Raw genomic sequence first — 70,344 nt, forward strand, 5'->3', positions numbered from 1 at the left:
GGAATGCTATCCTTTTAAGCTGAGACTCTGACAAATGAGTCTCTCCTTTGCCTTGCTGTTCTTTTAAAATTCTGCCACCAGCATGTTTGCTTTTACAGGCAAGGAATGCAGTACAGACATGCTCCAGGCACGTGTTTAAAGAGGAAAAGTTGAGAAGAGTCAAACTAAAAAAAAAAAAAGTAAAAAAACGTAATGAAATAACGGTGTTTAAGAGTATAATCACAGAGTACAGAAAGTGCAGTGACACTGTCAGGCAGTTCACTTAAGATGCCCTTTCTTCTCCATATCATAAAGCAAGGCAGAAACAAAGCTCTCAAGATGAAATCCCTCCTGTTCTTGCCACCTGTTCACCAGTACCATCCCGTCCAAGGGAGAGGAAGCACACGCGGGATCCCTCACCTCCCTACAGACAGCTGCCATCTGCCCTTCCTCCATACAAAACTGGGTAACATCTTCGGTTAAAGCGCCTCCGGCCATGTATTCCGTCACCGCCCGGAGCTCATCACCGACCAGGTGGCTGAAAGAAGAAAACAAGGGCACTGAGATGAACAGGCACAGCTAAATTACCTCATGGAAAAGACAGCTGGTGATAGGGGGCCACATAGAAAATATATTGTATAACCAAAGATACATCGAAAATATTAATAGGGAGCTACATAGAAAAACAAAGCTAAAACTATTAAAACTTGCATCCCAGAACTAACACGCATGCAAGTAGGCAATTAGTCACTAACCCCTGCAAACTGCTCAAGAAAGAAGCTGATAAGGGAAACAGAAAAGACAGAAACAAGGACCTAATTCATGGCTCAAAGGCGTCAAAGGCAGGAGGAGATAAGAGCTAAGGAGGGCTCGCTAACATCCATCTCTAACCAAGAACAAAAAGGAGATAGCCAGGTGTGCACACAAGGACAGACCAGGCTGAAACCAGTCTGGTACTGCAAGCTCAGCCAAATTAGAGATTCCAGGGGAGAGGGGAGGAGTACAGAGGGAGGAAGACCTACAGCCTTCATCCCTGAAGACCCCTGCCCAGGACCACCAGGAGGAACTGCGCAAGCGCCCCGAGGAGGAGCCCGAGGCGGAGATTATGGAAATGGAGTGACAGGAAGGAATGGCCTTTTTGGGGACAGGTCATGAATATGTCTAGGCGTTTCGAAATAGGTGATGTTTTAACTGGGTAAATACTGGAGAAGCGGCCACAGTGGGGATGCACGTTTGTGGTGGAGCGATCCCCCGTGCATCTGCGCGCAATAAACACACCTACTGTGTAACCTTTCGGGTTGTAAAGTCTTTTCCCTACGTCAGTTTTGGCGAGCCAGCCAGAAGGCTCTCTGCTCGGCTGTGGGATCTCCTGGGGAACGGACGCCCCTGGGCGCACCCCAAGCACTTTCCTCGGAGGAGCCTCCGCTGCCAGCCGCTCACCGCGGGAGCAGACAACAACCTCCTGAAGCCGCGGATCAAACGGTATGTTTTGTGAGAGGGGCCTGTAAGTCGTACGCGTGGCCGGGGCAGCTGGTAAATCGAGCAGAGACATCTGGCGTGCAGCATAGTCCCCGTATGGGAGGAGGGTACCCTGCATGGTAACAGGGGGATTTGCTGACTGATAGGGCGGCCGCTAGCGATCTTGGCAGTAGATCGAGCAAATCCGAGGTTGCCGCTGCATCCCAACATCGGGAGCCAGGACGGACCTGCTAATGACTGGTACATAAGAAGCAGGAGAAGGGTAAGCGGGCCTCTCACGATCATGTCATCTTTCCAATATTTGCAGCTGCTTAGAAGGGTGTTCACTGGGAAGGCTAAATAACTAAACTTAAACCCCACAATCTTGCCAGGGGATGTTGGTTATGACTCTTGTCCAGGGAAGTCGGTTTGCCCGTGCCCTGGATGAGTAGGTGGACTCCATCACCTGGCAACAAAAGGGGAGGTAATTGTATGATTTGCCTGGGGATCAACATGAGTCGTTTGTGAATGGCTTTATATGTTAGTTGAAGCTTCCTGCAATTACAATTCCTGTCGTTACTATCAAAACTGTCCGGACATTCTGAGTGTATGCGTGAGTGAGACGTACGAAGTGAGTGAGGAGCTCTATCCGCGGTTCCGAGCTGGGGCGACTGAGGCGGCCGGAGAAGAGCGAAGCAAGTGTAATAACTTGAAGTATGAATAAGGAGTGCCGTGCCCATCCTTGATACATCTGTGTAACACGTGGATATTGATAAGTAGTAATGTTGGTCCGTTGAAAGTAGAGTTGTGCGGAGAAGGAAGGAAAAGATAAGCGAAGGGTTCGGGTTTGAAAAACAAAAGATGGGGGGAGGAAAGAGTAAACCTCATGAAAAATCCCCTTTAGGATGTGTTCTGACACATTGGAAAGACAGAGCAGGACAAGGGGGCACAGAAAAGAAGAAAGAGTTAATTAAGTATTGCAATCAATGGTGGCCGCTTTATAAGCTGGAAGATGGGGCAAAATGGCCTAAGGAAGGCGGCACGTTAGACTATAACACGCTCTTACAGTTAATGTTGTTTCTGAGGAGAGAAGGGAAATGGGATGAAGTAACATACGCTGATATGTTCTTTGTTCTCCGGGACAATCCTGAGTGGCAAAGGGACTGCGGATTAGTACCCCCACGAGAACCCATTGTCCTTGCATTAGAAAAAGAAAACAAAAACAACAACAAAAATAAATTAAAAGGTGCTGTTCGGCTTGTAGCATTGGCCAAAGGTGTACAGAGAGAAGTCAAACTAACCGTGGATCAGAACAAGATCTAAGTGATCTATTTAGGCCCCCTCAGCAGCCACAAGGGCGAGATGAGGACTTAGAAAGGGTCCGTACCCCTCCACATCCTCCCTCCTCCCCACCAGATGGCCCGATATCTTCCCGAACCCGGGGAAGGCAGATAACAGAAACAGTTCTCCAAGCTCCTCTCCAGGACGCAGGTGGACCGGATGGAGAAACAGGAAAAGTCAAAATACCATTCTCTGGTAACGAGCTGAAGGAATGGAAAGATGCTGCCCAAAAATATCGCAGTGACCCAGTAGGCGTTACTCAAAATCTCCAGTTTCTAATAAAACAGTACAGCCCCGATTGCAATGACATGTAACTGTTATTGGACTGCTTAACCGAAACAGAAACACAGTTGGTTATAAAAACTGCCGGGGATTTGGCAAAAGAATATTATGAGATAAAAAGGGGTGATGTTAAAGAATACTTCCCCTTGCAGGACCCAAACTGGGACCCTAATCGATCAGCTGATGTGGATACATTACGAGCAGACCAAGGATGGGTAGTGAAAGGAATAGAGAAGGCAATTCCAAAACCTATAAATCGAGCAGTGCTATATGCAGTGAAACAAGGTCCCTCCGAGTCGCCTTCCAAATTTCTGGATAGACTAAGGGACACGATGTGTTGTCATACACCACTGGACCCCGGGTCAGCAGTGGGAATACAACATCTGGTATCCCTATTTCTAGGACAATCTCAGAATGATATCAGACGTAAATGACAAAAATTACATCCACCAAATAGTCGAAACTTGGAAGTGTTATTGGAAGAGGCTTGGAGGGTGTTTAGCAACAGAGAGGACAATTATAAGCAGAGTCTAGGCAAATTGGTGGCAGTAGTTAGAGAAGAGAGAGAATGGAAACCTAAATCCAGGATGAGACGTGGACCGGCGCCCCTGAGCAGGGATCAATGTGCTATATGTAAAAAAACGGGTCTCTGGAAAAGGGAATGTCTGGAGCGACAGCGTCAGGGGAACAATAGGTGGCGGGATAACCCAAGAAAAACGATCGCACATGTAATGGACTGATTAGAAGATCCATTGATTACAACGAAATGAGGAGAAAAACAAAACAAAAAAAAAAAATGGAGTTTCTAGTTGATACGGGGGCAACATACTCAGTTTTGAATCAAGCTTTAATGCCTTTAGGAAATGACTATGTCATGGTAAAGGGAGCAACTGGCCAGAGTGAAAAAGCTTGTTTTTTGGAACCATTAAAATATAAACTGGTCAAGCAGGTAGGCATCCATAAATTTTTGTCTATGCCAAATTCACCGAATTCCCTGTTGGGAAAAGACCTATTGGAACAGCTGGAGGCCACGATAAAATTCAAAAAGGGTGAGATTACTCTGGAGGTAAATGATGATCAATATGTACAAATAATGAGCTTGTCTTTGGTGAATATTCCCATAGAAGGACAAATCGACGAGGAGATCATTAATCAGGTCTGCCCCGGGGTTTGGGTGACTGATGCCCCAGAACGTGCCAAGAATGCCCAACCAATAATAAGAAATTTGAAGGATGGACAGAGAGCGGTAAGAATCAAACAATACCCACTAAAGAAAGAAGACAGGGAAAGGATTCAACCAAAAATAGAGCGATTCCTAGAATTGGGCTTATTGAGGGAATGTGAATTGGAGTTCAATACCCCCATTCTCCCGGTCCGAAAACCAGATGGGTCCTATCGAATAGTCCAAGATCTGAGGGCCATTAACAAAATAACAGAGGTTCTATACCCCGGGGTTGCCAATCCATATACCTTGCTAATCACCTTAACTCCTGATTTAATTTGGTGTACAGTTTTAGAAGTAAAAGATGCCTTCTTTTGCCTCCCTCTCCATGAAGCCAGTCAGAAAAGTTTTGCATTCAAGTGGGAAAACCCTAAGAGCGGTCGGAAGACCCAGCTCACAAGGACGGTGTTGCCACAAGGTTTCAAGAACAGCCCTACCATCTTTGGGAACCAACTAGCAAAAGATTTGGGATTATGGGAACCACCATCGGAAGAAGGAAGAATACTACAATACGTGGATGACATCCTCATTGCAACTAAAACCAGAGAAGCCTGTGTCACCTGGACTGTAAGTTTATTAACTTTTCTTGGGCTTCAGGGGTACTGAGTGTCCCAAAACAAGGCACAAGTGACTTTGCAGCAGGTTACATACTTAGGGTATAAGATCAGTGCAGGGCAACGGTCCTTGGGGCAAGCCCGGAAAGAAGCCCTATGCCAGACCCCTCGGCCACAGACTGTAAAAGAACTGCGGACCTTCCTGGGAATGACAGCGTGGTGCCGGCTCTGGATACATGACTATGGCCTGCTGGCCAAACCACTGTATTCCCTGATAAAATCCAGTCAAAGTCACCTCCAATGGGATGCTGAGTCAGATCGGGCATTCCATCAGCTGAAGAAGGCCCTGATGTCAGCACCTGCACTGGGACTCCCTGATGTGAGTAGACCATTTCTCCTGTTTTCCCATGAAAAGCAGGGAATAGCGTTAGGAGTACTGGCACAAGACCTGGGACCATACAGACGAGCTGTGGCGTACTTCTCCAAACAATTGGACGCTGCTGCCAAAGGGTGGCCTGGCTGCCTAAGGGCGGTAGCAGCAGTCATCCTGAATGTCCAGGAACCTCAGAAGTCTACCCCGGGTCAGAAAATGACTGGTTTCCTATCTCACACAGTGTCTACAGTCCTTGAAGTGAAAGGGGGACATTGGCTCTCCCCACAGAGATTCCTGAAATATCAAGCTATCATGGTCGAGCAGGATGATGTTGAGATTGTGACCACTAACATTGTCAACCCAGCTTCATTTCTTAGTGGGAAGACTGGAGAACCAGTGGACCACGACTGCCTCGAGACGATTGAGGCCACGTACTCTAGCCGCATGGACCTAAAGGATACCCCCATGGATGGGGCAGAGCACTGGTTCACAGATGGGAGCAGCTATATCCTGGGCGGAAAACGACATTCTGGGTACGCCATCACCACTGCTGAAAAGGTAATAGAATCTGGACCACTACCGGCTGACACTTCAGCACAAAAGACTGAGATCATAGCCCTCACTCGGGCCCTGGAGAGGGCCGAAGGAAAGGCTGTGAATATTTGGACTGATTCTAAATACGCCTTTGGAGTGGTACATGCCCACGGAGCAATTTGGAAGGAGTGAGGACTGTTGAACTCCCAAGGAAAGACTATCAAGCATGCAAAGGAAATTTTAAGACTTTTGAATGCAATCCAGCTTCCTGAAAAAGTGGCAATTATGAACATCAGGGCACACCAGAAATTGAGCACTGAATTGGAAAGAGGAAACGAACTGGCGGACAGAGCGGCAGAACAGGCAGCTAAAGAAACAGTAAAGGTAGAGGGAGCACTAGTCCCAGACGGACAGATAACCCTAGAAGGTAAGCCAGAATACAGTAAGGAGGATCAAAAGTTAATCACAGATTTGGAAGGAACAGACAATGAGGATGGGTGGGCTGTAACATCACATGGGAAACTCATAGTCCCCTCTTATACGGTTTGGCCATTGGTCTGGGAGGAACACAAGAAGGGACACTGGGGGGCGGAGGCATTACACAAATACCTTATCAGACACGGGACAGCTCGATATTTATACATCACTCTCAGACAAGTGACTCAGCAATGTGACCTTTGCCTCCAGACTAATCCAAAAATTGTCCCAAAACCAGAAATGGGCCAAATTGGGAAAGGGAATTGTCCGGGACAACATTGGCAAATTGATTTCTCAGAACTTCCTAGAAAAGGGGGGTATAAATACTTGCTTGTACCAACTGATACCTTTTCAGGCTGGCCAGAAGCCTTCCCATGCAGAACAGCTAAAGCTCGAGAGGTGACCAAGGTGTTGCTACAAGAAATCATACCCAGGTTTGGAGTCCCAGCGGTGATGTCCTCAGATAGAGGGCCGCACTTCATCTCCAAAGTTGTGCCAAAAATAAGCCACCATCTAGGGACAGATTGGCAACTACACACTCCATACTGGCCACAATCCAGTGGCCAGGTGGAGAAAATGAATCACCAGATTAAACAACAGATTGTTACATTAGGACAAGAAACCAATTGGGCCTGGCCACAATCTCTACCCCTAGCAATGCTATGGATACGAACTAGACCCCGAGCTAAGGAAGGGCTAAGCCCATTTGAAATCCTATATGGGCGACCCTATGGGGTACAAAAGGGAACCTCTTCACAAATTGGTGAAGAATTGATGACTTCCTATATGGTGCCATTAGGGAAACAGCTTTGTAAATCTGGGAAACCGCTGTTTGGAACCCGATGCAGGGGTTTGGATGGGCCAGTGCATAACATACAACCTGGAGACTAGGTGTGTGTTAAGTCTCTTACAGAGAAAACTGTGGAGCCACAGTGGGAAGGACCATACCAAGTGCTTCTTACCTCTTCCACGGCAATCAAGATCAGGGAACAAAGCGCCTGGATTCACCACTCCTGAGTGAAGAAAGCTCCTAAAACTCCTTGGAAAGTAACACAGGGTGAGGATGAACTGAAACTAAAGCTTTCCCGAGCGAAATGAGTATATTGCACCCAGAAGTGTTTAGTAACTCGGCCTGCCAAGATTTAGTCAGGAAAATTGTTGTATTTGTAGTTATCGTAACCCAAGGGTTGAACAGTAACACCCCAGAATGGCCATGGACCCAAGCTCATATTGAATATACTGGGGATATGGGACCGCTCTCTGATAGAAAAAGCTTAAGCCTTGCCGCCGTGGTTGTGCATAAAAATGAAGTGTACCCCAAAAATTATTGGAGCACAGATGTTCAGAGAATGATGCCTCAACTGCAGGGAATGCTGGGTCAAAACATAAGCGTAGGATGCCGAGGAATTAACGGAACTTCCTACAAAAGGGCAAACCAGATAGCTGTATCCAATATAATAACAAACAGAACAAATAGAAAGCCTTGCAGTATCTTGGATTGTTGGCATAATTTTACTCTAACACAACCTGTCTTTGTAACCTGGGTCTGGGCACGTGGTGAAATAGGATTACCATTGAAATTGAAGATAGATGCTGTACCGTCTACGACAGCGGGGCCCCGCACAACCTATACAGCTGATACTAGCACTCAAACAGTCCGAACCCAAACTAAACTTGAATCTAAGATTTATGAGATTGGTCCGTATGTCATCAGAAATACAGGTCAGCTACAAGTATTATTTAACCCAGAGTGGTCTCTAAAAAGGGTGGAACTGATGATGCAAATTAAGGTTTCAGAAATACAACCATTGTGTTCCCCTTTCTTACGGACTTCCTATGAAGGGTGGACCACTTGGCTATGCAGGAAAATGGGTATTTTTCAAAAGCAAATACCAAGGGATGTAACTGGGGTGTTAGGGACAGGACTTGGGGTTCTAAATACCACAGATTCAGAAGTGATAATGAACAAATTAGCTGCCTCTACCGCTGATCTGTCCAAATTACAACAGCCATCACAATCCTCCCTATTAGCTCCAGGAGCTCACCAATGGTTGGTGTCAGAAGTTCTACCCGACTGGGAACGGACAAACATAAGGGATCATAATATCATTATAGCTGCAATTGGAGGGCTCCAAAGGAATATCTCATTGGCCCTGAGCCGTATCCAGGCCCAGCTGTAGAAGCAATCAATAACTGCACCTATTGTAAGGGAAGGAGAGGAAGGGGTCTTCCCCACAGAGATACGGAAGATAGTTTGGGATAGTGCCACCGATACGGAAAGAGGGCTCCAGTCCTGCTGGGAAGTGGTAAACTTTACCTATAACCCCACCACACACACAGTCACTGCCCTTGTGTTAACTATCCACAATGCATCAGTGACTGTAATATATCCCATAATAGCCTTGGGAATAAATCACGGTCAAAATTTGCTTTATCCTTTGGAACATAGGACATGGGCACGAAAGAGAGAGAACAAATGGCAAACAGTTGATTTAGAATCCTGTATTGTACGGGAGCAACAGGGATTTCTCTGCGAAAGCAATACCATGAGTGCACAAGACATTTGCTGGATACCGACCAAAAGGTCTGTCACCTTGAAATTCGCCCGAATGCCAGTCCAAAACCGGTTGTCGTCTATGCAGGAAAAGGTTGTGCTTGTTTAAGAACAACATGTCGTTTTGTGTCTGTAGGAGGAGTAGAAATAGACACCAGGAATCACTCGGATTTCTGTATTTGTAATTTTACCACCATCACAGGATGTGACTTTAGATACTTTGCTCCTGTGGTTTCTCATCAAATCCTGAGATCAAACTATACGTTGATTTCTGAACTAGAACCCACACCTACAGGGATGGATTTAGCAGTGACAAAAAGGTTGTTGAAACACCCAGACTTAATACGGATATTAGAGGAAGCCAAGAATAATGGACAGGAAACTCTAATAACTGTTCATCATGAGGCAAATGAGGTAAGTAGGGTCTTGAAAAGGGTCAAAAAGGACGGAGAACACAAATGGTGGGATACACTTTTGGGGTGGTCACCTTCAGACACCGGACTTTTTCAACGTCCTAATGCATCCAATAGTAGGGTTGTTGATAGCTACCGCTATTTTATTATTTCTAGTAGGGACCCTATATATGTGGGTTTGGCGTATAGTTAGAAGAATAACTTCAATGTACGAAGCATTGTACCGATCAGATAGAACAGCCAAGTAAAAGAACTCACTTAACTCAATAGAAAAGGAGGAATTGATAGAGGGACATATGGAAAATATATTTTATAAGCGAAGATATATAGAAAATATTAATAGGGAGCTACATAGAAAAACGCTAAACCTATTAAAACTTGCTTCCCAGACCTAACATGCATGCAAGTAGGCAATTAGTCACTAACCCCCGCAAATTGCTTGAGAAAGAAGCTGATAAGGGAAACAGAAAAGACAGAAACAAGGACCTAATTCATGACTCAAAGGCGTCAAAGGCAGGAGGAGATAAGAGCTAAGGAGGGCTCGCTAACATCCATCTCTAAACAAGAACAAAGAGGAGATAGCCAGGTGTGCACACAGGGACAGACCAGGCTGAAACTGGTCTGGGACTGCAAGCTCAGCCAAATTAGAGATTCCAGGGGAGAGGGGAGGAGTACAGAGCGAGGAAGACCTACGGCCTTCATCCCTGAAGACCCCTGCCCAGGACCACCAGGAGGAACTGCGCAAGCGCCCCGAGGAGGAGCCCGAGGCGGAGATTATAGAAATGGAGTGACAGGAAGGAATGGCCTTTTTGGGGACAGGTCATGAATATGTCTAGGCATTTTGAAATAGGTGATGTTTTAACTGGGTAAATACTGGAGAAGCGGCCACGGTGGGGATGCACGTTTGTGGTGGAGCGATCCCCCGGCATCTGCGCGCAATAAACACACCTACTGTGTAACCTTTCGGGTTCTAAAGTCTTTTCCGCACGTCAGGGTGTCACAGGCCTGGGGGACACAGGATCACCCCGGGGGCGGGGGGGTGGTGGTGGTGTGTGTGACAAGGCCTGGGGACACAGGATCACCCGGGGGGGGGGGGGGGGGGGGGCGCGCAGCAGGTGGCAGGGTGAGCATGAGGGGCACAACAACGGAGCTGGGGGTGCCCCCCCACCACACACCACTGTCCCAGTTGTGGGACCCCACGGTCACCCCACCATCCCCACCCCTCCTCCTGCCCCACACACAGCCCTGAGGGGGTTGGTCTAGCTGTGACCCCAGCCCCACAGGGCAGCCATCACCCCTTTAAAAAGCTCTCCCGTTCCTTCAAGCGCCCCAACCCCACCCTCAAAACAGGGGGGGACCCCTGAGCCCCCTCAGATTCGCAGCGCAGTCACAGACCAGAGCCAAGGCTTTCCCTCCTCACAAAGTTATTAAACAGAAATGTTAAAAAAAAACAATAAAAACAAACAAGACATGGGGGCACAGGGGCCATTCCCCCCTCCCCAGCATGTGGTGCTCTGGCAGCAGCCACTCTGGGGTGGGGGTGAAGCCCCTCCCGCCCCCCCAAAGTTAACCAACAGGGTGGCAAAACACCACAACAACAAGGAACTCCCCAAATAGTCAGTGACCAGTACAAGGGGCACCCCCCAGCCCCACCCCCTGCAGCACCCCCTGGCTGCAAAGGAGGTTTAAGCGCTTTTCTATAAGAGTTCTGCCAATAAAGCTTGGCTGACGGGGGGTCGCAGCCCTTATGGACGGGGTGGTGGTGGTGGTGTGTGTGACAGGGCCTGGGGACACAGGATCACCCTGGGGGGGGGGGGGGGGGGTGTGTGTGATGTGCTGCAGCCCCGTGGCTTGCCCAAAGCTGGCAAAGCCACCCCCCACCCAGCCCAGGGTGCAAGGGGAAGGGGGGCACTGGCTTGGGGGGCTGCCCCACAGCCCCCGAGCCCCATCCCTGATGCTGGGGAGGGGAGGTAGCCTGACCCCCACACCCAGAGGAAGTTTGAACCTGGCAGGGATTGAGCCCCCCTAGGCATTCCCCACCCACATGCTACAGCCCCCAGCCACCATTTGGGGTAAAACCTAAACCCTGTTTAGGTTAAAAAAGGGGTAAAAACTCACAACCATACCCCCCGGTTCTCACGCTGCTGAGGGGGGCGATGCTGGGCAGGGCACCCAGCACAGAGCTGGGAAGGCTGGGGGGGGTGGGGGGAGGGGGGCAACCAGGTTTTGGGCTGGGCAACCGTGAGCACCGGCAGCCCCGGGTAGGGGGTGGGCAGGGGGCTGCGGGGGTCCCTCAGAAGTTCTTGAGGCGGCTGTAGAGCTCCCGCTTGCTGCGCTCGCCCGCCCCGCTGCGGCTCTTCTGGCGGAACTTGCGCAGGTCCTCCTTGAAGTCCTCGTGGTCCATCGGCCGGTAGTCCTGGGGCTCGCAGTGCATCTGGGCACCCACAGCTCTGTCAGCACCTGCAGGCCCCCCTCCCCACCCCCTGGGGCAAACCCAGCACCCCCCAGGACCCCCAGCACAACCCCCTTCCCCTGGAGGTACCACCCTCATGGAGGATGCTCAGAGCCAGACCCTTTCCCCTCACAGGGCAGGGTTTTGGGGAGCGGAGAGGGTGATTTCCCCCCACCCAGCACTCTCACCCTCCTGCCAGGGACCTCCCCCCCTCCCACACAGGGGGTGAAAGTTAGGGGGGCTTACCTGGTACTGGGGGAAGAACTCCCGGTACCCCCCCTTCAGGACATAGAGCTCGGGGTAGTGGAGGTGGGGGTACTCGTTACAGGCTCGGTCCTTCTCCCTGATGAACCGGCACCTGCGGAACAGGGGACAGGATTGGCACCCAGATAGGATCCTGCCATGCCCAGGGGGTCCGGCAGAACCCAGCGTCCACCCCACCTCCCCCAACCCCCCCAAACTCACATCCTGGGCCCCCTCTCGGAGGAGAACTCGCAGTGGAAGATGACGATCACCCTCTTGCTGGCGTCGAAGGGCACGATGGGCTTCTTCAGCAGGAACTCCTCCACGTCCTGCTCCAGCGGCAGGTTGACGGCGCCCTGGCGAGGGAGAGGGGCCCCTTTCAGCCCCCCCCTCCTCCCATTTCATCTCGGGGGGGGGGGGGTGCCCCTCCATACCCTGCCCCCCTTCTGCCCCATCTGTTGGGAATGCCTTCACCCCCCTCCTCCTTCCAGCTGGGGCTCAGCACCTCCGGGGGTGCTCAGCACCTTTGGGGAGGCTCTCAACCCCTCCAGGGGGTTCAGCACCTTTGGGGGGGGGCATCAGCCCCTCTGAGGTTTGACAGGTTTGTGTCTCCCCCACCCATGACCACCCTGTCCCCAGCCCCGAGGGGCGCAGCGGCGGTTCTGACCTTGATGTGGCCTCCCTCGTACTCGTAGGGGTACCTGCAGTCCACGATCACGCAGCTCTCGATGAGGCTGCTGAACTGCCCCGTCAGCACTGCCACCATCTGTGAGGGGAGCCCGTCACCGGGGGGGTGGGTGGAGCAGGGAGGCAGCCCTGTGGGGGTGTTTTTTTTGGGGAAGAGGTCACTGCTCCCTTACCATTTTGGGAGAAATGTACTTCAGGTCCGGGTGCTTCCCCTCTACCGTCTGCAGAAGGTAAGGCTGGAGGAGAGGCGGGTGCTGGGTCAGAATCTGTCCCCGGGGAGACGTCCTGGCTGCCACCCGCTCCCCCCAGCCCAGAAGACCCCCCGCCTGCGACGTTTGCTCCCTCCCAAGAGGGACGGCGCTGCGGCACTGGAAGAGCAGCGGGTCAGGCTCTTCAGGCTGGAAAGTCTCAGCCCCAAGTCCCCTTGGTCCCAAACAAGGGCCACCAGCTGTATTGGGGCTCTGGCACCAGCGCAGGGCTCCACTGAAGGTCCCCTTTTGTTTCAGGAGAGGGGTGCAGGCGGCACCCCCAAGCCTGCAGCACCCCCAGCAGCCCTACCTTGGAGAAGTCCCCGATGAGCTCCTGATGGTCGTTGGCCAGCAGGTTCTCCATCTCCTCGTGGCAGAAGGACCTGGAGCACAGCAGCCGCGCTTTCTGCGGGGACATGAACCAGAGACACCCCCCTCGGCGTTAGCGAGGGCGCCGGCAGAGCTGTGGCACCGGGCAGTCCCACCAGGGACGGGCAAGGATGCCTCACCCCGAGGATTCCCCATCACCCACCAGCTCCGCCGCTGCCGCCTCCTCGCCAGGGCTACCGGCCACGCTCCTCCGTCGCTTGGTCTTGACGGGGGTGTCCCGGTCCTGGGGTCGGTCTATCCGCTTCCGGATGGGCCTGGTGACGCTGCTGGGCATCGAGGGCGAGCGGAAGAGCTGCCGGCACTTGCCGCGCTTCACCGGACACTGTGTGGGGAGAGAGCCCGTGTCGCTGCCCAAGGGTCCGGCATTCCCCCCACATACCCCCCCCCCCCCCCAGCACCACGAGAACAAAGGCAAAAGGGTCCCTCTCTAGTGGCTGCACACCACCCAGGACAAGCCCAAAGCCCTGGGGGGTGTGTGCTGCTGGCCAACCAGTGACCCTCACCCCCAGACCCCACCTTGGAGACCCCAGGAAGGGGGAGCCTGGGGCCCCATCCACCCCCCGAGACACCCAACGTACCGGCTCAGCCTCCTCCTTCCCCACCAGGGGTGCAGTCAGTAGGTTCTCCATCCCCTGTGGCCCGTCGGTATCGCTCTTCTGGGGAGGCACCTGGGGGGGCCACAGGGGAGAGACAGAGGAGAGCATGAAGGGAACGAGTCCCACTGCTGCTTCGCACCCCCCTGGGCAGGGACGGAGCCCCTGCCCAGGGTCCATCCAGCTGCGCAGATGGAGGAGCCCTCCCTACTTTCATCTCCTCCTCATCCAGGATCTCCACAAAGCCATCATCTTCCTCTTCAGACATGGAGGAGGTCAAGGAGCACCGGCGCAGGATGACGGGGCTCTCGCCCTGGGCGACGTTTTCCTTCTCGGGGGTGTCGAACTGGGGAGGGGACACGACACAGCCCATGGCTCAGGAGTGGGGCCAGCCCCACACCAGCCCTGTTTGCAGACACAGTGACCCCAATCCCCCCAGCTCCCACACCCACAGGTCTCCAGTGCAAACAGGGTGGCTGGAGCAGCAGGTCCCGGCTCAGCAGCCCCTGCAGCAGGACCACCCACCCCCGGTGCCCCCCTCTCAGCGCCCCCAGCCCCTCTCACCAGCAGGCCGGGTGCAGAGCCGAGTCTCTGGCTGAGGGGGTCCCTCCCCGCAGCCCCATCGCTGGCGGGCAGCCGGCTGCGCTGACTTGGCCTCTGCAGCTTCTTGAAGACAAACCCCTCCTGCAGCAGTGGGGGAGGGGGGGTGGGCACGGCATCCCCCTGCCCCTTCCCCGGTCCTGCCTCCCTCTCCCCAGCCTTGCTGTCCCCCCTCACCTTGTCCTCGGGCTTCCTTGGGCCCCTCTGCTCCCTGGCCCCGTGGCTGTTGAACTCCCGGCAGTGGGAGATGTTCTTCAGGACCGGGCTGGCCCCCAGGAGCTGTGGCTGCGGGGCGGGTTGGGAGGGGTGAGAGGTGCTGCACAGCCCCTGCGCTCCCCAGCTCCATCCTCCTCCTTCTCCTCCTCCTCCTCCCAGCTCAGCCAGGGGCACAGCAGGATCCAGCCGCCCTCAGCTCAGCCCTGTAGAGCCCCCGGGACTTACTGGCAGTGAGTGGATCCTCCGGATAAGGAGCTTATTGCTGCAAAAAGAAAAGGATTGAATGAGTGAGAAGATGCCCTGGACCAGCAGCGTCCCACCCCACCCTGCCCTGAAGCTGGCATGGACCCCCTTGTCCCCTGGGTCCCCACAGTGGGGTGAGACCTCCCTGGAAGGACCCCAGGGCAGCAATTCCTCCAGCCACTGAGCAACACCAACAGCTTGATCCAAACCCCAGGGAAGGGCAGACAGACAGCCTGGCTTTCGGGTTTGGGCACAGGGACAGAGCCCCTTCACTTACTCTTTGAGAGCTCTCCTGGATTCTAGGATCGCTGTCTCAAAGCTGCGGGAAGAGAGGAGCCAGGGTTAGGGGGGATGGCACCCCGTGCCCCAGCCTGAGCAGCCCAGGAGCCCCGGGGATGGGCAGCCGCAGCCCTTACAGGGACCCCACCCCACGCAGGGGTCATCAGCCCCCCCAAGGGGAGAGCAGCTGAGCGGCTTTCAGCCCCACAAAGGGTTAAAACCCCATCTGGAAATCACTGGTTTCAGACGGGGGGACCCCAATCTGGGCTGGGGGGTTAAGCAGCACCCTGAGGTGGTTCAGGGCACCCCCCTGACCCCGCTCGGGGCCCAGATGTAGCTGGTGGCAGTGGCGCCCGCTCTCCACCTGTATGTAAATCCGGCAGCGGGGATGCTGGGGATGCTGGCCGTCGGCCATATGGCCATGCAGCTGCACACTGCGACAGGACGAAGGGGACACTGGCGTGTCCCCTGCAGCCCAGCCCACCCAGCCCCACGGCTGCCCCAGCATCACCATCTGCCCCTAGTTACTCAGTCACCCGACATCTGCCAGAGAGGGGCTCTGCCAACGGCCCCGGGAGTGGGCGAAGCCACCGGCGTGGCACCCAGAGCCCCTCAGCCCCGCAGAGCTCGGCTCTCAGCTGATCCCTGCACCCCAAATCTGCGAGGCCTGGGCAGCAGCACCCCAAGGAGGCTGAGGCGGGGGTGCTGGGAGCCCAGGGAGGTGCTCAGCACCCTCACCCCGCTGCGTGGTGAGGCAGCGAGCCGTCTGCCGGCTGTCCCTGCCAGAGGAGGACTTGGCACGGCAGCACCGCAGAGGCTTCCTGCCTGCACCCGCTGCCAGACCCCTGCCTGCAGCAGGGCTGGGCCGCGCACCAGCACTGACACCCCCACTAGAGGTGGTTTCTCACACCACCCCCCACCAAAAATCAATTTTGGGGTGGAGGGCACAGCTGGAAGCACAGCCCCCCAGCAAGGCTGGGACAGGCCGAGCGTGGGCACTGCAGGCAGCCCGGGGAGGGTGAGCGGGGGGACACAGTGGGCAAGGGTGGAGACCTCCCGGAGTGGGGGGACGCGGGGCGAGGGACACTCACACTTCCTCCAGTGCCGCGGGGTCCTCCTGCGTGGGGGAGTCCAGCCCCACTCCTGCGGGAACAAGGGGCAGGGATAGCACCGGGGGAGGCGGGTGGGAGGCACGCCGTGCCCCCGGGACCCTGCTCCAGCACAGGTCCCCCCCTGCTCCTGTGGGGTGCTGGCAGGGTGCAGGGGAGCCCCCCCCACCCCAGCTGTGTTCCCTTCTAGCGCTGGGGAGGGGGCCACAGGGTGGGATCTGCTGTGTGCTCAGGCGGGACCCTCACCCAAAGCTTCTCCCGTCCCCCAGCATGGCAAAGGGACGACCCTGGGACCACCCATCCTGGCCAACATGTCCCACATCACCCTGCCCAGGGACCCCCACTGGGGTGGTCCACAGCCGAGCCCCTCCCCGGGGTGCAGGCCTGGGCGGGTGGGGGGGCTCCCACCCATCATCCAGCACAGGGAAGGAAGCGCTGGGGAGGAAATCCCAGTTTAAAATCCCAGTTTGACTCAGAGCATGGCCAGGAGCTGAGACAGAGCGGGGGCCCCGGCACCCACGTGCACCCCCAGAAAGACCCTTCCCCACCCTCAAACCCCTCCCCTGCCTTCCCAGATACCCCCCCCGCATGCAGTGACCCCCTACCCAGCGCCCCCCCCCCGACACCCTGCACACCCCCAGCCCCGGGGAGGAGGGGGGTCGGGGCAGGGGCGGGTGTGGCAACAGCACCCATCGCTCACCCGCGTCCGAGGACTCGGAGGAGACGGAGCTGCGGGGGGAGCCCAAGGCTGCCGACCCCCGGCACGGGCTGGCCCGGCGCCTCTGCAAGGACAGCCCCGCCACCCGCCGCTTCGGGGTGTCCCAGTGGCTGCGGGCAGGGCGGGGGCGGCGATCAGCCCGTGGGGACCCACCGGTACCCCTCGGGGTGCCCCCCTCGGGTGGGGCGGTGGGTGGTGTCCCCCCCCTCCGCGCTCAGCACTGCCCTGAGCCGGCAGCATTCACGCGTGGGGGGGAGGCGGGTGCGGTGCGGGGCAGCCCCCCCGTCTCCACTCACCTTCCCAGTCCCACCAGCTTGTCCGTATCCAGTGTCAGCGGGGTGACCGGCGACATGCCCGCTCGCCTCCTGGCCACTCCGGCTAGCCCACGGCCACCGGGGCCGCCCTGCGCCGCCATGGCGAGTGCAGGAAAGGAAGGGAGGCGTTAATTACACCCGTTGGAGCGACCGTTCCCGGCCCCGGCGGAGCGGAGCGGGGCCGCGCCGATGCTCCGCCGTCCGGTGCGCGAGGGGGGGGGGGCGCGCGCCCGCGGCCGCCCCTATTTATATTCGAAAACTAACAGGGGAGCGGCGCGGCGGGAGCCAATGGGGAGGGGCGGGGGGCGGGGCCACGGCCGGGTCGGGGGCGCGCGGGCAGGGGAGCGGAGCCCGGGGGTGCGGGCAAAGCACGGGGGGAGGGGCCAGCAGGGGTGCAGGGGCATGGCTGGAGGGGCTCAGGGGGCATCGCCCAAAATGGGGGGGGGGCATGGCTGGGTGGGGGGACATGGCTGGGGAGCACAGGAGAGCTCGGCCCAAAGTGGGTGAGGGGCATGGGGGGGGCACGGCTGAGGGGGGAAATGGAAATGGAGGGGTGCGTAGTTGGGGTCTTGGGGGGCATACGGCTGGGGGGGCACGGAATGGTGCGTGGGTGGGGAGACATCGCTGGGGGGCTGCACGTCGGGCGTGCGGCTGGGCAGGATGAGGGGTGGGTGTCCGTCAGTGATTGTGCAGCCCAGGGGGGAGCCCAGTGTTCGGACACTGCCCCCACCCCCGGCCACAAGCCCCCAGCCATGTGGAAGTCTTTGCAGTAAAGATCTCCTGGCGATCCGAAAGCCCATCCGCTGTTCGCACCATGGGGGAAAGCGCTGAACCCCTGCCAAATCTGCTGGGGCTGCTGACACCCACCTCTTGTCCTGTGGTGATGTCGAGTGCTGTATAGACAGTTCCAGACGCCCTAGAAACAAAAGAGCAGCAGAGACATGAGAAGTGGTTTAGACCCTGGAAGTGAAAGCCCTGACAGGAGCTCTCTGCTGCCTGTAGTGTTTCTAAAACACCTTGGTTCCTCCACTCCTTCAGCCAGCAGCGCACAGCGCAGCAGCCCACCAGCCCCCTGCCATGCAGGCTATCCAAGTGAAAACTTAGGTCCAAGAGGAAGAAAAAGGGCTGGTGCAAATCTCCAGAGTTCATACTAAATTCTTTCAGTCCAAAACTGAAGGGCAGGGTGCCTACAGAGACTGGAAAATAATAGATTTCATTCTTTTCCCCTTTTCTCCAGTTTTGCTCTGTTGAGGTTTAGTTTTTTCCTTTTTCTTTTTTTTTTTTTTTTTTTTCTTGCGGGGGTGTGTGTGGTTTTTTCCCAGAGAATGTAACACACGCACAGTCTAGCTGTGCCTTCTTAGACCTCTTCTTTGGATCTATCTGCAAAACTCCGGCAACACCATGCAGTCATTCTGAGAGCCCTGAACACACGTGCCAGCCATCTGAGGAAAGGACAGTGCGTTGACACTGCATGTATTACTGAATGGTTGGTTTTCACTACCTCTGCCAGAAAAGATATAATCCTGATCACTAAATACTTTTTTAAAGCAAAAGAGTGGAAAGAAATGTTCTTGAGAAGTGTTATTTATCTGACAGCTATCAGGTTCTAAGCTGCTCTTTCAGGCAATAAAGATTTTTCTCCTTTCTTTAGCGTGGCCGTATTATTTTGAGACACACAAAAATGATTTCCCCTAAGAAAACAAGCAAACGGGTGCTACAAACTTGAGGGACAGTAGATCTTCCAGGTCCTGCCCCTCGCTGCAGACAAGACGTTGCCAGCATCAAGTGCTCTTTGACGACGCCTTCTGACCACAGGCACCAATTCTGATCAGTACTGAGAGACAGGAGAATCTAAGCCCAGGGTCTGAACACGTTAGGAGCTTGCCCGACTTCACGCTTGATATCACACCAGCAAAATACCTGGCCCGTGATTTTGTAGCAGTAACTGTGACGGGACTTACCCTTGCCCGACTTGTTCAAATCGAGTGTATTTCTGCTTAGGATCTGCCACGCTCACAGTGCTCCCTGAAAGAAACAACATTAAAAATGGAGACACCCCCTTCCAGCAGATCAGAAATGCCGCCCCACTGTCTGGGGTTGGGAGCCGTTTGTAGGCAGCTGGGTGACAACAACGATACAGGCAGCTCCGCAGCACAGAGAGTCTCCACGAAGACTGATTTTTACAGTCCTCTGGAGAGTCACCCGGACAGGAAACCAAGAACTTGGAGAAACATTCACAGGAGCCACAGATCAGAAAAGAACAAGTACCAGTGCAAGTGCTTGTTGTCTCGAAACACTAAGGACAGCTGGAACAACAGAGCCTTCATCTTCTTAGCAAGAAATAGTCTGTGCGATTCCCCAGAAGGTTTAAGACTTCTGGAGGTTAACTGCCCCTTGGGTTCTGGAATCCATTCTGATGAACAGGTGCCACTTGCAGACAGGAAGAATATTGCAGAGTGTTCCCAGGAGGGGATCTTCTCAACGTTTCAGCGGCTTGCCAAAAGAATGCCGTTATGTTTTTAGAGAACAGTGTCTCCTGTTACAAACAAGAGAGAAAAAGCATCTCAGGCAAGAAGCCAGAGAGATTGGGAACATCAAGGAGGAATGCAGATTGGGACAAAGAGGCAGTGAATGAAAAACCAGCCATGCGCTGCAGGACAGAGACAGAGAAAGGAAAAAAGAGGGGCAGGGAGCAGGACAGAGGGAGAGCAAGGAAAACCAAAGGGGCAGGTAGAATAGCAGAAGAAGAGAGGGGCTTGGAAAGCAGAGAGGGACGAAGAGGGAGCAGGGGACAAGAACAGACAGAAGAAGAAAGGTACAGGGAAGCAAAAGAGTGACGCCAGTGATGGAAGGTGGGAGGGCACAGGCACAGGGAGGCACCCGGAGCACAAGAGGGGTGACACGGCCCCAAGTGTGGACGGAGGGTCGCAATCACAACAAATTTATCTACACACTTGCAGATAAGCCGGCACATCTTTATTGCAGCGCTGGGAAGCACAGGGACAGCTCCACCCGACGGGCTTCAAAGTTACATCAAAAATTCAACATCTTACACCCTTTTTCTGCAAAGTCAGGATCTTTAACAGATTTTAACATAAGCATGCATCTTATGCCCGCTATTAATTTTGACAGTTACAATGATTGGTCCGCCCTATTCTATAACTTTCTTAATAGTCCTATCCTAACCTAATCATTGGTTATTTTACTGATCAAAATCTCTGATATACAAATTAGGATGGGGAGGATGGGAGAGTCTTCACAGCAACATGCCTTTGTTTCAATGGTTTCATCACATAAGATAAGAGAACTAGCTGAGAACGTACAATTTCACCCCTTGTACCTGCCTCCCTCCCTCCTCGTTCTGTGTTCTGTACAATTTCCCAATCCACAGCAGCTTCAGCTTTGGCCATCTTCCTAAGGCCTGCATCTGCTGTCTCTTAGCATAAGTGAGGTTTTGTCTACTCCTTACCATAATGTAAATTAATTGAATCAGGAAATAATTAACTATAAGAAATTAGTTGTTTATTCAAAACAATTAATTATCAATGAAATTCAAAATTCAGATCTGATTATAACACAAGGGCCCAGGACTCACTGCCGCTCCCCCTCTTGGTGCTGCTGGGAGGATTTTACTGTTGAGACATTTCTGTCTCTGCCTCTCTCAGCTCTTACAATATGAGGCTTCCTACATACACAGCCTCACGTGCGCACACACACACACACCCCGCCCCCACGGCTATACCGTGCTTTGGTTACGCACACAGACCCCGTGGTGCATGTTGGTGACCAGCTCTGCTCAGGACTACTCACAGGGACCCTTCCTCACGCGGAGAGGCCGGCTGTCTCTTGTCTGCAGCTGGGGGCAGCTCGCAGCCAGATCCCCTTCGTGTCCTTCTCCAGCCACTTTTCCTTTTGCCCATCTCTTCAGCTTCAGCCTGAGCTGGATGCAGCTGACGACATCCCCAGGGCAGGAACAGACAACCGAGCCCCTGGCACGGCCTCTGGCAGAGGGAAAGAACCCTGACTGTCACAGCCGGCCCCAGGCCGGAGCCCCTCCTGCTGCAGCCGCTCCTGCAGACCCCGCTCCTTCCCCGCACTGCTGCTGAAGGCCCCTGGGTTAACAGAGCCCTGGGCCTGCCCGAGGCCCCGCTCGCCGCTGCCAGGACAGGCCGTGGGGCAGCCTGGGGCTGCGGGACTGGCCTCAGGGGAGGGGCTGGGGACGGGGCAGCTGCAGGGGGGGAGCGGGGCTGGGGGGGATCAGGGGGGCTCTGAGAGTCGGGGTGCCCAGTGCCTGTGCTGGGGGGTCTGTCTCCTTCTCCTTCTCCTGCCCAGCCCTCAGGTCACCCCCGGGGATGCCCCAGCCGGCCCGGCTCCGGCTTGGAGCTCCCACCCACCACCCCCGGGCAGCCACCAGGCAGAAGACACCCCATCACCCACCCAAGGGCCTCACTCACCTCAGGGGCAGCCCCAGCCCTCACCTCAGACGGGCCACGCAGCATCCCGGCAGAGCCATCCCAGGAGCACCCGTGCCCCCCGCCCGCGGCTCGGCCCTACCGATGACATCCAGGTAGTGCCGCACCACGCTCTTGGGGTCAGGGCCCAGGAAGACGTAGAAGTCCAGGATCCCGCCCGTCGTGCGCCAGGTCAGGGCCGGGCTGGGCTGCAGGAGCACATCTGGTGAAGCACGAGCGCCGGAGGAACAAGCTGAGGATGGGGACGTGGGCCAAGCCCATGCCCAGCACCTCCGTGGGACTCACCCATCGCGTTGCTGTTCAGCAGAAAGACGCCGTGAGCCGAACCGCTGTCCTCCATCACCAGGTAGAAAGGGTGGGAGCCGTAGAGGTTGACCTGGGGCTGGAGTAGAGCACAGCGCAGTGCGGGTGAGGCTCCGTTGGAGGCCCCAGCACAGCACCCACCCACCCACCTGCCTGCCACTGGCCAGAAGCACCGTCACGGCTCGGGGTGCAAAGCCAGGGCTTGCAGCCCCAGACACTGCCTGAGTCAGCAGAGCTCTGCCCCAAACAAGAGCCCTGGACCGTGTCAGGGAAAGCGGCTTCTGAGCCAAACAAGAGCCCCAGGGGGGACAAAGCCTGACTTGGGGACAACGGTCCCACGGGCTTGCCCAGGGCTGAGGCCAGGTCCCAGAGCTCCACAGCCACCGACGCCTTTCCCCAGCCCCAAACAAGATGTCAGAGGTTGCAGGGCCACCCCCACAGGCGCAGATGAGCCACCTCCCTCTCCCTCAGCCCCGCTCCGTACCACAGGCGCCATACCCCGATTCCAGAGGGTGACCCTGGTCCACGCCGTGTCGAGGACCAGCGGCGTCTGGTGCTCCCCCAGCCCAGAAATGAAATGGGAGGGCAAAGAGGTGGAGATCTGCAGGAACTGGTCTGCGAAGAAGAGGGGCGCGACGGTGGTGTTCGGCCTGTTGGAGAGAAAGGGAGACTCCGGCAAACAGCCCCAGCGGTGCCCAGCAGCCGGGTTTCGACTGATCTCTGGGACTCCTGCTTCCCTTCCCAGGCACCGAACCGCAGAGGGGCTCAAAGCAAAGCCCCCGCAGCCGCTGACCGCCACCCCGCTGCTGTCACCGCCATCCCCTGCCGCATCCCTGCTCTGTCCCACGCACCGCTGGGGTTGGGGCCAGGACCCGCTTCCAGACCGAATCCCTTCGGGAAGGCTCGGGGCAGGACGGGCACTTACAGGACCTGCCCGTCGCGCTGCCGGCAGACGACGAGGCCGAAGGGATCCTGGTTGATCTGCAGCCCGTAGAGCGGGGAGGCGGCTCGGCCGCTCGCCCGCGGCGTGGCCAGGGGCACCTCGTACCGCTGCCGGGCCGGGTCCCGCAGCTGCGGGGACAGAAGGGAGGGGGGGGGTGTCAGCGGGGGGGGCCGGAGCACCGGGGCACCGGTCCCGGGGCCGGCTCGCACCGTGAAGCGGAGGCGGGTGGGGGTCTCCAGCGCCACGTCCAGCCGCCAGCTGCCCACGGCCCCCGGCAGGAAGCTGGCGGCGACGCGGCGGAGCCGGGTGGCGGAGCCGGTGGCGGTGGCCGTCAGGTTCTCCGCCCGGTAGCTCCGGTAGTCGCTGGGGAAGAAGCACCAGGGCGGGCCGGGGCTGGAGCCGGAGCCGGGGCTGGAGCCGGAGCCGGGGCTGGAGCCGGAGCCGGCGGGTGCGTAGCAGCAGCCCCGCTCCTCGCAGTCCGCCCGCGACAGCAGCCGCTCGGGGCCGCAGTCGAAGCGTTCGCCCGGGGGCACCTGGCAGCCGGCGGCCCCGGGGCTGCCCGCCGCGGCGGAGCCCAGCAGCGCGGCCGGGAGCCCCGGCCCCGCCATGGCCCCGCCGGCCCGGCCCGGCCTCCCAGCAGGCGCGGCGGGACCGGCCCCACGGCACGGAGGCGTCTGCGGGGCGGGACCGGCCCCGGGAGCGGGCGGGCGCCTTCCCCCGCCGGGGCCGGGGCCTTCCGCCTCCCGGAGCTGCAGGGAAAGGCGGTGAGAGAGGGGGGGCCCGGAGGGGAAGGGGGCGGCTGCCCCCAGCGCCCCAGGCCAGGGGGAGGGATGAAGCCACCCTTGTGCAGCCAAGGAAACAAAAATCAGTTGCACTGCTACAGCTTTGGTGACCACTACCTGCTACACAGACTTAGTTTTTAGATATTTGTTTATTTACAAAGCCTGCAGGCTCCAGCAGAACAAGAGCTGAGGGTTACATGGATGGGGTTGATGGCAGTCAGGCTTCCTGCGAGCCCAGCCTGGAGCCCAAGCACTGTCTGAGCCACTGGAGAGTCCGGTAGTGCTGGGGATGGTCCTGCTGGATCTGCTGGACGATGGCATCGATGGTCTGGAGCCGGTGGCGCAGTTTCTGGTGCTCATTTCTCCAGGCTTGCTCCGTGCGGCACAGGGGAGTGTACGTCCCTTCCTTCAGCGCCTGCAGGTGCTTCCGGCGAGTCTGGTAGGACACGATCTCCAAAAGGTTCTGAGGAAAGCAACAACAGAAATTGCTTTGACAGCAGGCCGCAGAGAGAAAAGCACTAAGAAAGGCAGGTGACTTTTGTCACCGGTACTGGAACCATCACATTCTGAAAGGGAAGGGCTTCTGAAGAGGGACAGGGCTATGAAGTCCCCCTTGTACCGGCAGAACAGCTGCTAACGGGTACAGCCAGAGAAGTGGTTAGGTTGGAAGAGACCTTTAAGATCATTGAGTCCAACCATGAACCTAACGCTGCCAAGTCCACCATTAAACCGTGTCCCTAAGCACCACATCTACACGTCAGCTAATAGAAAAAAAAAAAATAAATTAAATGTTCATCACAGAATTCCATAAACCAGAGAAATACCTGCATGCACAGGGCAACCCTCGCCAGGACAGAGTTTGACCAACTTACAACCTTTGCAGGAGGCCATTCAAGACCTTCAGCTGGCTCTCAAATCTGTAACATATGAGCAGCCAGAAAGCGCTCACAGAGGAGAGCTGTGACCGGGTATTTTCAAGACACAAACCATGTCCTTCAGGCTGATGTCTCCAGGTGAATGCTGCCTCGCTAAGAGTACAACTGCAGCCCCAATTCAGGACCCCCATGAGCCCTCAAGGTGTGCTCAGTTAACTTAAAGTGCCGCTAAAATGCCAAGCACACTCAGTTCAGGATGGTGGCGAGACAGGGAGATGGGGAGCCGGCACCAGGAGAAAGCAGCCGGTCCCGTCGGGCTCGCGAGCTCCAGGGAGCGGAGCCGCTCACCCGTCGCTTCCTGTTCCAACGAGCTTCTGCGTCTGCATCGAGGCCGTCGCACTCAGCCCCCAGCCTGCGCAGTTCTCGCTGCTTTTCCGAGAAGGCGGCACCGAGGGACGCCTGGGCGCTCTCCAGCTCCAGGAGGGTTGCGTTGCAGTCCTGAACGTTCTGGCAAACGGAAGAGAAGGAAAGGGCAGAGTGTGGTTCTTCGTCCAGCTGCACTCCCAGCCATCTCCCCAGAACTCTCCTGTGGGGTTTTTTAAGGAGCCTCCAAAGCCTGTCCCGTCCGTGTCCCGACACCCCGCGTGTCTGCGCTCAGCCCACCCTGGTGCTCCTTACAGCCCCGGTGAACTCCTGCAGCCCTGCTCTGCTCGCTCACCTTCTGGGCTTTGCTGATCTTCTTTCTCAGCTCCTGTTTCTTGCAGTGGAAGACGCTCTTGGGGACAAGCTTCTTGTCTCTTTTGTTCTGACCCTCTCCACAAAGCGCTATCACCTCTCTGTGAGAAACAGATGCCTCCATATCACGAATCATCTTCTCCTGCTGCTTCATCAGCTGGCCATAGCGGACCTGCCGTGTGTCAAGATATGAAATAGGCTGAAAGTAACAAATGTTCACAAACGGCACCGAACCGATTCTGTGTGGCACATCCCCTCTACATAAACCAGACATACGTGACACGTGAGCGTTGGCAAGCCAAATTTGCTCTAAACCCAAACCCGGCTTGCCCTGTGTGGATCTGGAAAGCAAAGGGCTGGATTATCAACTCGTCTAAAGTAATCTTCAAAAGGTTTCACTGGAACTCCTTAGCAATAGGAAAAGCAGAAGAGTAAAGTAACCTGGGAACAAAAGGGAAGAGTTGCTTTGCCAGAAGACAGAAGGCTTCCCTAACCAGTGATTAAGATGATGCAATATTTAGTCATCAACATTCCTTTGCTTATAAATTGGGGTCACGGCATAAGGTGGCAAACATATTATGTTTTAAATAGATTGCTCAGGTGTCTCTAGACTCTGCTGCAGCCCATTACACGGCAGGCGCAAGGAAGGCACGAAGAGCACGCACGCTGGATGTATTTCATTCGGCCCAGCTGGAGGGTGTACGATTTCCAACATTGCTGTGGCCTGGCAATGCTGCTTCCCCAGCCCGTTTCTCATCTCCTGCCTTCAGCAACGCCGAAGCTGAATCCATCGTGTGCAGCTTCCCCTCCCCAGTGCTCCTCCCCCGGGGCTCACCTGCATCCTGTGAATCTCTGTTCTCATGGCGTGGAGCTCGCCGTGCCCTGACTCAGACTCCACCGCTGCACGCATCTCTCTCGTCAGCTGGATCTTCTTCTCCCACAGCAGGATTTGATGCCTTCAGTGACAGAAAGGGAAAGCGGCACCTTTGTCAGCGCCCGAGAGGACGCTCGCTCCCTGTGCACGCGTGGCAGCACGCTCCCGAGCTCAGTCCTGAACATGGAGCTGAAGGTTCAGCAGAACCTGAGGGTTTGCACGTGGGACACGTAAAAGGGCAGCCAGGAGCAGCGTGGAACCAGACAGGGAGCTCCGCCATCCACAACGTGGCACGGTGGTGGCACGGTGACTAACAACAAGCGTGCCCAGGCTGCCGGGGGCTGGTGGACCCCAGTGAGCTGCCCAGCGCAGCACGCTCGCTCCGAGTTACTGGCGGAGGAGAGCGCAGGCAGAGTCACCCCATACAGATCTCAGCAACGTCCAGCACGAGCCTGCTGGAACTGTTAAAGCCGACATCCTCACGGCTCTCGCTGCTTGCAGAGACAGCTAAAGCACCTTTCAGCTTCTGCGCCCCAAAATCCATGAAACTCCTTTCATCTTCTCCGAGAAGGACAGAAGCACATTTGCTGTTGCTGGTTCAGTTCGATGAGCAGAGAGGAAAGGTGACATGGACACCTACATTCAAAGAGGGTGGCACAAAGCAAGAACCTCTCTGGTACCTACTCTGCTTCCACCAGGCTGTTTAGGAGTCTTTCCTTCTCCTCAGTCAGCTGACTGTGCTTCTCCTGCATCTCAACCGACTCTTTTTCTGCTGCCTAGGTTTGGGAAGCATAACATTGTCAGACAACACAACGTGGTCAGACTAAGAAAGATTTACACGGTCACTGTCTGCCTCCGATCTGCACGGGAGGCTGAGACCTGGAAATGAGATGTCTGTACCTTGAGAGAGCGCACAAACTCGTTCTCGGTGATCGTGTTGCCATATTGCAGCTCCTCGAAGCTGCTGCTGTTCTTGTGGATCAACACATTCAGCTTTATCAAGTCATTGGACATGTTCCTCATGTGACGTTCGATGTCTTTCTGCTCTTTTGTTTCCTGCTGAATTTCATCTACAGGTGAACAGAAAAAAAAAAAAAAAAAGTCTTAAAATTCCCACAAGCAGCAGGTGGAACACAGGCAAGGCGTGACAGACTGCCATCAGACCAGACAACGCTGCCTGCAGAGCCACCTGCGTCCCACGTACCCAGCCAAACCGTTTTTCCACAAGCCCAAAACCCAAATACGGTTTTGAAGGAGACTGCTGTGGAAAAGAGCTGGTTTGAGCCAAGGGAAACGCCATCGTGGTGGGGACATTTACCCACCAACTACTTGCAAACGTTATTTAAGAAGTGTAGCACGTGACACGGCCACTTCGGTTCGGTTGTGCCCGTTAAGGCAGCGGGATCAGTCGGGACAGGGAATAACGCCAGGCAGAGCAGCAGAGGTGCCTGGCTCGTAGCCCCAGAGCAGCGCTGGGGCCGCCTGCGTTACTGCTCACACGGACGTAGGAGCACGGCGCATTCTCTGGTGAAGGTCTGGCTCACCCGTCCGTAAGCCCTCGCTCCCTTTTTCCTCCATTCACAGCTGAACGTTTTAAAAAGAGTTGGGGAATGACCTACTTTCCCTGCGCACTTTCTTCTGCTGCATTACTGTGATCCGTTTCTTTAACGTGTCCAGGGAGGCTACTTGTTCCTCCCGTTGGTGTGTTAACTTGACCAGCTCTTGCTGCTGATTGAGCCAGTGCTTTTGTAGCGTCATCACCTCAGAGTGATATTCTTCTATCTGCTTGGACAGCTTGTTGATCTCCATTTCCAGTGGCCCCAGTTCTTGACCCTGGATGAGGGCAAGGTTGGGGATTAATCAGGCAGAAGCTGCTGAAGCACTTTTTGCAGAAGGCCGGTCCAGCTGCTGAGATGCCTACCGAATACTTCAGCAATACTGTTACTTCCTTTGTGCCTCTATTTCCCAGGAGCTGGATGGGACCAATCATTCCTGACCTCACGGGAACAAATGCAAGGGAAGCCCGAACAGCTCTCAGGCTCTGGGGCGAGAGGGGCCTCCTAAGCTCCTACAACAGGCACATCTGGGTGTCCAAGAGTCTGCCACAGCACTCATTCTTGCATTGGGCTCTATAAAGGTCTTGCAGCTCACGGTGCCAGGGGCAGACCTGGGTATCTATCAGCTGAATGGGGCCAAGCACCAAGTGATCTACATCACCCCGCCTGCTCCATTCGCCCCTTGTCAGGATTTGCAGGTTTTCTGATGAGACCCTAGTTACTCCCAGAGTATTGATGTCATTCAACGTTTTCATCAGGCGCAGACAACTCCCTGCAGAAATCTGTGCTGGGCACACCCTCATTTCACAATTCCCTCATGCCAGCTCCTCCCCCCGTGCACTAAGAGCTGTTTGACAGACGTAAACATTTACATTAACTAGTGCAGCTTTTAAACCTCTATACTGATGCCTGAAAGTTTTAACTACTCAGCACTTACACAGCTACATTTATCAGGGGCACCTGTGGTCACCACAAAGAATAAAATCAAGCCTGGGACTGAAATGGGAATGTACATACCCCCTGCCGCGCAAGAATCTTCTCCAACCTCTTGTTGTACTGGCTGAGCGCCGCTTGCCTGTTCTCGGTCAGGAGACTGCACCTTGCAATCTCGCTTTCCCTGCAGCTGATCAGGTCACGGGTATTTTTCACTTCCTTGTCCAGCTGACAAAGTGTGTTTTGGAGAACTGTCAGCCTGCAGCTGGTATGAGTTGCATTCAGAATAACCTGGGCCACATCATTCTCAACCTTGGAAAAATGCAGCTCCTAGGAACGCCAACAGACAGAAAACAAATTACTGTCACCAGCAGCAGCCCATTGATTTGGAACGCCCGCTTCCCGAGGCACAGGAGTCAGGGGATTTAGATTCTCCTCCCAGGTCTGTGCCACAAGCTGCGAGCCAGCCACTTACCCGCTCTGTACCTTTGTTTCTCCATCTCCTGACGGAGATACCAACATTTACCTCTGCCATAAGGCTGCTGAAGAGCATGAAGGAGCCCAAACATCCCAAAGCCTTTAAGAGGCCGCGCTCATCACCTCTGCAGTTACCTGCCCTGCTTGGGTGTCTCCAGCTGCCCGGCTCACCGGAGCAGGACATTCTCCACCACACCCGACAAGCACGTCCCTCACCGAACCACCACCGCAGCAGCCAGAAAGGCGGGTGCCTGTTGAGCGCAGCGCGAATGCAGCCGGGTGACTTCTGCTGCCCCCGCGTCGCCAGCGGCCACGACTCTCTGGCTACATCCAGCCGTGCACCGCAGGTGCTGATGGGAGACAACGCGAGCGTCCACTTGTTGGTGTGCCTGTGGGAAGGGGGCGGGGGGCCCCTCTCTCACAACGAAAGCCAGCCCTGGAACTCTTCCTCTTGCTCAAGATAATGCCCCCGATTTAAAAATCCCAGGGCCAGGCTGAAGTAACCCGCAGAAATACAGAGGTGTGGGTGCCTTGTTAGTGCCAGCCCACACAACTCAACACCACAAACACTACGCTGGATCTTCTCGTTTTTCTATCTGTTCCAGTTACACACTCCCAAAGAGAGCAACTGATCGTGCCACAAAGAACTGTGGGTCTGGTTTGATTGCTCCTTGGGCTGTAATCCTCACTCAGGAACGAGAGCAGGCCTGTATCGCATTCCATGATGCCGGACAGAGATACAGGTTAGTTCAATGTGGAGTACAGCAGTACTACATATCCACTGTCTTCCTCCAATACATAAGAACTGGTACTACTTTATGGTAAAAACTCCCAGAATTCATCGTTCTGTCCCGTTTTTTAAGTAAAGAAAGAACAGTACATTATGTGTCAAGGCCTTTTTGGCCAAACCCTCTCGCGTACACCAGAATCCCACAATAAGAGCACTGGAAGAACCAAACTGAAGTCACAAACTCAGCAGACCTTCAACTTCAGGTCTGAAAAGCAGAACAAAGGCGCGGACGAAACACACTTGAGAAACACCGCTCAGGGCGGTTTCCTTCCCCCGCCCTCCCAAACGGAAGAGATAACACACCAGGTCTGTTTTTCTCCTACGGAGCTTTGCAGCCAGCTGCGAGAAGTGCTTTGTGGCTTTGCTGGACACCATCTGGTCCTGAAGCTTTGCCATGATTTCGTTCTCCATCTGCACTTTGGCATCAGTTCCTTTCTCTATGTCCTTACTGATGGACAGCAACTGATTCAGACAAGCAGCTTGATCCTAAACACAGGAAAGACAGGAGACAGGGTCACTACAACCGTTTGGGGAAGGGGATTAAACATCTGTGTCTGATTTGAAAGGTTCTTCTTCCAAGTAACTCTCCTCACCATCCTGGTCCTGTTGAGGGCCTGCTCTGTCTCGTGGAGAACGCGAGCGTAGGTGCCAGATTCCACCTTCAAGGCCTCCTGCCTGGAAAGGCACTGGGCAATCAGCTTCTTTGTCATGTTGGCATCGTTCTGTGAACGGCTCAGGATGGCGACAAGCAACTCATTCTTCTCCTCCTCCTTCCTGATTGACTTCCTACAGCCATGGATGTCCGTTTCTAGGGACTTGAGGTCATGTCTGTACTTGCTGGAGAGGCAAAGAGGATGGAAAATCACCACAGGGGTAGACTCACGCGCTGAACAGTCATCTACAAATTCCTCTTTTCAAACACGCTACTGCAGCGACAACAGACCAAGGAGGAAGATCTTTACAAAGGCCACCCTGCTGTGACAGTGCAGAGTCATCAGAAGATGGATGGAGACAGAAGACTGAAAAGCAAACGTACGTAGGAAAATTAATTCCCGCTTTCAGTCCTGTCCCCACCCCCCACTCTTACCAGGATGCCACCATCAAAGCACATTGCAGGGAATCAGCCAGGCTGACTCCAGAGCAAATAAGCGCTTCCTTTGGCAACAACAGGACGGTTTTCCTGATGATTTCTGAAGGCATCACAAAACCCTAACTGAGAGCGACAGGTAAAATCCCTCTTGAAGTCTAGCTCTTTGGATTGAGAGATGTTGCAAAGGTGAAGGAACTCTTCTAAAGGACTAAAATATGAACAGAAAAACTCTAAACAGCTTTAAAAACCCCACACATTTGGGGGGAGAGTTGTGTTTTGGATACAGAATAGTGACGAAGAACTGTGCTTCCTATCCTTTAACCTTACTACGTGCTTCAGAGCAGCAAACTTGTTCTGCTTGACATACCCTGCACGCGCAGCAATAAACTGGAGACGCACTGCCCCTTTCAGCATCCCTCCCGTCCAACCCGTGTGAGGCCTCTCCTGGGACTGTTCTCAGACACCGTACCTCAGCAGCGCTTGGGTGGCGATATAGGCCTCATCTCTCTGCTTCATTCCCGCCAAGCTGCTATTCCAGTGGTTCATCAGTCGCTTTTTCTCCATGTTAATAGCCTGAACCTCCATACAAGCCTGGGGGAGAGAGGATTTGTAGACAGGATAAATCTGTACTAGGCTGGGAAACCAAATTCACGTTACAATGCCTTTTTTGTGTGTGTGTTCATAATACGCTGGGCAGGAACAGCTTCAGCTAACGTGCCTCTGGTTTATGGTCACCCCCGACCACAGAGCATAGGTCTGCAAGGAAAAAAATGCAGAGAGGGTGGGGGAGGAAGTGATTTATAGGCAATTCTTGAGGACAAAGGGAAAAACAAACCAAACCAAAACAAAACAAAAAAGTCTTCATTCCTCCAAACAGGAACTGATCATACAACTCTGTCCTACACTGTAGCTACCACGTGAGCATGAGCCAACGGGGTCGGTCCTTCCAGAGGGAAATATTAACCAGAAGCGAAAAAAAAGCATTCTCCTACCTCATTTGCTGCTTGCCGAGTTACTTTTGTGTCCTCTGCCTGAGCCACAAACTGAGCTTCGAACAGAGCAATCTGTTCCTGCAGCTCGTAGGCTTTCCGGGTCAAGCGGTCTACCAGAAGATCCTAGAGAGGCAGAGCCAAACAGCTCAGGATGAGTAACATAATCTCAGGCTTAACCAACTAAATTCTACAGCAATAACTTGGGCTGAAAATGAACTCAGTTAGCTTTGATTCCTACTGAAACTCTTCCATTCCTATCCAAACGACTCCTGAATGCAGCAGTGACAATTTTCAAGAGAACAAAACCTTCTTTGCTGGTTTTTATCGTTCCACCCACAGTAGGAAATTGGTCCTTCAGATCTGAAGCAGCATTCATCCCTGCCAGCATGGGTTACATTGCGCCACCTCTCCAGCAGCTGGGAATCTTGATAATTTATGGTTTAAAATCCTTTGTTAAAAACCATCTAAACCCATTCCATCTCAACCGTTTGCCCGCAATTCTGCATCAACAGTAATTAGTTGGTGTCCTGCTGCAAGCAGGAGGCAGCAGAGGGAGTCCAGCACACCGACCGCTCAGTTCACCTTCCAAGTTCGCTCTTCCTTGGGACTCAGAGCAATTCTCCAGACTTCAACATATGATACTTCTTTGCTAAATATCTTTCTGCCCCCACACCCCCGTTGCCTGCGTGAAGAGTGATCACTACTGATTACCACTTCCTATTATAAGGCTCATAAAAAAATTCTGTTCAGTACATGCCACTATCTTGGTGGTGGGGATTCTTCTCATTTTCAATTATTTGGGGAAAATATCCCCACGCACCTTCCATGGTGTCTGTATATTCACTACAGCCTTCCTTCTGCCAAGGCAGCACGTCCTCCGAGACTCGCCGCTAGCTGTCACCTGAATTCATTTATTTATTTGAAAGAAGAGAGTTTTACTTGATACCTGTTTTTTCTTTTCCACGTCAGCTTGGGCCTTCTCCAGCTCAGCCCTCTTTGTCGACCGTTTCGTTAGTAAAATATTATGGTGCATATGGTCCGTGTTCTGCACGTAGAAGAGGTGCAAGGCCAAGTTTTCAAGCTGGGTCTGCATTGCAGAGACTGGGGAGGCAGGGGGAAAAATATTTACAGAAAAGTATGTTTGTAAGACACACTTTAAACAGAGGTAAAAGGGAAAGAAACACAGAAGCACCCAAAGCCAAATTCGCACACTGACCAGCCAAATCAGCCCCCCTGAAATGTGAATTTGCATCGGCTTTGGAGTACAGCTCCACAAGCACAGCTAATATCTTGGTAAGCAATTCATTGCTTCCCAGCACTCAGAAGCCCAGGAGATCAAAGAAGGGGCGGCCTCAGGAGGCTGTGACTCCACTCCTCTGCCCCAAAACAGAACTGTCTCTTTCTCAGTCTGTTGAACGCTTCTCTATTTTTTTCAGCAACCTGCCAAACCTTTCTAGGCAGTTTATCCTACGCTGAGTTACCCTCGCCATCACAGTTGTTTTCCTGTCCCCTACCCACAGGCCTGCAGCACAACCAGCATGAGTCAAGTCCATTTCTTTGGCTGGGACGGGTTCCCACACGGATGGCACTCTCAGGCTCCCGCGTGCCCCTCACGACCCACGACCTTTGCGATCTCGTCACACCCTTACAGAGACACAGGCAAACGTAACAGAGCGACAGGATCTTCCTCCTTCTAAGTCACAGAGCAGCCCATCTGCCCGGAACAGTTTTAGTCCTAAAGACCTTCTTAGAAGTACAAGGTAGCCACACGGTCTTAGAAACAACCAGGAATACCTGTGAAAGGTTTCAGCGAGTGCCTTATTCCTGATCAATGTTACTGTATTTTTCAATCCAATGCTTGACTTGGATTCAAATAAATCCCTTTCTCCACACAGTACTAGAGCCAGGAAACCTGGCAAGGGCTGCCTCGGTCACCTTTCTGGCGTTCATCGTGTGTGTTCTGACACATTTGCTTGTAAGTAAGCCTGAGGCCCTCCAGCTCCTCCTCCAGCTGCTGACGTGCTGCGGCCACCTGAGAACGGCGGTCGTGGCTCTTCTCCAGTTCCAGCTGCAGGCGGGCCAGCTGCTGCTGCGCTCCGTAAAGAACCAGCCCAAGCTCTTCCCTCTCTGCTTGCCCCTTCTTCGCTGCTGCCCTCTGCAAACACAAGAGGAAACCAGTTACCTGGCTTCAGCTCGGGCAGGGGTGGGCTGCTGCGGGAAGGCAAAGTAAGAATGCCACGTACCAGTTCCTGAAGCTCTAGGCTCACTTTTTCCATCTGCTTAGTGAGGTGACTCTTCAGGGCAGCCTGGAATCTTCTCATCAGAGGCTGTCAAGAAGTATGACATTGATACAAGTCAACGTACTTGTGTAAAGAAATTATGAAGAAACCTTACTGCTGCCCCCGCTGTTAAATAACACAGCGTATTTTCTGCCACAGACCCTTGCATTCTTACTTTAGCTACGCTCACTGTAACGAGTGAGAGGAGTTACATAGTGGGTATTTGTTGACAGCAGAAAGCCACTACTGAGGATATCTGAAAGTCAGAAACACATCAGAAGAGCTGCCTCTGAGAGCCCATCCCCTCGCTCTTGCTGACAGTACTTCTCTTTCAGGAGCACTGAGGAGTATCAGATTTACCCACTACACGGCTCCCTCCTGAGCCTCCCGTTTGGGGTTAACCCTGAGGGAGCAGACACGCTCAGGAGTCAGTACTTCTGCAAAAGCCTGTTTTAAACATGTGGTTTCAGCCTATGGCTGAGCCGCTGCTGACAATCTACCTTGTGTATTTCATACAAATAAAAACAGCAGGTCTGCGAAGAAGAACGACAAGATTTGAGGACTTCTCACATGTTCTAGATCCAAGACAACCAGCTCTGTTTCTTCTACGGTTTCTTCACTTCTTCCACTCATTTCGTGCCCCTCAGCTCCACGCTGCTGGCATGCCTGTTCCCGCCTTTGGTCACCATGCTCACTGGTGAGCTGATCCAACTGCTCAAAGGCAGTCTCTGAGCAGAGAGAAATGGGTTCTCCAATGTCACCTGGACCCCACCCCCCAAGAAAAAAAAAAAAAAAAAAAAAAAGAAGAAAAAGACAAAGAAAATGCTTAGATTTCAAAGCGTTGTGCCTCCAGTTGGACTAACAATGATGAGAAAGGGAGAAAACTAGAAACTGTGCTTGACGGGTGGTATGGAGTGTTGTACTGTTAGCAAGGGACTGAAGGATACCTGACTCTGTGCAGCTGTTCCGCTCCGCTGACCACGCAGACACCTGCTGAGGAGCTCCTGAAGGAAGGGGAGGGTTTTCTCTCTCGGTTACTGGCTGCTCCATGTCACCCAACGCAGGAGGACAACTGTCTAATTCGACTTTGTCCAAGAAAGTCTCAGGGGATTTTTTCTGAAACGTAAAATCCACCACCTGAAACAGCTTTTCAGTCTGCCCTGACAATCTGCTTGTTTCTGTCATCACGAGACAAGAACGATGCAGACACAGAATCGGCAAGAGGGCCTTGTTCTAAACTCAGCCCACAGATACACTGGCAAAGCTGTGCCTCTGCCGATTCAAAAACCACCTTTACCCACATGCAGCACAACAGAGGAACCTCTCCAGCTCTGTCACAGCTTTTGTAGACTTTGTGCCTGACCAGTTAGCTTCTCTCTGTTCAGTTCTGGTCGGGTTTGTGTTGGCAGCAACAAAACCGCCCCAGGAGAATTTGAAGTTACAAATACCGACCATGCCTTCTGTGAATAAGATTGTGTGTGTTATTAGTGTCTCACCTCTGCAGAACTAACAAACAGCTCTGTAGCTCCTCTTTCTGCTGCTGGAAATGTCTCATTTTGGTCCTGCAGAGGAACGGACCCTTCTTCTTCACTGTCGCTCCCATTCTCCACCTCTACTGCCTAGCACACATGCAGGCAAAAAGCAGAATAGCAGCGTTACAGCAGGCTGTGCATTTCGTTTAATGCTCATGCTACGGTGCTGTAACAACTGCTTTTTGTCATGGGAGTTTAATTTTGAAGTTTAATCTCGTTCACAAAAACAGTCACCCAGGCAGCATGAAGATGGTAAAGATCCTGACAAAAATTCTACACACCACTTTTAATTTCAGATGTGTCTCTGGCTCACGTCTATTTTTTAAAAAAATGCCCTTAGGGATATTAGTCCTCCAGCTGGTGCTACACGTAGCCAAACTATTATCTTCTTTTTAAAGAGACACTGTTTTATCCCGTACCATCATTTGCCAAATTCAAATATCGTGCAGTACCAACAGACAAAAAAAACTTAGCACCACCAACCTCGAACACAGCCCCCGTACGTGTGTCTGTGAGATGGGGGCAACCTCCCGTTTAACATGCCTACAGCCATCTGGGAGCTGAGTGAGAAGCACATGCTTCAGGACGCTGCTGACACACAGAACTACAACTACATTTAACTTGGTTTTTTTAATAGGCAGGGCAAGACTTCAACAACCGCTCCCTTGTTTTACTTCTCCCTATCGAAACTGCTTCCACGAAGCCATCACTCTGCAAGGAGAGCGTAGGAACATCATGCTGCCCCGCGAACGTTCTGAAGGAAATCACCTCCATAGCAAGAGGCGACGGAACTCGGACGATATCCCGCGCAGCGGAGCCGGATTCCACCCCAGAGCCCTCTGCTGCGCCACCGGCGGCCTCCTCCATATTGCTGGGCTGGGGATGGCCTGTGCCTGCAACCAGAGCGGAGGGAAGAGTGAGAACCAGCCCGGCTCCCCGGGGCCCGCCAGCTGCAGGCCGCCGCGGGGCTGGGCACGGGCACCCGCGGGGCCGGGGAGGCCGGGCGGCCGAGGGCCGGGCGGTTCAAGGCCCGGCCGCGGCCCAGCCCCGCACTCACCCGCCGCCGTCTGCGCCATGTTCCCGTGTTCCCGTTGCCAGGCGACGCAGCAACACCCGGTCACGTGAGCGCTCCGGGCCGCACCACCTCAGCCCGGGGCGGGGGGGGGGGGGGGGAACGCGGGCCGCACCACCTCGGCTCGTGGAGATGGGGGGGGGGCTGGGGGGGGGGCGCTCGGCCCGCACTACCTCAGCCCGCCGGGCCCGGGGGGGGCCCGCGGCGTCCCGGCCGCCCTGGCGGCGCCAGCCCCGGTGCGGGGCAGCAGGTAACGGGCGGGGGGAGCTGCGGGGACGAGGCACCCGGGACGCTGCCCAGCACCCCGGGGATGCATCCATTTTCTTTTATCCCGCTCTTTGTCTTCCCTTCCCACCGGAGCCCCGAGGCGCTCGGTGTGCTGCCGGCTGGGGGCTGGCGGAATGCGAAAGAGTTCATTTTAACTTTATTTTCTGCTGTTCTGGGCTGGCTCCCTAAAGCTTGGGGTGTATTTAGGATTGCCTTCCTTTTGGGGAGGGGGTCCTCTCTCAAATTGCCCCAGTATCTACCTCTTCCTTTGCTGTTATCAGCAGAGACATGAAGGTGGATGGTCGGTGTAATAAGTAACGTATTGTGCTTTGTTCATTAAACCTGTATGGGAAGGTATGGATGGAAGATTTATGTGCCCGCAAGGCTTGATAGCCCAACCCAAGGACATCCGGCAAAGTAAACAGGACCCGCAGCTGAGGGGGTTGAGTAATCACATTCTTGCATAAGTTCACCCACAGGGCAACGAGGAAGACCTTCAGCCTTCATCCTTACGACCACCAGGAGGCAGAGAAAGACCCCCCAGCAACAGAAGGAACATGCGCAGAGTATCGACCTGATTGCGACATCGCGAATGCAGGAAATGAAACTGTATATAATGTGCTTACACGAGGCGGGAAGGCGCGAGCCGTTGGCGGAGCGCAGACTCCCCGGCCGCCCAGCGCTGCCTTTGCTCTTGTTCGCTTGCTAATATAATAAAATTCGCATTGGATTTTGACACTTTAAATTGTCTGTGTCTCTACCTATCACAATTTGGTGCCGTGACTCGGATCGCGACTAGATTGTGGCCTGCAGCTGCATTGGGGAGGCGCCCCGCCAGCCGGCGGCCCCTGCAGCCCTCAGGTCGCTTCTGTCTCGACCGACGAACCTAAATTGAACACTGAGCAAAGGAGAACCGGTAACCCTGTAATCTTTGTGCACGAAGCTCCGAACGAAGACGCAGGACGCGTGAGTATAGGCCGGGAATCCGTTCGGTTTGGGTTGGGTATCCTGGGGCACGGTGTATGAGACGTCCTGCCAGGGCGAAGTGAGTGCGGACCCTCTAGTAGTGCGTTTCTCGTAGCCCGCGAGGGAGCGAGCCCCAAACGAGGGAAGCGGTTGGTGTGTGTGTGTGAGTGCCTCAGAAGATGGGACAAAGGAAAAGCAAGCCCTTTGAGCCCATGGGAGAGGGGCCCCATGTGAAATTGCCCCAAATACCGCCCGATAGTCCCCTAGGGCTGATGTTGAAACACTGGGATAACTTTCCCTCTAGGCAGGGAAAGGATAAGGTAAAAATGATCCATTATTGCATAGAGGTCTGGGGCGGAAAACAGATTCGAGGAGACCATCTGTATTGGCCTGTTTTTGGATCATTTGAGGATTGGATATGTCAGGCGCTAAACATTTATGTTAACTCAAAGGAACCATTTAATTTGGAAGAAAGTGAATATGCCAGTCTGTGGATGGTGGCCGACACTAGGGTAAATTTATACCCTTTAAAAGAAAAGGGGGGTGGCTACCGAGGGAGGAAGAATAGAGAGGAAGAATTAATAAAGCTTTCAAGGAATATCAAGAAGCAGATGAGTCGCCCACTAAATGGTTAGAGAGACTACGAAAGAGTCTCCAAATGTATTCCAGTCTGAATGTAGACACTCAGGAGGGGCAGGCCCTGCTGAAAATGCAATTTGTAGCAAACGCATGGGAAGATATTAAAAGAAAAACTGAGAAGATAGATGATTGGCAGAACAGAGGTTTGGACGGGCTATTGAGGGAGGCACAGAAGGTGTTTGTCAGAAGGAAAGACGAGAGGTTTAAGAAGCAGGCAAAGGTGATGGTAGCAGTGGCTCGGGAAGGACAATGTGGAGGTGGGATTAGATCGACTCACAAAACGGACCCAGGACCCGGGGTGGAAGGAACAAGGAGAAAGGACGTAGGGTGTTATTATTGTGGGAGGAAGGGTCATATGAGAAGGGAATGCAGAAAGCGGCTGCAGGATGAGAAAATATTCAAGGAGGATTAGGGGTGTCAGGGGCTCTATTTGCTGGGGGCTAGACGTAAGACCGAGCCCTTGATAAAAATTAAAGTAAGTCCCCAGCAACAAGAAATCGAGTTCCTTGTGGACTCCGGGGCCGAAAGGTCCACAGTACAAGAATTACCCCGGGGATGTCACTTGTCCCCGGAGACAATGCAAGTAATTGGAGCAAAAGGAGAGCCTTTCGGGGTTCCAGTAATAAAAGACGTTCTTTTTGAAATGGAATCTAAATTTGGGGTGGGATCCCTATTGTTGGTCCCAGAAGCAGATTATAACCTATTGGGACGAGATATGATCATCACACTGGGCATTAATTTGGAAGTTAAAAATAATGAGATGCAAGTAAAATTATGTCCCCTTAGGAGTGAGGATGAAGTAAAAATTAACCCCGAGGTTTGGTACACTCCGGAGACAGTGGGCAAATTAGATATCCCACCCTTCACTGTAACTATCAAGGATCCGGAAATTCCAATAAAAATAAACCAATACCCAATCTCACGAGAAGGCAGGATGGGGTTGAAACCAGAGATTGAAAGATTAATTAAACCAAGGCTACTGGAACCATGCATGTCTCCCTTCAATACACCCATCTTACCCGTAAAGAAAACTGATGGGTCCTATAGATTAGTCCATGACCTATGGGAAATTAACAAAAGAACACTTGCAAGGTTCCCAGTTGTGGCAAATCCGTATATTTTACTCAGCCAGCTGGGACCTGAAAGTAAAGAGACCTTACTAACCCCATAGTGGGAAGGGCCTTATCCTATTTTACTTACTACAGAAACCTCCATACGAACAGCTGAAAGAGGGTGGACTCACGCCAGCCGAATCAAAGGACCCGTAAAGAATCAACAGTGGCAAGTGACCAGTGTACCCGGGGACCTAAAAATAAAATTTCAAAGGACCTGAATGAACACCTTTAAAATTGAATATAGTGAGAATCCAATTCTGACTGAAGATGGGCATGTAGATGCTGAAATCAAGTGTGGTATATTAACTGTTACCCATTCGTGTGCTTTGTGTGTAAGGTGTGTCGGGAACGGTGGTGGGCCCATTGCCGAAACGGAAGACCCCAAAGAGTGTCTGCCGGATCTGCTGGGAGTGGGAAAGGGAACTCACAGAATTGGCATTAAAATTAAAAGAATCACAGGGAGAGATTATTCTTGAATCAGAGGAATGGTGGGAGATATTTGCGAAAGGAATTCGGCCCGAAAATTATTGTTACCATTCGAATGAACCAATTCCTTTTGTCGCTGAAATAGTAAGAGGGCAGTGCCGGAAGTTCCTGAAAGGGGTGAAGTGCAACGCACCCCAAGTTAAAGATACCAACTGGAGTTCATACATCCTGAGGCAAGTGGCTAAAGTAAGCACGAGTCCTCCTGAAGAATTCCTCTGCTGCCGAGAAGATGGTACCCCTCGTGGCTCGAAGCAACCGAGTCGACGAGCGAGGCAGAGGAGTAAAAGACTATGGAGGAATGAACCCAACGATTGGGACCGTAAAGCAGTGCTTGAGATCCTGCCTCAAGGATGGTAGCGAAAAGGCGAAGCCCTGGAGTGCAAACGACAAAAATCGGGGACGGGTATCAAATCGGGGTAGGAATAAGCAATTGGTATATTACAAAAACCACCACTTTTCCCGATACGTATTTATAGGGGCAATCTGGGTAGTATTATGCATCCCTGTTTGTGAGCCGTACGCGCATGAACCTTTTAAATGGACCCTGTTTAGATGGGAAGACCAAGCTGTAGTACAGACAAAAATAGTCTCTGGACCTCCCAGTTTTACTCCCACATTGTGCCAACTCGTGCCAATACAACCATGCTTAAACCTGAAAGGGTTTTATTTTTGCCCTAGTTCAAATCCAGGAAGGACCTATTGTAATTCACCAGGACATTATTATTGCACATACTGGGGTTGTGAAGCCATAGCATCGGACTGGGCTCCCGGGGGAGGGAATGACAAGTTTATTACAGTAACATGGGGACCGGTGGGATGTGCACCCCCTCAGCATGATAGTTCTGGTGGTATACTATTGTCTGGAAATTGCCAGTTTGTATACATGAATATTTCTCAAGACCAGAACCCTACATGGTTTGTGGGAAAAACTTGGGGAATGCGTTATTGGGAACAGGGAACTGATAGAGGAGGACTGATACTAATAAAAAAAGAGACCATTCCAAATGATCCGGAACCAATTGGACCAAATCCCGTGCTAACACATGAACAAACTCTGGGACCCGCGAATGATACTGAAACTAGCAATGATACCCAGTTTACTGGTAATAATACTCACTCTGGTATAAGCAATGATACTTAGTTTACTGGTAATAATACTCACTCTGGTATAACTATCTCAGAAGAAGAAAACTTAGAAGGAAATACCCTATGGAAAGTGATACAAGCTAGCTACCGAATACTAAATAAGACTAACCCGCAAATAACCAGCTCCTGCTGGCTATGCTATAGCATTAAACCGCCCTTTTACGAGGCTGTAGGAATTACATCCAAGGCTAGGCAGGTAAATGGGACAAACCCTGCACAATGTTTATGGAGAAAAAGGAAAGGATCAGGTCCAAGGTCTCACCTTGGAACAAGTAACGGGAAAAGGACGGTGCGTTGGGACAATTCCACCCACAAAACAACATTTGTGTAATGTAAGTATTTCACTCACAAAGGAAGCTCCTGCGGATTGGTTAATACCAGCGGCAAACACAAAATGGGTGTGCTCAAGCATCGGAGTAACACCTTGCTTGAGCCTCCGAAATGTTAATAAAAGCAAAGATTATTGCATACAAGTAGCAATAATTCCAAAAATTGTATATCACTCAAATGAGTTTGTCTACAATTATCAAACCACCCCCGAGCACCATTTTGCTAGGAGGGAACCGTTTACAGCTCTGACCATAGCCGCCCTCCTTACAATTGGAGGAACCGGAGCGACCACAGGGATAACCTCTCTATTAATCAACAAGCTGAATTTAAGTCACTTAGAGTAGCAGTGGATGAGGATTTGAGCAGAATAGAAAAATCGATAGACGCATTGGAAAAATCACTAAGATCACTATCAGAAGTGGTGCTTCAGAATAGACGCGGCTTGGATTTATTATTCTTGCAGCAAGGGGGATTGTGTGCAGCTTTAAAGGAAGAGTGCTGTGTGTATGCAGATCATACCGGAATAGTACGGGACACAATGGCAGAGCTAAGAAAGGGGTTGGAACAACGAAGGAGAGAGCGAGAATCCCAACAAAGTTGGTACGAATCATGGTTTAACCATTCTCCTTGGCCTACTACTTTATTGTCAACATTGGCGGGACCATTAATACTGCTCACTTTAACGCTTGCATTTGGACCTTGTATTTTTAATAAAGTTATCGCGATAGTTAAGAACCGTTTAGAAGCCGCTCACCTGATGCTTGTTTGAGCGAAGTACGAATTGGTATCCGATGAGCCTGATTTGGCAGAAACCCTTGTCTTGAGTGCTCAAGAGCTGCAACGGTTCAATGAACAAAATAATGGACAAAAGAAAAAGGGGGGATTGTAATAAGTAACATATTGTGCTTTGTTCATTAAACCTGTATGGGAAGGTATGGATGGAAGATTTATGTGCCCGCAAGGCTTGATAGCCCAACCGAAGGACATTCTTGCATAAGTCAACAGTACCCATAGCTGAGGGGGTTGAGTAGTCACATTCTTGCATAAGTTCACCCACAGGGCAACAAGGAGGACCTTCAGCCTTCATCCTTACGACCACCAGGAGGCAGAGAAAGACCCCCCAGCAACAGAAGGAACATGCGCAGAGTATCGACCTGATTGCGACATCGCGAATGCAGGAAATGAGACTGTATATAATGTGCTTACACGAGGCGGGAAGGCGCGAGCCGTTGGCGGAGCGCAGACTCCCCGGCCGCCCAGCGCTGCCTTTGCTCTTGTTCGCTTGCTAATATAATAAAATTTGCATTGGATTTTCACACTTTAAATTGTCCGTGTCTCTACTTATCACAAACAGAATGAGTTAAAAAATTTCAACAAAACAAGGAACAAAGTCTGAAATACAAATTACTGGGATAAACCTATGTTAAGGCAGGTTTATTAAATGCAGTTCTTCTGTCACAGAACAGATTGACAGAACAGTCGAGGTTGGAAGGAACTTCTGCAGACCATCTAGTCCAACCTCCCTGCTCAAAGCCTATGACCTCGTCTAGTCTTTCAGTTGGCTTTGGATTTTTTTATTTGACTCCAGTTTCTACACAAAGGTATTCTGACAAGTGTTCAAGCCATCCAATCACAGTTAACCTTAAGCCCAACAACAAAGAAGCAAAAGAAAAGGTAAGTGAAGGTAGTTTTTCTTCAAGGCAATAAATACTATTAAACATCACCAATTAACATGTGTACGCCCTGCAACTGAAGCATCCTGAATTGACAATAATTATAGCAGTGAGTCTAAAGTTTTACAATACTTACTTCAGAAAAACAATTCCAAATCTAAGACTTTGCAGCTGTTTAGTTTAATATCCACCTACACCTGTTCTTTTACTCATGTTATTGACTCTATCAGCCTGTCTGGGCTCTACATTTTTCAGAATGCAAGATGTATATAGATATGGTCCTACTTTCTATCTCAATGAACAGTGACACAGTAAAGTACTCGGACATTTCCGATCATCACTCCAAGCTGGGCTAAAAACTGGCTGGATGGCCAAGCACAGAGAGTGGTGGTGAAGGGAGTTCAATCCAGCTGGCGGCCGGTCACAAGGGGTGTCCCCCAGGGCTCAGCATTGGGACCGCTCTGGTGTCACATCTTGATGGATGAGCTGGATGAGGGGATTGAGTGCTCCCGCAGGGAGCTTGCAGATGACACCACGTTGGGTGGGAGTGTCGATCTGCTGGAGGGCAGGGAAGCTCTACAGAGGGATCTGGACAGGCTGGATCGCTGGGCCAAGGCCAGTTCCACGAGTTGCAACAAGGTCAAGTGCCGGGTCCTGCACTTCGGCCACAACAACCCCCAGCAGTGCTACAGGCTGGGGAGGAGTGGCTGGGAAGCTGCCCGGCAGAGAGGGACCTGGGGGTGCTGGTCGACAGGCGGCTGAACGTGAGCCGGCAGTGTGCCCAGGTGGGCAAGGCGGCCAACAGCATCCTGGCCTGTGTCAGCCATGGTGTGGCCAGCAGGAGCAGGGAGGTGATCGTGCCCCTGTACTGGGCACTGGTGAGGCCGCCCCTCGAATGCTGGGTGCGGTTTTGGACCCCTCAGGACAAGACAGACACGGAGGTGCTGGAGCGTGTCCAGAGAAGGGCAGCGAAGCTGGTGAGGGCTCTGGAGAGCAGGTCTGATGGGGAGCAGCTGAGGGAGCTGGGGTGGTTTAGTCTGGAGAAGAGGAGGCTGAGGGGAGACCTTACTGTTCTCTGCAACTGCCTGAAAGGAGGCTGGAGTGAGGTGGGGGTCGGTCTCTCGTCCCAAGTGACAAGCCATAGGACAAGAGGAAATGTCCTCAAGTTGTGCCAGGGGAGGTTTAGATTGGACATGAGGAAAATTTTCTTTACTGAAAGAGTGGTCAGACATTGGAACAGGCTGCCCAGGGAGGTGGTGGAGTCACTATCCCTGGAGGTGTTCAAAGACGCACCCATGTGGTGCTCAGGGTCCTGGTTTAGTGGTGGGCTTGGTAGTGTTAGGATAACGGTTGGACCTGATGATCTTAAAGGTCTTTTCCAACCAAAATGATTCTTCTATGTTGCGCCAGGGAGGTTTAGATTGGACATCAGGATAAATTTCTTTACCGAAAGGGTTATCCAGCATTGGGACAGGCTGCCGAGGGAAGTGGTGGAGTCACCAGCCTTGGAGGTGTTCAAAAAACGTGTTGATGTAGTGCTTCTAGACATGGCTTAGTGCGCATGGTGGTGTTAGGTCAACGGTTGGACTTGATGATCTTAGAGGTCTACTCCAGCCTAATGATTCCATGATTCTATGATGACTACTGGCACAGTTTTAAGAATGGGTCAGTTCATACCTCAGAGCTATTGTTTTAAGCTCTCTGACAGCTCAAGCAGACAGTGTGTTACTGGATTGACTTGGTTTTGGTGTTGAATGTTTCCTGGCAACTACAACTACAGAACTGGTTCTCATTTGAAAACAAAATCAAAACCACAGGTCTACCTCTGTTCCCAAGATACTTTCTTTTATGTCCCCTGGGATTGCTGCTATTATTCTAAGAAGTTTGGCTTTACACAAAATCCTGCTTAAATTGAAGATGGCAAGGAACAGCATATATTACACAAATCTGCACACAAAGTTCCACCAACAGAACTTCATTGATTCAGGTCATGAAAATTTATGGCTACTGATCACCATGTTCAGAAAAAGGAATCAAATAGCTACACAAGTTCACTACAAATATTTCAAATCTTACTGTATTAAGCCTTTGAGTGGAATGGATCATCAAAAGCAACATGACTGCTTAAAGAATGGAAGAGAACTTGCATTTCCAATGCACTGAGAAAAAAAATAACCACCACCATCATCATCATTTAGTTGGATCAAAGTAAGTCCTCGCTTTTTATCTGTTATCTGTTTAAAGGCTCCATATTTAATAACAGAGCTTTAATAAAGAACAGAGGACTTCCCACATTTAAGATACCCACAGGACTTCCTTAAGCTCCTCAGTACAACCTGACACCTGAAATAACAACATCCAAACAAAACACAGACATCTCACTGCGTTACTCAAAGGTCCATGGGGACTAAGGGTTTCTGTACAAAAGCCGGGGTAGTACAGATCTGGAAAAAACCAAAACCCATAAAGCACACTGGAGACTTTTTGGATTAATAGTTGCCAAAGGAAGGTGCAATGGAGAGGGGATAAAACTAAACAAAATACAATCCGTTTAACTCCCAGGACACTCTACACTTTGTAAGTGAACAGGACAAAGTCTCCTTATCACAGTAACAGGTAAAACTTGGGGATAACACTATAGATTAGCCATGAGAGGTAGTTTTATGCATTTTATGCATATGAATATAACTTTTGATGAAGCTATTACAAAGTAAACATTTGAAGCCAGTTTATTCCCTACTAGTTGGTTTTCTGTAGTGGTTTTAGTGCTTTTTACCCAAGGGCTTACAGAAATAAGCATTAATTAGGTCTTTTTTTTCCGCTGATGGCAGAATACACACATGGTAATCTGCCCAAACCATTGTTTTCCCATGCTACAGCTACTGGCATAGTAGAAGCTAGCCCTAAAAGAAAAAAAGAGAGGACTAGAAGCTACTGAATATATTTTCCTGTTCATTGTCAGAGAAGTGATTGTCTCGATCTCTTTCAAAACAGACTTTGCTTTATACCCGTGTGTTTAGATACCCTTGCAGCTGGTTACCCTATGGAGAACTCCAAAGATTAACAACCAAATCTGAAGACCCAGGTGAACCTTGTAAAACACCATTCAGTGATTCTGCACCTTCCATACTGGTTTTGTTCAGCCATGTGCCTCTAGTGGTATATTCTACTTTTTGTAGTGAGATGCTCTAAGAGCTTTTACCGGCACATTATGTCAGCTTACGTGCCCCGTCATGACAAGCTTGAGTAAGGAATGCACTTGAACGCCAAGCTATGACTTTTCCTAAAGTCACTGGACGTGACCAGATCCGAAAGCACGCAGGGTGTTAACGTCAACGGTGTGATACACTTTGCAACAGCCCTACTGCTCATTGCTTAGTGAAGACACACCTCAAAAGAGCACTTAAGTCTTCCTCAGAAACTATCACTGACATTTCCAAGAACTGAAAAGACAGGCTGTCTTTCTGAAGCCGTGCAACAACTTCATGCTAATCATCCAGTGTCAGGAGACAGATCAAGAAGTTGTACAAGTTCAGAAGTACACTGACAAATCATACCTCCAAGTTTTTTGTCCCCGAGGTCGGTTGGAGAGTTATCGCTGCAGTGAACTCACAGTCCACAAAGATCACTAGCTAGTAAAATGTTTTGGGGCTGTTGAACTATAAAGTTGCAACTGTCTCTCACTCAAAATACAAAGGTTGTCAGGACACACTCAGTTTTGTAAAGCAGTCAGAGTACTACTTAACTAGAGGCTCTAGTTTGAGACTGGAAAACTCTCTGTGAACACCAGTATCACAGAACACGACTATTCCCGTTCTCGTGTTTCAGATTTGGAAGTGTTTGCATTTTATTTCCAGTACTAATGGCATCACTTTTGTTCTAGACAATTTTATTACTTTGCTGTCCTGGCTCCCGGTCCTTTTGAGAGAAAGGTTTCATTCAATCCTTTGAACAATAACGATGAGGTTACTAACAATGAGTTTAAGAAAGAACTGACACACACAAACTTGTTCAGGCATCCAGAACAAAAGAACCTGGAAGTGTTGAGAGCAAAGTTCAGGACGATGAAGAAAAGGATCTACTTTTCATTTGTAATTAGACCAAGAAGGGAAAATGCTATAAAGTAGATTCAAATCATTCAGATCAGATTACCAGTGCAGCACTGTGCCAAATTATAAATTAGGACTTTACTTCATTTGACATTTTTATTGATATTAGAAGCATTTTCCAAAGCCTCAGTAGAAATTGATGGAAAAACCAAACTCTGAACTCTCACACCCTAACCATCAGACTGCTCTTCAGTCAACACTTACTCTTCCAGTGGTCATTCCAACACTTGGGACAACTGAAATAAACAGACTGTAACCAGGAATAAAAATCTGTGCTTTAAAAGTATTTTGCATAGTTAAGGCCAACACTTGACTGATTATTGCAAGTCCTGGCCAATTAACTTGAGTATATCAAAAGTAAAATAAACACAAAGTGCATTGAGAGCAAAGCACAAACCAACGGGAACTTCTCACACAGGTGACCGCCACAGCATAGTATTAATAGCGATGGCTGGGGCTGGGACAACCACCTGAAAACCTCCTATTGACGGAAAGTAAGACTAAGGCTTGTGCAACTCTACAGAGAAGCTGGCCATTCAAATCCCTGGGGCTCTAGCCCTTTAAGAGACAAAGAATTCCTTTATTTTTAGGAAAAGCAGAAAAGAATTGCCATCGAAACCACCAGAAGACCTTGAGATCTAAAACCACAGGTCAGGCTATTTATTTTGTCGTGGCTTTGGTCAGAAACTCATTCATCAGTGTCACCGGGGTGTTTCTGCACTGTCCTGTTCTAAAATGAATGCTCCAGCAAACTTCATATTCATTTCTTCAGAAAACAAAACAAAACAAAAACCACCTTTAAGAGAAAACCCCACTATATTTCTAGCTCTTTGATGACAAAGGCAGACTTCCAAATAAGAATCATTTCAACCCTGTGCCTGTAGAAAAATTGTTCCTCTGCCTCCTCTGTTGCTATTCAGAGATTTCTAAGCAGCTACGAGTCCCGACCAGACAAACGTAACAAATTCAAACACTCCTGGCAGAGGCCTGTTTATTATTTTCCAATATGACTGTCTGCCAAGTTTCCCTGTCCAGGGTTTGGCTTTGTTTGGCTTTTTTTTTTTAAAAAAAAAAAGAAAGGAACTGTGTGAGCTAAGCTGTGTCAGGGACTCTCCTTCCAAAAGTTCTTGCAGAAAGTGGAAGTGCACCAGCACGTATGCAGACTTGTATCTGAATACGGTTCAAAACCATTACAAGACACAGCACAGTCAAAACTTTAGTCTTCAAAAACCAAAATGCTATGCTGTGAGTCTTGGAAATCATTTACCAGTACAGAATACTCAAAGTTGTTCTTAACACATGATGAAAAAAGCATAAACTTTAATGAAATCAAGCTGAAATTGATGAGCACAGACATCTTTGGCTCCCCTCAAAATACAACCTTTTAATAACACCTTTGGTTTGATGACTTTTCAATGCAATTCTACAGCGCCTGTTTCCAGTCTATTGCCCATCAGTTTAGCTGTACAAATCTGCACACAGCGTTACAGCACAAAGGCACAGATCTGGTGAGGGTTTCTTAGAAGCACTGCTGCACACTGTTATCTTAAATGATGGTCTTGTGATTAAGGCACCTAAAGGCAAGAAAAGGAGGACGAACCCCCCTTCAAATCCCTCGCGACCCTGTACAGGTCATCCAATCCCTCGCTCTATATTCCACATCTAAAATACCAAATTAAGAATTGCTCAAATATTTTAAATTTTTAAAAATAATTTGCTAACTGCATACGTGGCACTCAGACACAAAGGCAGTCAGGCAGTCTGTATGTGCGATAAACACTGAAAACAATTTCTTTGCAGGAGTAGAATTAAAAGCAAGAAAAAAATCAAGAGCCTTTGCAAAGGTTCTGCACACAATTCTCAGCTTTCAATCTGAACACAGTCTGGAAAGGCCAACGTGAAGGAATCATCCTCTGGCGAGAGTTTAATCCAATCTCAAATAACTCCAGTAAAAGCACCCAACAACAGAGATATTGCTTAAAAGGGCAGGGGTTTGACACGGCAAGCCTTTTGATTACTCTTGCTATTAGGAGGTTTTCAGGTCTTGAGGTACAAAACTCTGTTCAGGACATGAACTGGGGAGTTGTGGGGGAGACAAAACCCTGAAGTTATGACTGCATGAACAACAGCAATCACTTCAAAGTTACCATCCTGAAGAACTAAAAACTTAAGCCCATACACGACTCACAAATGAGACCGTGGGTTCTGCTGCTTCTCTCCTACAAATAAGTAACTCTCCTTGACAATTATGCATTAGAAAAATGCAGGGCTCCAATTATTGTTTCTAACTAAAAACATTTGTAGCGTATTTCTAGGAAAAAAGGATTAAGGGTGGAACTCCTGGAGGCAGCCAGACATACACTGATTTTATAGGAATTGTGATCATTCTATACTTTTGAAAAACCAAGTTCTCGGTGTTATGGAGCCAGACCAGGCAGATCATCTCCCGACAAACTTCCTTGCACCCAACGGAAGGATTGCCCCTTGAAATTTTAATCATGTCTCAACTATTAAGAAACTGTCTTAAAACAAAAAGATAGATCTAATACATGATTTCCTACAACAGCAGCGAGCTAACAAAAATATTTAAATGTGACATTTTGGACACATTCATCCTGTTATTGTGGCTGCTACTGGTCAATAGCCAGGGATCAAGGTCTCTGTTAACACAGACAACTCCAGAACATAATCCTCACATGAATACACTACCTCTAGTGCTAGCAGTACCCTGGTTTGAGGAGCTGAAACAGCAGAATTCCTCTGCAGAGCTTCAGTGTGTGCAGTATTTCAGGACACACAACTGGTAGAAAATCCCCTGCCCTTCTTTAGTTACTCATCGCAGCATCCACAGGCAGCTCACAAAATACTCTGAAACAGTAAACTACTTTCAGCTCCAGAACAGCTCAAACCTCCATTAGGGCTAACAAAGAACTCAGTCATTTGAGGACAACAGACTGAGTCGACCTCCAGAAGAAAAAACCCGAACCAAAACACCCCCCAGCCCTCCTCAGCTCAGCAAATAAATCGCATCAGGCTTTCCCCTCTGCTTCCCCCTGCCCCACAATTCTAAGTGACTTTCTAGTCTAAAGGCACTCACAAATAGCCACACCGTGCCTTTGTCCAAACAAGCCCAATGAAATCAGACGGCTTCAGAAAGCAACATTTACGCCGTGTGACGGCTGCTGCATCAAACCCTCACACTAGGAAACTCCTGTTCACTATTGCACACCACGAAACATCTAGGATTATTAACAAAACATAAAAGAAAAATAATGCAAGCTACTGGATTTGAAAACTCAGCCATCCACCTTCGAGGCAGGTGCAGATTCAACTGTATGACCAAGCTTCCAGTTTCAACTGATGGCTGCTGCAAAGCAGCTGTAAAAACGGCCAAAGTTTTGCCCTACTCAGTTTTAAGCATTACTTGTGCTTCTCCTGACCCTTCTACACCAAATTATCTATCTTCAGATAATAAAAGCATTACGCTGCAATCTTAGTCGCCAAGGTTTCTCCTAAACCAACTTCTTACTAAAGGGTCTTTGGCCAACGCCACTCTGATCTACTGTTACTTTTCCATCACCATTTTATCTCCACAATTTTATTGTCAAATGTATAAGCTTCGGCCTCTCGCCGTCAATGTTCTGCCATCAAAATACCAAGTCCCTGGTCATGAGGGTACTACAAGTAAAAAAATGGAACCGCTCAACCTTTAAAAACTACAGAATTCAAACATCCAGTGAAATTAAATGGTTTACTACAAGACAGATGACTATTGACAGAAACCAGATTATTAATAAAATTAAAATATCGCATTGCTAGTGGTTTCCACAAGAGAATGACATTCTGAAAAAGCCGAATACTACCTTGGAAAGAATCAGATGTTGCTAAGGTTTTCTTTCAACAACTCAAGCTCCCACAAAACAAGTAAGGTATTTATGGAAGCAACTGAAGAACATGACAAACAAACAGGCTACAGAAAGGCCCCTGAGCCTAAAGAAGAGATGATCAGTTGAAGAAGTGACCTGTTTCTCACTGTGTTTGTGTTTTGTTCTGTTTTTTAAATCTGCCACATAGGCACCTAGATTAGGCAGCTCCACCAAGCTTTCTCTGCCAGCAAAAGTATTTTCTTGTGCACCCATCACCCTGCAGTCAGGCTTGAAGTCTGGCTGGTTTTAGTTTATTTCTGCTGATAGACGGGCAAGATGAACACTAGATATTTGGAATTCATTTTATTCACATTTTCACATCCCTTAACCTAAATATAACCACCCAAATTTTCACGAAAGCAGGCAACACAAAACGTGCTCACAAACTGCACAGTGCTCACGAGAACACTGTAGTTCTCCACTATGTTCAACACCTCTTGGACACTTCTCAGCCAGGGGGACTTTGTTCTCCTTCTCTCCCACTGCACAGAGCAATCAACCTCACCTAACACTTCACCTACTTCCACAAGTCTGGAGATAAGAAATTCCAGGGGATGAGTCAGCCCCGTGAACCAAAGCAAGCGAAACCAAAAGGGAGCACCTTGGATCACTGGTCCCTGTTGTTGCAACTCCCACGTCAGCATTTTCTGCAGCCCTGGCTCTCAGCGCTCTCTTCCTCCAGCCACCCCCACCCTCCCCCCCACCTCACCTCACATGCTCTGCATCTCCCTTTCCGCTCCCAGCCTTCCTTTCAACACATCCTCCCCTCCTCCTGTTTGTCCACTCGGGCAATCCCTCCTACAAAACCCCACTTCAAAATGACGACTAACAATATTGCCATGCCATCTGTTTTCGTAACATATCACTCTTCCTACACCTTTTAACTCCTCCTTTTATAGAGAACAGAATTCTTTTGGAGTGAGGACTATCCACCATTACACTGTCTAAAACAACTGGTTTCTGTTCTTAAGTCTTTCATCTCTAATATAGCCGTGGTTAAAAACGACTATGTATTTCCTTGATTAGGTTTCCAACTGCTGGCATAAGAACACAAGCTCACCAAAACATGACATGCTGGCACAACCTCTAAATGCTTAGCAGAGCTTTAGTCTGTTCTTCCCACCTATCCTATGGTGGGTGGTTTTGTTGGTGGGTTTTGGAGGTGTTTCAAGCACCAGACTCAAACCAGAAATCTAGACTGTAAAGGTACTAAATCCATCTCTGCATGGGCATTGCAGGTTCACAAACATACATGTGAATGCACAAATTCCTTAAGAACCATCCATTAAAAAAGAACATAATAAAGAATGACCTGAATTACCATGGCAAGTTAAATTACTTTAGGCACAACATATGCCACTCTTCTGAAGTAAAGAAAACATGGGACAATTTAAAACTGTATTTCTGGTACAGAACACCTTCTTAGTCAAATGACGACTTATATTCAGTTATTTTAGATCATTCCTGTGTTTTCTGTTCAGGTAATACATACCATCAAAAATCAGAAAATACAGACCCAGGATTTGTCACTATTACTTTAGTCATACCATACCCAAGATATCTACATAAAAGTTTTCTAAAAGCTACAAAACAAGCCTTGCTGTAATCAGAAATGAAATGCAGCGCGTACACGTTCACCCCAGAGGACGGCATGTTAAAAAAGGGAAGAGGTAACAACAAAACACACCCTGGAGAGCTCTAAATCAGATTTGGCTGTTATGCAGCGGAGAGAGAAATGAAACTGAAGTGAGGAGAAGCAGCCTTGCGGTAATGCAACACAGAGGCCAGTCACTAGTGGTGCTCCAGAGGTCAACACTGAGGCCAGTATTGCTGAACACCTTCATTAACGGCCTGGACAGCGAACAGGTGTAACCTCAGCAGGTCTGCAGATGATAACATTTGGAGGAGTGCCTTACACACCAGAGGGTGGTGCTGACATTCAGCAGGACCTCGGCAGGTTGGAGAAACGGGCAGAGAGGAATCTCCTGAAGCCCTACAAGGGGAAATGCAAAGTCCTCACGCGGGGAGGAATAACCCCGTCCCTCACTGCGGGCTGGAGGCAGACTGTCTGGAAAGCAGCTCTGCAGAACAGGACCCGGGGTCCTGGGTGAAGCAGCCAGCAACGCGCCTCGGCCACAAAGGCGGCCAACAGTGTCCCGGGCTGCATTAGGAAGAGCACCAGCAGGTCGAGGGACGTGACCCTTTCCCTCTGCTCAGCACTGGTGAGACACATCTGGAGTGCTGGGCCCAGGTCTAGGCTCCCCAGTACAAGGCAAACACGGACATACTGGAGCCCGATGAAGGGCTTGGAGCATCGGACATACAAGGGAAGGCTGTGTGAGCCAGGATTTTGTAGCCTCAAGAAGGACGGGGGGTGGCGGGAAAGAATCTTATTGATGCGTATAAAAACCTGATGGGAAGCAGTAAAAAAGAGTGGGTCTGACTCACCCAAGTGGTGCCCAGTGAACGGACAAGAGGCAACAGGCACAACTGGAAACACAAGAAACTTAAAAAGGAAGTTTTGGGTGGGTTTGGTTTCTTTCTTTCATGGTTCCCCCCCCTCCCTTGCTGTTTGTTTTGTTTTTCTGTGAGGGTGGTCAAACACTGGAACTTACCCAGACAGGCTGTGGCGTTTCCATCCCTGGAGCTGGTCTAGGTGACCCTGATGGGAGCAGGGCGCTTGGACTAACTAAATGATCTCTAGAGGTCCCTTCCAACCTGAACATTAATCTGAGGGTAAAAAACCCACTTCTGTGGTAGGAAACAGAGGAACAGATAATACTCGCAGCAGAACTGGGTTAGTTTTCCTGCTCCTATTTACACCTAACAGTAAAGATGATTAAGCCTCAGTACTACAAAGCTAATTCAAACAGCCTAAAAGTCAAAATAGTTGATACCAAGTATTTATAAAACCAGCTTTATTTTACCTCAATGTAAGAAACTGCCAGACAACCTCAGGCTCTACAGTTTTTAATAATGAATATTTACTCATGCATTGCACAAATATTATTACATCATATCTCGTATGTATGCAAAATCAGAACTACAATAAAATAGGTTCCTCTGTTTCAATATTGTATCAATTAACCCACTCATCCACTTAATTTGGAGCTGTAGATGCATCAGGTCACAACAGCTTTAACATCTCACATGCCTCTGTGTCTAAACAGGGAACAGACAGACCATTCTAAATACAAAAAAACCCAACCCACCAACAACAAAACCCCAACAAAAAAACTTGCTCTACCATAATAACTGGGTGAGAGGGAAAGATACCATTACTGTGCTTTTCTATTATGTTTTTGTCCTGCCTAACATCTAACGTACATATCAACACCTCACTTTCAAGATGTAAGTCAATAAAACACGCAGAAATACCTTCATCCCCAAGGTCAGCATTACACAACGTGAGTATAAAATGGATCACAACAAGGACGCTGAACATGGCTCACATCTCAAAGAACACGGCTTTTTTTCCAACTCGGTAATTAATGCATGAGTAAACTACAATAAGTATTACATTCATTTTCCTAAATAATAAACCCATTAGAAATTTGTTCTGACGGTCAGAAACACACTTGAGACACGGGAAGACTGTAACCCTGAGCCCATGGAGAAGGGGCAACGAAGAAGTGGGATGTGACATGAGGAAGTCTCGGGGGCAACACGGGCCAGGGGTTAGGACGTTCCCTTCTGCAGCGCAGCACCAGTGCCCGCCGTTGTAGGCAGCTTGTACCACGCTAGCGTAGGACCACCATAAAACCCCCACTTTGCAAGTCCTGCACAAGTCTCCCTTGTGACTACGCCCAGAGGTCTCCCCTCGCACGCTCACCCCTTCGCCACCCGCCCCACAGGAACACACCTCCTGCTGTGCCGCCTCCACCCCCGCACCCACAGACTGACCCCCCAGGTGACAACCCAGGAATCATTTACAGCCACATGAAACATCTGAATTCGAATTACTTCACATCTCCAGCTTCTGACTAGCAGCACGAAATTCAGTGGCTTTAATTGTGAAACAACCTTTCCTAATTCTAAGCTGCTGAAATAGGCTGCTGAGTCAGCACCACGTAAAAACTTAAGTCTTACGCTAAAGGGGGAGATGAAAATACAGGAATTTGTGCCCCCCTGTGCTGCACAGTAATCCCACCCCGAAATTCCACTCCCCGTGGCTGAGCGTAGGCTGTATCTAACAGACCCCAGCCTGGCACGAGCAAGCCTGTCCCCACGGCATTCCAGAAGTCTGGGCAGAGACCGACTGCTGCTCCTGGCCCCGGCAACTCGGACCCGGGGGTCTCCCTCTTCACCACCTGACGTTGCCCTTGGCAAGCGAGCCCTGGTTTGAACACCTCCCCAGCAACCCACCAGCACAACTGGTCTTGTACCAGACAGCTGCCCTTTTTCCTGACAGAAGCAAGGGGCTCGAGGAACTGGAAGACCAGCAGCCAATTATCTTTCCTAATCACAAAACAACCCCGCAGACCTTTACTTCAGCTGATGGCAAACTCCTTCCGTTCACAGCTCAGTCCTTGCACAGTCCTCACCATCCTCCAGGAAACTGGGTGGGCCTGGAAATAACTGGGTTCTCTGGACATGCACACACTCTTCACCTTGAAGGTGTACTGATAGCTACACCCACAAGGTACCGCAGGGGTCACAGCATACAGGCCTGTTCTTCTGCCAGAATAAAACACACAGCGCACACCCAGAAACCTGTACCGTGAACTCTGATCTGAGAATCAGAGCTTTTAAAATCTCCAGTTGCTGACACTGCTGAACTGGTAAAGCACGGTAGAGGTCTAAAGCTTTTCCAAGAAACTTCTCTGCCTACATTGTATTTACGTGCACAGGCTACAGGTATTTAGAGGTTCTTATTCGTGAGTGCCTAAATTTTAACCAAACCTTCTGAAGCACAGCAAGTTCTCCACTACTTCAGGGTTCTTTGTTTTCGAGGAGACTTTCACACTTTGAATCAGCCTGTCTCTAGCTAGATGAAGCTAGCCATTTCTATACCCCTTCATTGCCAAAAAAGCTTGTTTCATGTCCCCCCGAGATGAAGGTGTTTGTTAACTGACCTGCTCCCGTCTCTCCAATCCCACACGTGGGACCAGTCCGTAAGTATCGCCTCGGGGTTGCTCAGCCACAGCTTTCCAGGCTCAGCTTCTCCTCGTCCACCAAGCACCTCGTAAAAAAAGACGTAAATACAAAAGTTACTGCCTTTGCAAAGTTGTGGGATTCTAACTGGGCAGAAAAGTTCCCCAAGTCATCATACTACCCAGTGTTACAGCACCCTCAAACACAGGGCTCAACTGGCGGTTCACAGGAAGGCCGAACACTCCTGCCTCGAGCACAGCCACACTCAGAAGCACCAGGAACACCTTTGGGGGCTGTAGCAGTTTGGGCTGTCTAATTGCAGTCCACGGGCCTCGGTCCGTTAGAGTTTGCATCCAGCAGCGTGCCTGGCTACGTCACCCCTGAGCCATGACTTTTCCCAGTCCTTCCCCCTCCACCTCTACCAGGAGAGTTGTTTCAAGGGACACAGGAAAAGTTGTGTTTAAAAAAATCCAAACAAAACCACAAAACAAAATAAAACAAGAGATAATTCTAAAGCCTCACTGATTGATGTGAGCGAGCTTAAAGCTTTGCAGAAACTTCAGGCAAAGCACCTAGAAACTGAAATGACTATTTTTATCTTCTTTGCTGGAGGCATCTACACAAAACTGTTTAGAAACTCCACCCAAAAGGGAACGATTCCTAGGTACTGCCTTTTGATTTGGGTTGAGGTTTGGGAAACCGTAGAACAGTAGGTACACCAGAGACATCAGAGAGGACTTCTCTGAAGGAAGGTGAGGCTAAGAACGCTTCTGAACACACTGCGAATGGTCAACAGAGCATCAAATTGTGACTGCAGACAGTAAAACAGTGTTGAGTCCTTCATACCAAGTAAAATACCATCTCCCCTCAAAACCCACGCCGACAAGCAGCAAGGGTTACTGACACTGGCATTACTGAAGCTACAGAGAACTGTGCCTGCTGCAGCTCAACAGCTGAATTTTTTACCTCACCTACAAAGCCAAAAGCTAGAACATTATCTTCCCATGGAACATACTTATTTGCCACTTAAGAGGCCACCTGAATTCAAAACTATCGGCTCCGTTCCCACAGCTTTCAACAGCGAGGGGTCTCCTAAGGAAAACCCACTGTGTGCTGTAAGAAAGCACAACCAGGGGCATTGATTGTCATTTTGCTTCAGTTAAACACAACCGCATCTCCGAGTCCAACGATTCAGCTCTGCCCTCCCTCGCTTCCCGGCGAGGTGACCTCGAGTACGGCGTCACGGCCAAGGTGACAAGTCCCGAAAGCTGCGGCTTCCCAGTTCAGCTCCCAGCCCCCACGGTCTGCAGTTACGGCAAGGGCCGTCAAGCACTTCCCTCCCTCCCTCCCTCCCTCCCTCCCTGCCTCCCCCCCCGGCAGCGCCGAGATGAAACCCTCTCACCTCCACCCCGCCGCGGCCGTCCCCGGCAGGCGGCTCTCCGAAGGCACGGGGCGGCCAGGGAAGGGGAGCGGGCCCGGCGGCAGGGACGCAGAGAGCGGGACCGGAGGCCCCGCGGGCGGACGCCGCGTTACCTCGCTCCCCTCCGGGGCCCCGCAGCGGCGCTCCCGCCGGGAGAGGCCTCCCGGCCGCGGGGCTGCAGCTCCCTCGGCCCGGGCCGGGGCTGGTGTCGCGGCAGCCGCAGCGCCGGCCCCGCCGCCGGACGGCGAGGCGGCCCCGGCAGCGCCTCTTCCCCCGGGCTCTCACCGCAAGTGCGAGCGGCGCAAGAGCGCAGGCGCCGGCGCGGCGCGGGGAGGGCGGCCCGGGGCGGGGGGGGTCGGGGGTCGGGGCCGGGGCGGCCCCTCCGCTGCCCGGGGGAGGGCGGGCGCGTCCGGGCCGCGTCTCCCGCCGTGCCGGCGCCTGCGGGACAACGGTCCCGGGGCTGCGAGCGTCCCGCCGGTTGCTTCCGCCTTCGGTCCCCGCTGCGGCGATGAACGCGCTCGCGGGGCGGCGGGCGGGAGGCACGCGCGGCTCCGAGACAAAGCCGCGATCGGGCACAGGGTCATCGGCCACCGCCGGGGCTTGGGGCCTGACCCCCCCCTCTGACGAGGCTGCAGAGCTGGCAGGTAGGAGGTGCCCTTGGGCCAGCGCCTTGTAGCTCCTTTTTAGCTGTTTTTCATCTCAAAACGGAGCGCGCGAGCTGGGGAGGCTCGTGTGGCGCCGTGGGGGATGTGGCTGGGGAGCTGACGTAGGCAGGATCTCCCTGCGGTTCCTTCCCTCGGGCAGAAATCAATCTGAAACTCGACTTTCCCGGGTGAGTTCGCCTTCCCGGTGGCAGCGTGGGATCCAGGAGCAGCGTCGTGAGTGATAAACCTCATGTTCGCCTCCGTGGTCAGAGCTGAGGCTTCTGCTTACCCGCTTCAAACACACCCCCCCCCCCCCCCGCCCCCCCGTTCTTTTTTACCTTCCAATCTAGAATTTATTTTCCTCTGTGAGAGAAGGGGAAAGTACTGTTTCTGTGAGGTACATAGTGGTAAGGGGATGGCACGACTTGCGACTGAGGAAACGGTTTCAACCATTGAGTCTTGACGGTGCTGTAAGCCTTTGTGTTCTGTCTTGATGGTCACTGCTTTTTAAACAAGATCGAGCTCGTTTTATACTTTAGATATAGAGAGGAAAGGATTGCAGAAGAGTTGGATTTGTGGGACAACAAGGGGAGGCAACTCATCCTACTTCTACTTACGGGAGAGGGAGTGGGGAGAGGGAGTGGTTTGCGGGGCTTTTTTTGTACTTGGTATTGATGTCCTCAACTTGATTGTCATTTAAAAATGCAGCCAACAAATGAACCAAACCCAAAATCCACAACCAAAACCAACCAACCAACCAAAAGAACCCCATAAAAAAAAACAGACTGGTTTGGATTTTGCGTTTCAGTGGGGTTTTTTTCACTATGGTGAAAATTCTTGTTTTAAGACAGCTTATAGTAGCTTCTCAGTACCTCCCTACTTCTGGCAAATTTGGAAAATTCAAGCCTTGTTCTACACGTATTATGTTCTTAAGTTTAGGCTGTAGAAGTTGTAGGCATTTGAGCATCTGAAACTTGGGCCATTTTTTGGTTTAAGTATAAGTTTTAAGAAAGTTTTAGTCATGTGTTTAGTGCCATTTGTGTTCAGAAAAATCACAGAATCACATGCTCTGCTGACTTGTGTGTCTGTATATCTCTTTAAATGTGTGTTTTGAGGCTTAGTTGGCCTCTGCATAGTTAAAATCTTGATGTTTACCCAAACTGAGTTTTTTGTGAGGCCACTTCACCTCCAGAGCCTGGGAAGCATTTGCTGAAGCAGTGCTGTAACTGACTCAAAGAAAACTCACTGACAACTCAGTGTTATTAAGCAGGGTTTCTGTATTACGGTGCCCAGCAGCACGGGGGATGGCTCCTTCCACCCGTGCTCCAACGGGTTAGCAAAACACGTCAGTTCCTATACACAAAAATCATACGTTTGTGAAAATGAATTTGTGAAACATACCTTTGTGTAGAAACTGGAGTCAAATTAAAAAAATCCAAAGCCAACTGAAAGACTAGACGAGGTCATAGGCTTTGAGCAGGGAGGTTGGACTAGATGGCCTCCAGAAGCTCCTTCCAACCTCGACTGTTCTGTCAATCTGTTCTGTGACAGAAGAATTGCATTTAATAAACCTGCATTAAAAGAGGTTTATCCAACTAGTTTGTATTTCAGATTTTGTTCCTTGTTTTGTTGAAATTTTTTAACTCATTCTGTTGTCTTCAATGACAAGAAGGAATACCTGAGTCATTTCCACGTAGTAGAAATTAATGGAATCAAAACTAGAAACAAGTTTTCAGCTCTTCCTCAGTTTTGAAAGTTTTACAAGACCTTTTTTAAAGGTGTTTTTTTCTTTTATTTTATTAAGCTATCTTGAATATTCCATAGTAGACTAAACAAATCTAAGAGGGAGATGGTCATAGACCTAGGGATTATTAGTCAGATGACTGAAGAACTTGCTGAACACTAGAAAAAAGAAAACAAAACCAACCCAAACCCCTCGCTCTTGCCAGATCCGGTCCCTGAGCACCTCATCACACACCTGAGCTCGGCACTGGACACAGCTTAGTGCAAGGCAGCAGCAGCAGCTCATGCTGCTGCAGAGCTGCACTTTCAAACCCCAACCTGTTTGTGAGGTAGCAGGGTCTGGTTAAAGCTGCTGGTTCTCTGAGTTCATTGATAACGTCAGAGTTAAAGAAATTAGACCGAAGCCATTCAGTACAATACTTGAATGTGTAGTGCGTCAGGCAGAGGGCTTTTGAGCAGTGATTGAGTTGCTTACAAAGAACAGAACCAGGATTACATGGGGCTGTTCTTTGATATTTTGGGATTTTCAGTCCTTTGCCACCCATGTGTGTGATTTTCAGCTACTTTGGTTTTTCTTGTGAATGGACGCAGTGAATACCTGGCTATCAGTGCTTTTAAAGCCTTACTAAAGCATTGAGTAATAAATAAATAGGGCTGGTTTTTCTCATGTTGCTACCTCCACATGCAACATTTTGTGATGTCTCGAACAAGGTGACAGTTCTTAAACTTTTGGGGGGGTTATGCTTCCTATACTACTTGTGGCATCCTCAGGCAGAAAGCACGATACCCAGAGCAAAGCAGCAGACTTTTGAACTGGGCTAACTTGGATTCTTCCCTTAGTTCTCTTGCTGCAAAGCACGTTCTAGTTACTCCTCACGGTTAAAAGCTTGGAGGCACAATTACCAGCTGACACAGCTCCCGTGTCATTTCTCTGTTTTCCCAGATATTGAAATAATAATGCAGTGCCTCGTTTCTGGAATGATGACCGGGAAAATGCTCACCAGCTGCATGTTATACTGTGTTTTCTTCAGTGTTCTGCAAGTCCAACAAAAATACAGTTCAGTAAACACTTGTTCCCTGACTGCAGCATTGCCATCCGCACATGTTGTTGCAGCCTGTTGGGTGTTTATTTTTCCATAGGTAAAAATTAGAAGTACTTGATTTTTAGCTATTAGAGCTAAATGGTGAGGAAACAGATGGAAAAGTTCCACTGTATGTGATAGAAAATGTACCTTAAAAGCAAGAGTGTGGCTGTTTATTTTGGAAAACTGATTGTCCGTACTTTAAGTTCAGGAAATGTGAGTGTGTACTCGCACAGTTGGATACAGCCGTGTTTACTCTGCATTTCTGAAATTACAGTGACTGTATCCAACCTGTTGTGCAGTATCGTGTGGAGTCCCTGGTGCTGCGTATTGCAAAGCCAACGAATTGTGTTCCTGGGACACCCAGCATCCAGCAGCGAGCTCAAGGGAAAGCCCTGCAACGTGCTCCCTCAGTACCGGAGCCAGAATCCCGCTCCTGCGGCAGTGCTGTTCTCGTGTGAGCCTTCCAGCTGTTAGAGCCTTCCGCTGGGATAGCGCACAGCTACTGGTTTTCAGCCTGCCTGGGACAGGTTGAAAGCTTAGGGAAGTAAGTGGTTCATCTTTTCTCACAAACTTGAATTCCCTGGAGACTTTAGCATCTTTTCAGAGGTACTGAGAACCCTTGGGTGTCATTGGAAACCAGGGGCAGGTGTGAATAGCACCATTTTCTGCTACACAATAGAGATGATAAAAATCTACGGGGGGGGGGGGGGGGGGGGTATGCACACACTTATACCTGTGCACATCAATAGGTATTTTTAATTAAACACAGAATTAGACTCTGTTCTGTTTAAAAAAAAAAAATCGACTCTGTATGTCCATGTGTGTAGGGCTGTCCCATTCTTGTGGTGAGGCCGGTTTTTCCTATTGCTTCAGAATAACTTAGAATGTCACATAAATGTACTCCCTGTTTTCCAAACTGGACTGGTATTATTCGGCTGTATGTTAATAAATGATTGTTGTTCTCTTTTAACAGTTGTAGTTCATTCTGGTCTTAACTATGCGAAATGGAAAGATACAATGAGTTACTCTGTGTGGCCTCTCTGATGGAGCTTAACAGCGATTCTGTTGATTGGAAATCTCATGGGTCATTATAACATGTTATTTGTAATTGTATGTAGCTAAGAAATTTTGAATGACAGTATGTTTGTTTATAGCTGAGATTATAATTGTGACTGTATCCTTGGTAGTGTTACCAGCATTTAATGTGAGTTGGTGGGTTTCCTTGCTCGGGCTGTAAATGAAAGAATTGTCTTCATATTTCATTTTCCTCTCTGTCAGACAGGATGCATTCCAATCTGGCCGTGCATCTCTCAGAGCCCTTCTTGACTGACTGTACCAGATTAGAGATGATACCCCAGTGTCACCCAGTGGAGGAGCTTTTGTCAAGGCGACGATATCAGGGCTCTGTGACAGGCACTTTCCCTTCCTGTTGGCCGAGCAGCTGAACTTCAACTTGATCTTGTGGTTTCTCTTTTGCTGCATTACGAGCAGACAGAAGGGGGGGAGGTTCAGTCTTCCATTTCGCCATGTTTTTTGGTATTTGTCAGACGGCTGAACTTCTGGCAGTTCAGGAAATATTTACACTTTATGCTTTCATGTACACTGAAGGCTCATTTCATCAATAATTCAACTGTGTTTTACTTGTGCAGTTTGGGGATCAAACAGTAATTATCTGTGTGTAACACTTCATTCTTCCTCTGCCTGTAGAGCAGAATGTTTTCCTAGACAAAGAGTCCTGGTTCGGGAGATGAAACTCCCTGACCTGCTTTCTGTTGTTCTCGTTTTATATGAGGTGTCTGCTGGCTGCTTGGTAAGGAAGTAATAAATATGGCCTGGAGCTCTTTCAAATAATTAGCCAGTCACCAGCATACACCTATTTAACGTAAACCACAAACTTCAAGTAAAGAATATTTGCAGAATTTTTAAACAATGTTCCTTTAGCATTTAACATTTTGAGAATGAACAGTTAACTCTTGAAGTCCCGTTTCAGTTAACAAGGGTATCTAACCAGTGGGTGAGTGGGGCTGAGGAGAACAAAGAACAAGCAGCTGTTTACCCTGCCCTTGAGAGCTTTGCCTGCATTCGGAGTTGCTCGTGGTAGTTGTGGGAAGAGCCAAACCGTTGGTGCCTGAGGCACCTTGCACATTAATTTGTCCTCTGAACAGCGATTATCTTAACAGTTCTGGGGTTTGCTTTTACTGCTCACTCTTTAGGTTGGGCTTTTGAACGTGATTTTTTTTCCTTGGTTCCCTTTGTGGCAGCCTTCAAGAAGAAAGGGTGTGCGGGCGGGAGTGCTGGGAGGGATCTTGGAGCCGAGGACGGCGGTGAAACAGCCCGTGAAGGCTTATGAGCCTGACAAGGCTGTGACTGGAATGCCTGCAGCTCGGCAGTCGGGTCTGGAATTTACAGCTGACGTCACGTGCGGTGCCAGCGGTGCTGATGGCTCTGGAGGAGGGCCGGCGGGGGCGAGGCGGCGCTGCCGCGCCAGGGGCCGCCGCTGGGGAGAGCGGGGCCGGCCCGGGCCTGGGCTGGCGGCCGGGCTGGGCGGCGGAGAGCGGCGGAGCCACCGGCTGCTCGCTGGGGGCTGCTGGAGAGCCCCGGCCCCGGCGGCGTCGCGGGGCTCCCGGCGGGCGGGCGGTGCCGGACTCCGCTGCCCGGGGTGCGGGCTGGTGCCCGCGGGGCAGGAGGAGCCGTCGGCCGAGCGGGAGCGCCGGGGGCCGGGTCGGCGCGGGGGCGGGCGGGGCCGCAGTGCCCGCGGCGGGGCTGCAGTGCCCGGGGCCGGGCCCCAGGGAGTCGTTGGGCCGCGGGTAGCGCCGGGGCTGGGCGACGGCAGGCGGCGGCAGCGACCATGCGGGAGCCGCCCGGCCCGGGCGCGGGGAGGGGCCCCCCGGGTGGCGAGCGGTTTCGCTGCGGGTGTGGAGCGAAGGGCGCGGTAGAGGTTTCCGCGGGGCTGCCCCGTCCGTGCGGGCCAGGCGGTCTGAGAGCCGTTCCGGCTCGGCCCCGCTCTCTCCCGAGCCAGGGCCCCCAGGGGTGCGCCCTGGGGCTGCGGTGGCTTCGCGTCAGGGTCGGGACGGGCCGTGGCGAGGAGTGAGGCGGCTCCGACATGGCCGGGCTGGGGCTTGGGTCAGCCCGTCCTGCTCTCCCCGCCTGGGAGCCTTGTGGGGGAAAAATCAGCTTGTCCCGCGCTTTTTTCTTTTTCTTTTTTTTTTTTTTTTTCTTTGATGACCAAAGGACGATGGCTTTGTGCTGGCATCAGAGCCGATAATCCCGGGAAGTTTTCATTCCCGCTGAGCAGTGCTTCCACAGCGTCCGTGTCTTTTCTGCTTCTCCCACTGCCCCAGCAGCGAGCAGGCCGGGCGTGCGGAAGAATTTGGGAGGGGACAGAGCCGGGACAGCGGGCCCCAGCGGGCCGAAGGACTGTGCCGTACCGTGTGACGTCATGCTCGGCAGTAAAGAGCTGGGGGAAGAAGGAAGGGGGACACGTTGGGAGCGGTGGCGTTTGTCTGCCCAAGTACCCGTAAGGCGTGGTGGAGCCCGGCTCTCCTGGAGGGGGCTGCACGCCTGCCTGCCGATGAGAAGGGGTGACTGGAGCCCTTGTCTCGCTTTGCCTGTGTGCGCAGCTTTTGCTTTGCCTCTTAAACGGCCTTTATCTCCACCCACGAGTTCTCTCACTTTTACCCCTCCGATTCTCTCCGCCGTCCCACCGGGGGGAAGTGAGCAGCGGCTGTGTGGGGCTGAGCTCCCGGCGGCGGTTAAACGGCAACTGTGCCGACGGCTGCTGTTCCTGCCCAGAGGAAAAGCCGGCAGGGGATTAGGTGTGGAAGAGGCGCGGGCTGTTGGTTTTGCTGTTCAAAGTGCAGGCAAGGATAACGAAGGGGTTATGACTGCGAGGGCAGAAGGAGGGTGGGGGCGCTTTGGGAGAAGCCCCGGGCTGCGACACTGCGAAAGTTGGGCAAGTTCCTCCCCGCGAGGCAGGGGGAGGCTGCAGCCGCTCGCCGCGACCCTCTGCGTGAGAGCCCGGCCGGGAGCCGCTGCGCCTCGCCTGCTCCTCGCTGCGGGGGGAGATGCTGCAGCCCAGGAGGTCCCGTCGGGTCTGGTTCAGCATCGGCTGGGGCAGAGCCCAGGCGCTGACGAACCTCCTTTCCCCGCGGCGAACGCGCAGAGACGCCCCGGCCCCCGCGGTGCTGCCGCTGGTCGTGTCCGTCTGAGCGAGAGGGGTGCGCAGCGCGGTTCCCGGGACAGAGCGGGCCCCCGGGGAGCCCCTGCTGGCGCCTGGTCTGCCCGTGCGTGAGCCAGGCTGGGCCGGCGAAGGACGATTTGAGAGAGGCACCTTTGTCTGTCAGGGATTTGAACTCTCCGTCACTGTCAGCAGTTCTGACTGAAATAGCGGAGCTGTTGCGTTCCAGGGTGCGGAGCGAGGGCCGCGGTAGCTGTCTGTGCTGCCCCGGGGCGCTCCGGTGCCGGGCAGGACGGCGGCTCCGTGCCGAGCGCGGGGCGCTGGTTTCTGCCGCCCGCCGCGGTGGAGCTGCGGGACCGTCCCCGCTTCCCCGGGGAGAGACTTGCCGGGCCGGAGGCTGAGCACGGGCCTTGGGTGCCGAACGGCCGGAGGAGTGACAGGGGGTCGTGGCTGTGGAACGCTCCTGCGGCGCCTCGGTCTGGTCGGGGGCGTTTCCAGCCCCCGCAGCCCAGCCCCCGCCCTGCCGGTCTCCTCCCTCCTGCCCTGCCCCGCCCGCCCCCGCGCTCCCAGCGGAGCCGCAGCCGGCGGGGACTCGCCCGGCGCCCGGCACGTCCCGCCCGGCGCCCTCAGCCGCCGGCCGGGCTCGCCTCTGCCGCGGGCGGACCGGCCCCGGGAACGGCGGGGGGCGGGAGGCGGGGACGGCAGCGGGACCCCCCGAGCCCCGCGTCCGCGGGAGGGGGCGGCGGGAGCGGCTGCCGTGAGCGCTCCGCTCTCCGCACGCCTCCGCGGGGCGCGCTGGCGCGGGCGGTTTGCGGGCAGAGAGCGGGGTGTCTGTGAGGGGCCGAGCGCGGTTTGGGGGGAGGTGGCAGCCGCTCCGGCCGGAGTCGGTCACTGCCGAGCCGCGCCGTCCCGGGGGAGGGGCGCGGCGGTGACGGCGGGGCCGGGGCTGAGCGCTGCCGCCGGGGCGGGCGCTGGGACGCGGCACTGTCCCCCGGGCGCTGCGGGGGTCCCGGCTCCCGGCTGGTCTCCGCTGGGCGCAGGCACCGGGAGAGGGTTTGGGGGCGGCGGGCGATGCCGAGCTGCCAGGTCGGAGGGTGCGAGCCCTCGGCCCTGCCCCCTCGGCGTATCCCCTGAGCTCGGCCGTCCCTTGCCCCCCCCGAGCGGGAGCGCGGCCGGGGACGGAGCGGAGCGGGCTCCCCGGCACCCCGCGCCCCGCAGGCGCCTTTCGGGTGCGCCATTGGTGATAATAATATCCGTTCTTTTTGTAGCGAGATTGAGGATGGATGGGGGAAAGCGATGGGAAATAATCGCCTTTTTTCCGGTGGAAATAAGGAAACGTGAAAATCATGCACTGGGGCGCGGGGGCGGGGGGTCGGGAGGGAGGGAGGAGAAAAGCGTTTGTAATTTGAAACAGAAAGAAAAGGCTTTTATAGGGAAAAATACGTCTCTAATCAAATCTGTCTAAATTAAATGCTGTCTACAAACCAGAAGTCACCAACCAGCAAAATGTATACGCGCTCAGTTCGGTTTCCCCTTAGTTTCATAGTTTTGCTTCCGACTCGAAATTTCCAAGTGATTACCGCTCCGATTTCAAGGCTGAAAGAGCATTTTCTGTAAACGTTCGGTTTATAAGTACAGGGAGAAACACGTATCTGGGGATCCTGATATTCAGGCGAACGCGCCAAGAAGAAACCAGCTGCCGGCGGCGGAAGAACAAATGAACGGGAGAGAAAGGTGCGGGGGATGCCCTGCGAATAAAGCAATCGCTACAGAGATATTTAGATGTATTTAATGGGATGCGTTATTCAAAAGCCCTACTGACTGGTCTAATCATTTAGAATCGCCTGTTTTCCTAAAAACTTTACCAAATATTTACATTCAATAAACATTAATTGATTAACAAGCCGGTCATGCTCTTACAGGACCTTTCCTGCGCTCCCGCCATCGCATTGTCCCCGCACGTCTCCACCGTTTTGTCGTTTTGACAAAGTATAAACGGAGCCCTTCAGGCGGTGGTGTTTTATAAACCGGCTCATCTGGGCTTGGACTGAGTCTCTCCGTCCATCCACATCACCAGATAGAATAATAGTAACGAATCAGACAGGGAAGATCCGGGCTGAACCATCGGCCTTTTCCTTTTTTTTCCCCAGGGGTACTGAAGTCCCGAATCACCAATTCTTCTGACTTTCTGGCCGTTGATCCACGGGAATTCGTAGTTCAATGTCAAAGGTTACAACAAAGCATTATTCGACTGTTCGACAGCTGGAGGAAAAGAGTAACTCCTGTGTACGAGCTGCTGCTGAGCTTGGCCAGATTGAGGGGAAAAAAGGGCGAACAGCCCGGCGGGGTGACGTCAGGCGCACCCAGCGCGCTGTCCGGGCTCCGGGGCTCCTTTCCCGGCGGGCCGGCAGGAGCCCCGGCGGGCGGCAGCCGCTGCGCTCTCTCCCCCTGCGCAGCCCGCGCCCTCCCGGCCCGGCCTCCCGCTCTCCCCCGCAGCTCCTCTGGCTGCCGGTGGCGGGACCCGGCTCCCACGGCCGTTCCCGGCTCGCTGTCCCAGGCAAGGCCGGCACCGCGCGCGGGCTCCGGCGGCGGATCCCGCCGCTCCTTCCGAGGCGCGGTGAGACCCGAGTCCTCCGGCCGAGGCGGGGGAAGCCGCGCTCAGCGCCGCTCCTCGGGGCCGGGGGCCGGGTGCGGAGCGGAGCGATGCTCTCCCTGAGCCCGCCCGGGGCCCCGCTGCTCCTCCGGCCCCGCTGCCAGGGGCGGCCCGGAGCCCCCCGGGAGAGCCGAGCGCTGGGCGGGCGGCCGGGCTGTCCCCGCCGCTCGGGGGGAGGGAGGGGGGCGGCGGGGCCGGCGGCGGCCGAGCTCCCGCGGGGAGACCCGCCCGTCCCCGCCTCCCCATCCCGGGGCAGCGCCGGCGGGGCTCGCTGCTGCCCACCCTGCCCTCCCCGGGCGTTTGCGGGGCGGACGGACACCCGCCGCCGGGGCTGACCTGTGCCGGGGATGCTCCCGCCGCGCCCTGGTCCCGCCGTGCCCGGGGCGGGGGGGCTCTCGCCCCTGCAGCCCCCGCAGCCCCCTCTTTTCTTTGCCCCCCCCGGCGCCGCCGTAAAAGGTGGAGCTCTGCAGGGGGTGCGGCGGGGACGGGCGCGGGTGCCCCCGAGGGAGAGGCGACTGCTGCCGGGCGGCCGCTGGCCTCCCCGGGACCGGCGAGGGGCCCGATCCCGTCCGGCCGCGACTTGCCAGCCGAAGCTCTCCCCTCCCGCTGGCAGCGCTTCGCCGGCGCTGTCGTGCCGACCCGGCGCTCCGCTGTGACGAGCTTTAGCGGCAGCGGCGCTTCCCCTCCGCTCGTCCCCTCTTCCCGGCCCCGCCGTAGATTACCGCGGGCCGGCCCGGGAAACGCCTGGAGGGGCAACGGCCGGGGTCCGGGCCGGGCCGCGGAGGGTGGGTGGGCTGCTGCGCGCCCGATCCCGAGACAGCTCCGGGACTTGATTTTCGCGGGGGCCACTGCCGCCGCGGAGCCCGGGAGAGCGGCGCTCCCCCCCTCCCCTCCTCGCCCCGTCTCCCCGGCACTGGTTTCCCCGCGGGAGAGGGGAGCAGTTGGGCCCCTCTCCCCTCTCCCCCGCGCCGCAGCCGGCGGCCCCGCGGCTCCCCGCCCCCTCGCCCCGACCTCCCCGCTCCGCTCCGCTGTGCCCGCTATCCGGGCCCCTCCGGGAAGGGGCTCTGGCCCTGTCGCCCGGGTCCTGCCGCTCCGGAGGAGGGCAAGGAGGGGCCGGGGGAAGGAGCAGGAGCGGCGAAAGCGGCGTGAGAGGGAAGGAGGACACTGCCCCTTCCCGGGCTCTCTCCCCCCGCCCCGTGGGCAGAGCCCAGCTCGGCCAAGGCACGGGCGGGCCGGGCGCTCTGGGGGTTCCCCCGCGGCGGCACCGCCGCCCGGCCTGGCAGCCCCTTCCTGCGGCCCCCCGGGGCCCGACGGCGCCGGCCCCGAGCCGAGGGAACCGCGCGGCCGCGCTCCCGGCGGCACCGGCAGCGCGGGCAGAAACGGCTCCGACCGGAGCGGGGCGCCGGGCGCGGGGCCGGGGCCGCTGCGGGGGCGTTTGCCCTGCGGGACAGCGGCGCGGCCGGGGGCTGCGGGGCGCTTCCCTCCCGTGAGATACGGGGAGGAAACTCTTCCCGGGAGGGCGGCGAGGCGCTGGCACAGGCTGCCCGGAGCGGCTGGGGCTGCCCCTGCCTGGCAGGGCTCCAGGCCAGGCTGGACGGGGCTGGGAGCGACTGGGCTGGTGGGAGGTGTCCGTGTCCAGGGCAGCGGGTGGCACTGGGTGGCCTTGGAGGCCCCTTCCAGCCCAAACCCTTCTGTGATGAGTCTGTGAAAGAAGCAGCGCAAACACACTGTAAGCACCAAACTAGTATATGTTAATCCAGCTTTGTGATGAGAACGTACACTGCAGCCTCTGCCTTCCTCAGTCAGTACACATGGATTACATCAGCTGCATACATTAAAATTAGGGAAAAAAATCAATGTCAGACTGGTGACTTCAGCTCTGTTCGC

At 52.6% G+C, this 70,344-nt stretch overlaps 2 protein-coding genes across 2 annotated transcripts; both read right to left on the reverse strand.

The window, feature by feature from the left end:
• Positions 1-11,480: 11,480 nt before the first annotated feature.
• Positions 11,481-17,317, reverse strand: LOC147413136 (M-phase inducer phosphatase 2-like). The gene is made up of 12 exons (XM_086480605.1): positions 17,276-17,317; positions 14,578-14,631; positions 14,365-14,484; positions 14,012-14,146; positions 13,777-13,860; positions 13,350-13,517; positions 13,128-13,223; positions 12,743-12,805; positions 12,550-12,648; positions 12,105-12,238; positions 11,886-11,997; positions 11,481-11,621 (listed from the first exon to the last, which is right to left on the reverse strand). The coding sequence occupies exons 1-12, from the start codon at positions 17,315-17,317 to the stop codon at positions 11,481-11,483; spliced, it is 1,248 nt and encodes a 415-aa protein (XP_086336731.1).
• Positions 17,318-23,909: 6,592 nt separating this feature from the next.
• LOC147413137 (coiled-coil domain-containing protein 40-like) lies at positions 23,910-35,490 on the reverse strand. Its single transcript, XM_086480608.1, has 17 exons — positions 35,328-35,490; positions 34,951-35,141; positions 34,345-34,428; positions 34,037-34,256; positions 33,048-33,202; positions 32,102-32,224; positions 31,579-31,700; positions 30,613-30,856; positions 30,323-30,505; positions 28,837-29,082; positions 27,883-28,096; positions 27,164-27,333; positions 26,948-27,039; positions 26,225-26,345; positions 25,373-25,561; positions 25,003-25,161; positions 23,910-24,242 (listed from the first exon to the last, which is right to left on the reverse strand). The coding sequence occupies exons 1-17, from the start codon at positions 35,428-35,430 to the stop codon at positions 23,997-23,999; spliced, it is 2,862 nt and encodes a 953-aa protein (XP_086336734.1). The 5' UTR covers positions 35,431-35,490; the 3' UTR covers positions 23,910-23,996.
• Positions 35,491-70,344: the final 34,854 nt, after the last annotated feature.

Source organism: Leptosomus discolor, unplaced genomic scaffold (genome assembly GCF_034619465.1).
Source record: "Leptosomus discolor isolate bLepDis1 unplaced genomic scaffold, bLepDis1.hap2 HAP2_SCAFFOLD_48, whole genome shotgun sequence".
Lineage (NCBI taxonomy): Eukaryota > Metazoa > Chordata > Aves > Leptosomiformes > Leptosomidae > Leptosomus > Leptosomus discolor.

Bases quoted from the DNA above. Each gene is read 5' to 3' on its own strand.
- LOC147413136 (XM_086480605.1), bottom strand. From the start codon at position 17,317: ATGTCGCCGGTCACCCCGCTGACACTGGATACGGACAAGCTG. The intron at 13,861-14,011 runs GTAGGGAGGGCT...CCTCCCCAGAAG, and splicing joins TGGATGAGGAGGAGATGAAA to AGCGATACCGACGGGCCACA. The intron at 13,518-13,776 runs GTGTCTCGGGGG...TGTCCGGTGAAG, and splicing joins AGGCTGAGCCGGTACGTTGG to CGCGGCAAGTGCCGGCAGCT.
- LOC147413137 (XM_086480608.1), bottom strand. From the start codon at position 35,430: ATGGAGCAGCCAGTAACCGAGAGAGAAAACCCTCCCCTTCCTTCAGGA. The intron at 34,257-34,344 runs GTACGTGGCATT...TTGTGTTTGCAG, and splicing joins GCCTAGAGCTTCAGGAACTG to AGGGCAGCAGCGAAGAAGGG. The intron at 25,562-26,224 runs GTGAGCCCCGGG...GACACACGGCAG, and splicing joins CAGAGATTCACAGGATGCAG to GTCCGCTATGGCCAGCTGAT.